The sequence below is a fragment of the Nilaparvata lugens genome, chromosome 3 (genome assembly GCF_014356525.2).
Source record: "Nilaparvata lugens isolate BPH chromosome 3, ASM1435652v1, whole genome shotgun sequence".
NCBI lineage: Eukaryota > Metazoa > Arthropoda > Insecta > Hemiptera > Delphacidae > Nilaparvata > Nilaparvata lugens.
In genome coordinates this window covers 70,271,849-70,343,937 of record NC_052506.1, presented here as the reverse complement: position 1 = coordinate 70,343,937, position 72,089 = coordinate 70,271,849, and the positions used below count along the sequence as shown (strand labels likewise).

At 34.5% G+C, this 72,089-nt stretch overlaps 1 protein-coding gene across 1 annotated transcript; it reads right to left on the bottom strand.

The window, feature by feature from the left end:
• Positions 1-14,399: 14,399 nt before the first annotated feature.
• Positions 14,400-67,830, bottom strand: LOC111047286. The gene is made up of 5 exons (XM_022333008.2): positions 67,683-67,830; positions 61,325-61,414; positions 22,727-22,861; positions 18,296-18,430; positions 14,400-17,579 (listed from the first exon to the last, which is right to left on the bottom strand). Exons 1-5 carry the CDS (start codon positions 67,710-67,712, stop codon positions 14,862-14,864), a joined length of 3,108 nt encoding a protein of 1,035 aa, XP_022188700.2. The 5' UTR covers positions 67,713-67,830; the 3' UTR covers positions 14,400-14,861.
• Positions 67,831-72,089: the final 4,259 nt, after the last annotated feature.

Here is a 72,089-nt window from a genome sequence, read left to right as displayed (position 1 = left end):
CGGTATCATATGATCACTACCGATCCACCCCTCAATTTGAATGCCGCTATGAGCACAAGCAAAATGGTAACTGGAATAATGAAAATTTTCAAAATCGCACAACCAGCCATTACGCCCAGCAGAGCAACCGCAGGAATTACTATGATGGCCGTGATCGATTAAACTCAAATAATAGTCACACTCAGAATAATTACAACAGAAATTACAAACCGCCACCTCAACAAGTAAGCACAAATTATACATTAGCGCATGCAACAGGATTAAATCAACAAAAAACACGGAACCCAGCACCCAACGACCCGCCACCAGATATACAGAAAACTACAGCTAATAAACCATGACTATATGATACCCCCGATATAACAAGCACAAGCTCAAATGAAACAAACAAAGAAAAGCAGGATATTTCAACGTCATACACCACATTCAGAAATGATTACCGGAGACTTTGTTAGAAGAAACCGAGAAGGAAAGCAGGCTACCGGATATCCAAATGCAAGCGTATATCGATATCGAAATATATGGAATGAGGGTTCAAGCATTAGTAGATAGTGGTTCACAATGTAGCCTCATACAAACAGACATATTTCAACGTCTGAAAGAAAAAACAAAATTAGCTACTCTACCGTTAACCAACGTATATGTATCAGGTATCAGTCCAGGACGGCGAATACATATAACTACTCAATGCTTACTGGAAATAAATCTTCAACAACAACGATTCGCTTATACATTTCTCGTATTACCTGTATCCGGTCCGCACATAATAATAGGTACAGATTTTCTACAACATTTCCAGGCCTGTTTAAATTTCCAAACCTCGAAATTTCATGCTTTCACCGAAACCGAAGCATACGAAGTTATAGTACCCCTTGATCTGAAGAAACGCACTGAAGGAATTGCGGAGGTACATTTCGCTCACTACATGGAAGGCGCGCCGAGGAAGTGGGGTATCCACGGAATTGAAAATGCTATGGAGTATATGGAGGTATTAAGCCTAACAACGAAGGACCGAACACCGTCAGGAGCAGACTCTAGTACCGAAGAATTGTTAGAGATACTGATAAATAGAATCCATCAACGTACCGATTGGCATCCTGACATTAGACAGGAAATAATTCAAGTATTCCGTAAAAATGCAGACGTTTTTTCCGAACAACCTGGTCTAGCTACTCACTTCGAATGTTCACTCAATGTTAAACCACACGACACGTATTACCGCAAATCATACCCCATACCTTTCACCTATCGATCCGCCGCCATAGCAGAAATCTCTCGCATGGAACAACTAGGAATTATAGAAGAATCCACAGCACCCTATAGTTTGCCGATTGTGTGTGTAGCAAAAAAGGATGGAACAGTAAGACTATGTCTGGATGCTCGCGCCTTGAACCGTATATTGGATGATGACCGAGAAGGACCAGACCAAATTGAACAAGTTATGCAAACTTTCCATGGCAAGACCATATATTCAACGGTAGATTTGAGCGCAGGATATTGGCAAGTCCAAGTAGCACCGGAATCGCGCGATTATTTATCCTTTCTGTTTAATGGACGCAATTATAGGTTCACTCGTTTAGCGTTTGGATTAAGAAATGCTATGGCTATATTCATACGGTGTTTGAGACAGGCGCTAGGAGACGATATCAGAGACTACTGTACATTATACGTGGACGATGGATTAATAGCCTCACAGAATATACGTGAACATTGCCAGCATTTAGATATAGTATTTGATAGATTGATAAATTGCGGATTGAAACTCAAACTATCGAAGTGTGAATTTTTTGCGAGGGAAGTGAAATATCTAGGACACATAATCACACCTACTGGCATATCACAGGACCCGGACAAATTATTAGCCATCAGACAATTTCCATCACCAACCAACCGTAAACAATTACAAAAGTTTATTGGATTTTTACAATTCTACCGCCGCTTCAACAAACAAATGTCACACTACACTGCTCAACTCAGTCATATATTGTCTAGTACCAAGCCTTGGATTTGGACTAACAAAGAAGAGATCATATTCCAGCAACTAAAAGAAGCCTTCCTAAATTCCGTCGTGTTGAAACACCCTAACCTGAAGAAACCTTTTTTCTTGAATGTCGATGCCTCAGATTACGCGATAGGCGCAGAGATTTTCCAAGAAGATGATCAAGGAGAGAAAGGAGTGCTAGCATTTTTTAGTAAGACACTCAACTCAGCACAACGTCGATATTCTGTGACCGAAAAAGAGTTGTTGAGTATTGTGGAAGTATGTATCAAACACCGGACATTGTTGCTCGGCAATAAGATATTCATCAATACCGACCACAAAGCCTTAACATTCTTCAAAACAGCCAAATTAAACCACAACCGCTTATCTAGATGGTTTCTTGCGCTTCAAGAATACGATATCGAATTGACACATCTGCCAGGATAGAAAAATCAGACCGCCGACTTTCTATCCAGGGAAATAGATGCTACATATTGTCAAGATACCAACCTGAAGTGTTCCGCCGTAAAGAGTGGAGAAAGCATACCATATCCTCCCAATATCCAACCACGAATTCATACCGCCATATTAACCCCTGAAAGAATCCGCATCGCCCAATACTAAGACCCAAGACTGTCCCGGATCCGCGAATTGATGGAAGAAGGAGCTACTGAACCGCCCGATTACCTGCGACAGTACACCCGCTACAAAGGATTTATGTTCCACCGACCGGCTAAAAATACTTACGACTGGCGCCTAATCATCCCCACTAACATGGAAACAGATTTGATAAAAGAAGCTCACGAACGTATTGGACATTTTGGAACTACGAAGACCCTCCACCTACTAAAAGAAAGCTGTTATTTTAAAAGCATGCATAAAAAAGTGGCCAAAATAGTAAAAGCTTGCGATATATGCCAGAAAGCCAAATACCTGCGATACCATATCAGGGGCGAAATGAATCCCATCCTCCCTAGTGCACCATTGGAATTGATATCAGCGGATATATATGGTCCATTACCCATGGCACAATACGGAAAAAAATACATATTCGTGCTTACATGTGTTTTTTCAAAATATACAATGCTATTCCCCATAGGTAAATTGACCGGAGAAGTTTTGGCCCAATGCATAACGGAAAGATGGACAAGTGAAGTAGGAAAGACTAAACGAATCCTATCCGACAACTCAACCTATTTTTGTAGCAAGCAGTGGAAAGAAATACTTCACCTGGCTAATATTAAATGGTCGAGGACATCTCTTTACAACCCCAGCGCTAATCCAGTAGAGCGATGTATGGCAGAGATCTCTCGTTTTATGCAGACTTACTGTAACGAAAAACACCAACAATGGGTTAGATATATACCATTTTTAGAAGAGTGTTATAATAATAGTCTAAATGAAAGCACTGGTCGTACGCCTTACGAAATCATGTTTGGTAAAAGAAACACTACATTTATCGAAAAGTTAATTGATTTTCCAAGCTCAGAAGTGAACAAACTAACAAATCCTAATATCCATCATCTAGTAAGATTAAAGCTAGAGCAAAAGGCAAGTAGTAAAAAGAGATTTCACGACCGAGCATATAAAATATTTTCATATAATATTGGAGATGAAGTTTTAGTAAAGAGCCACAGGTTATCAAATGCTTTGGAGAAAGTAACTTGTAAATTCTTTTTAATTTATTCAGGGCCATTCACTATCGTAGCCATATCACATCACAACACAGTCCAGTTGCAAGAGAATGAGAATACGCACATTGTTTGGTGGGAAAATGTAGCCAATATTAAACCATATCACAGAATTTGAGATAAATACGATAAGTGATCAAGGAAAACACCACTATCAAAGAATTACTGACCTATCATGATAAATTTAATATTGAGTTGGACCACATGGCAATAATCCAAAGTTTTTATTTCTCCCAACTGTCCAAAGCCTGCAACAAGCAAAAGGATAATTTTTAATTATGTAATTAAATTAGTTATATCAAATAAAAAAGGACACAAGCAGGGATAGAATATTTAAAATTTGTTAATTACCTTTAAAGAGAAAAAATGTAGCAGTTAGGTTAATTGCGAGATTCGACAACCAGTTCTGACATAAGCAGTATGAATATAGAGACAGCGACCAGCTGAGCAAAGCCACCTGAATCGAATGTAGCGCTCAACATATGATTATAAAAAGAAAAGCATTGTAACCCAAAATGTTATTTATTACTGTTATTTATTATATTATCAATGTTAGTATATTTATTTATATGTTTTATATTTATTACTGTTAGTTATGCCATGTTTGTACCCTGAAAAACCTAAAGTGAATGCTGGTTACCCAAAACCAAAGAGCCATTAGCAAAAGAAAAAGAATTGTACCTGATATATAGAAAAATTATTTATATTAAGACCTAGGAATTACTATAAAATATAAGCCCAGAAATTTGTACATCGAAATTATTGTTTGTAAGGAATCAATTATGATAGAATCAAGAAATGTGTGTAGTTAGGTTGGCGGCCCTGCGAGCGGCGAATTTAAAAATACTATGTTCTAAGTGTTGTAAGAAGGAATGTGTCTAGGGGATTATATTTATGATATTTTTGTGTGTTGAGGAGGAGAATTTGTTATTGTATTTGAGAGAGGTCTAAAGGAGGTGCAGCAGATAGATCTGCGAACTATGATAAAAGTTGGAGAGTATAATTTATAAATAAAGTATGGAATATATCGATGTATTGAAGGGTGGATTTTCATTAAAAACATTGTGATTCTCAAATATTTTGAATTCAAATCCAGGGGTGCGTGTAATGTATTTGAAATTTGGGTAGATGTAAAAATCCCTAGCTGAAGTACTAATAGGTCTGAGTACAGTAACTGGCTAATATCGCCAATGAGATAACAATAAAGATTAGATAGCATCAGCTTGTTCTGGCTAAACGGTACAATAACCTAAAAAGGAATTGAAATAATTTTTTGCTAATATATAATATAGGTATTATAAAATATTGAAGATTGAGGTTAGGTATAAACATTCAGTGATCGGCGACCTAACGATTGACCGAGCCATGCAACGTGGAATCTGACCAAACCCTTTGGCAGAGATCTATTGCAGCAAAACGGTATGCAATTTGGAAGAACAAATGGTCACGTGGCTAACTATTAGGAAGCATGAAATAAATAGTAGTATATAGAATATTAACTAGCATGTAGAGAGCATACTTAAAAAACCTAATAAAAATAATTAAGTGTATCCAGGAAATAGGAGGTTACCAAGCGCATGAATACTGAAACAATTTGCATGCACCAATCACATAATGGCAGTTAATAGGCGGCAATAGTATGCCAATTATTATTATTATAGCGTTATAATGATAATTTATTATTAGAGCCTATTGAAATGCAGAATTCCTTACCTGTTGAACGATTTGCCATGAGAATTGAGAAAAATTTACAAAGAAATGGAATAAAAACTAAACTCAAGAATTATTTTATAGGAATTGTAGAATAGAAAGATATGTTGAAGATTATTGTTAATATTCTAATAGGTTAGTTAGTTAATAGGTTAGTAAGCACATAGTAGACAATAGTAAACTGCACCATACAACGGGAAATGGAGAAGAAAAAAACTATGGATGAATAAATAAATAAGAATGATTTTAATATTGTAAACAAGAAAGTGCTTCAGAAGCAGTTGAGAATAATTCAGAGAGTGTTTGTAGTATAATAGATCTGTTTTTTTGAAGCTTTGAAGGTTGAGTTTTGTTTTTGCATTCTATGACTGTGCATTGTGGGTGTTGTAATATTGTTGATGTGCGTGTTGGCTCAGCTGTTCACAGCCACCTAAATGCAAAAGACAATAATGTCTGCAAGGTTGAGCACCGATTTAGTAGATTATAGAGTGACTAATGTTGTGATTCAAGTGGTAGAAATTAGAACTTTGAATATCAAATCCCAGATGGAAACTATAATAGAATTTTAATTTATTGAACATTTTACAAGAATTTTCATTTGTAGTATTATTATAGAATGTATAACTATTATGATGTAGCAAGAAATCTGAATACTCCTCAATCAGCTCATGTTCCACGTGAATCATTGAAAAGTTTAACTACGGTATAGTTTGTGCACTACCTGTACTATCTTTCTGGAGAAAGATGAACATCTGTATGCACTATTTATCCAAGCACTGAACTGAATATTAGAATGTCAACCTCCATTTATTTATGTATTAGCTCAATGTCAATTCACTCACTCTTGAGGAAAGTTGGTGGATCAAGGCAAATGACTGCCATTTCAGACAACTCATAAGATAAGCTACAGAACAAGCTGTGCTGAGCGTTACGCAAGCTTGAGCCGTATCATACAAGAAAAAGTCTCATCACTGGCTTGACAGAGCTGCAATGTTGGTGATGGGAGGGGGATGAACGGCCTTTCACTGCTCTCAAAGAACAAAAAGCCATATATGCACACACAACACATGGCGTGGGGTAATCGGTCTCCTTTCCTTTCCATCAACTCCGAATAGATAGATGGTTGTATTACTGGAATCGTTTTTAATCCTCCACTTAACCGGAATACCGTGTTTTTCATTCAAATGCACACACATGAGACGTTTGATAATAATTACTATTCGAAAGTAAAATTTAATCTTTCCTTCTTGAATTGCAATAATGAAAGGCAATCGTCGTGTGAAGAGCGGAAGAACTCTCCATTTCCCAGTTTGGTATAAGTTTTACAACTTTCCAGTTGGTAGTAGTCTGGAAGTAGTTTACCGCTCATAAGATAAAATAATAGATCTCATTCTATAATAGCTACTGACCGTACACAATAAATGGTTCGGAAGTTTTTCCGATGATTTGTTTTTTAGAAGTCTTGAATAACAAATGATGTAATCCTCTCCATAAGTTAATAATTGCCAGAAAATGAGGATGTTGATTTGAATACGAGGAAAGCTTAGAGGCGTTTACATATGTTTATTATAATATATGATATAAAACCGACCTAAAGAGCTTGATATTATTTTATTACATCTATATTTTTTTATTCTAAGCTGAGGTTCCATGATATACCATGCATTATGCATTAAGGATATGAAGTATTAAATCGAAAGACAAGACTAGAAATATTGTGCTGGAGTGGACAATATCTTGTATTCTTTTTTACTATGATAACTTCTACAATATCACCTCCAGAGATATGAAGTATGACATTTTAGACTCATATTTCCTTTTACACAACAGGAAAAGCTCAATTTTAGTTTTTAATAACCCTTCCTTACTCTTATTTGTTTCGTAACATCATCAACATTCACCAAAAATTTATAATATTCAAACGTATGATAATCTATAAATGCTGTATGTATGATAATTGCTGTATTTTGCTTATTGAAGTTAAGTTGAGTTCAGGTTAAGTCAATGTTGGAAGAGGGTCAAAATATTCTATTGGAATAGCTATAGACGCTGTCACCCTTATTGTACTAGTTGTTGATTATTTTTATCATATTCCTGCGTGAGAGTAATGTTTTGGGTCAGCGTGTTCACGTAATGCCTGAACTGTTTAATAGAAGTCTTCAGCCCTGTCACGTGCTCACTGTGACATAGAAGGCAGAAAGCGATTTATTTCCACTGTGACGTGGCCACGTCTAGAACAAGGACAAAATCTCATACGTGACAGCACTGTGAATTTTCCGACGCTTGAATGTATTCAAATGAGCAGAACTGTGCCAAAGTCCACCTAACTCGCAATAGTAATTGCTGCACATACTGGGGAACCATTACTCGATGCTTAATAGAACTGGTAAACAATTGAAGTTTAGTTCCAATATAAAGTTCGATAATATGTGGAAATGTGAATGTCAATAGAATAAAATTATTATTATCCAAGTGGCTTATATTTCAATCATTACTCATCTCCAGCATCTTCCTTCATAATAATATTATAATAATCACTGATCTCTAATACTAATTTGAACATCGGATCTCAGTGTTTGAAATGCTTGGGTGCTTGTTTTGTTAACTAGATAATGTCAACTGATGATGTCAAGATGATAATCAACTAGATGATGATGAGGATATGACCACATTCTCATACAAAGCGTAATTAATTTGAGCTTGCAAGTTGATTATATTGATAATGATGTCAATATGCCTTATTCCATGTAATGACATGTTTTCTCAGCTGAACAGGAAGCAAGGTGCCCACATCGTAGGTGGTAGGTATAGCAATTTGATTAATGAATCACTGTTGAAGATCATAGGAATGATTTTGAAATAATCAAAAAGAATGAAATTTGTAAGTGAGGGAGCAACTTGGGTGATCAAACAATGAGTTTACATTGAAGTTGAAAGAGTTGAAGAATCGTTTTGAATACAGTGTTGGAAAAGCAGCATTATGGAAGCATTTAATGAACTGCTGATCTTTTCTAGTTTCAGTGAGCTACCGGTGAATACCGTAGTGGAGATTGTAATAATTCATATAATGAATTGGAATTCAGTATGTTATACTGAAATCGATAACTCAACTTCTCCATCAAACCGAAAAGCATTTTCCAAACTGGAGTTAAAACATCATTGTCATCAAGACTGAAAAATACAACCATCACAGCTCACTCTACCCTTGTATTGAATCAACCCCTTCCAATATCTTGCCAGCCAGCTGCATTCCTTGAATGCTCAGGAGGGAGGTGTTAAGATGTAGCCCTTCGCGGCAAATTCAAATTCCGAAGGGGGATTGGATTCCTGGAGTGCTTGTGCAATAAGAGTACTCTCTTCATAACTTTATAACTCCAGCTTTATTCTTCAGTAGACCCCTCAAGAGGATCTTTATTGAGACTTTCTTCTCAAAAGAATTCCAAAAGTACTCTAAATTGGAGAAGTATTTCTGATTATGTTTTATTCTTTCTGTCTCTTCCAACCATTTCTAAGAGGGAACCTCCTCTACATAGTTAATATTATATAGTTCATATTTTGACAGTTTTTTGGATGAAGATCAAGTTTCAGCTCTCTAGTGAAGTCTCAAATATTCATTTGCTTAGCACCTATAAGCTATTCAAGTGTAGTACAGTACTGTCTTCGAATTATTCACTCATACAAGATTTGCTGCAATATATAGCAAAAGAAGAGGAAGAAGAAGAAGAAGAAGAAGAAGAAGAAGAAGAAGAAGAAGAAGAAGAAGAAGAAGAAGAAGAAGAAGAAGAAGAAAGAAGAAGAAGGAGATGAAGAAGAAGAAGAAGAAGAAGAAGAAGAAGAAGAAGAAGAAGAAGAAGAAGAAGAAGGAGGAGGAGGAGGAGGAGAAGAAGAAGAAGAAAAAGAAGAAGAAGGAGATGAAGAATAAGAAGAAGAAGGAGAAGAGGAAGTAGGTAAAGAATGAGAGGAAGGAGATGAGAAAGGAGAATGAGCGGGAGGAGCTGTATGAAAACCATATACAAAACTCATGTATATTGAATCTGTCTTGGGAGAACTGTCTGAATAAAGAGTAGCGTTGTACGCCCAAAAATTCAGTCTGAGATTTTGATGAGAAAGGACGTAGTTCTATCGAGCTTCCTTATCGCCAGCTTATCTATAACGAGCCAGTTTATTCCGTCAAGATGAGTAACTGTATTAAATGTTCGAAATCGGTTTCTAGGTCTTCTGAAGACAAAGTTGAATGTCAGGTGTGCCGAGCTTTTTATCACGGGTCATGTGTGGGACTGAGTGATGCCGAAATTGGTGTTCTTTCTGAGCTGGGAAAAGTGTGGACATGTGAGCCGTGTGGTCGCGAGCGTCGCTTGAGCCGTAGTTTGAGCGACGGTGACTCCGTCCTATGTGATGTTACATCTACTGATAGTATAAAAAATATGATTATTTCATTAAGTAAGAAAGTTGATGATGGACTAAACCGTCTTGAAAAAGATCTCGCTGCTTCACTTGATTTGTGTCACAGCAAAGCTAGATGAGAGCTTCAAGTTGTCGGCGAACCAGCTCCTTCTTATAGAAAAGCAGAATGAACTGATTGAGACTCTTCGTGTGGAGAATCTCGGTCTCACCAAAAAAGTGGCTGAGTTGACGGAGCGTTTGGATGACGTCGAGCAGTACTCTAGAGCGAATACTTTGGAGATCTACGGTGTACCTAGCTCCGTAAACGAAAATGTTGCACAGACTGTTATTGGTGTTGGTAAGGCATTGGATCTGGCAATTACTGAGGACATGATTGATGTCTGCCATCGACTCAAACAACTCAATAATCGGCCGTCATCGGAAATTATTGTTCGATTCGTTTGCCGGACTGACAAGGAGCAGTTTCTTGCTAGACGTCGCATAAAGAGAACTCTATCAACACGACACTTGGGTCTATCTACGGATTCTCCTAACTACGTGAATCAGTCACTCAGTCAGCGTCGAAGAGTTTTATTTGTTAAAGCTAAAAAAATAAAAAATGATTGTGGCTTTAAGTTTTTGTGGGTCGATAGAACTGGCAACATCAAGATGAGAGAAGTTGAAGGCTATGTGATTCATACTATCAAATCTGTCCGTCAAGTAGATAAGATTTCAAATCGACAAACTGTTATTACTATTATTCCATTTTATCTACACTACCGTTGCTGCTGTGTTTGATTATTGCTAGTTACTTTTATTGCATCAATAATGGATTGTACTCCTATTGTCTTGTAAAATGTCCTTATTGTGTCATTCATATTTTTGTCTGTCACTCTCTATTGTGCCCTTGTCTGGTCTGAGTTATTAATGAATGGTGGATGATTGTTGTGTTTAAAATTTAATATATCAGAATACGCAAGGGTGGCGTACAAAGTCTCGATCACTTTAGTCCGTCTCGGCTGAGTGCTTCGATTTTATCGCCTTATCAGAGACATGGCTCAATGATGAGATAAATGATGGGGAGCTGTTTGATGCTCGTTATCAGGTTTTTAGAAGCGATAGAGATAGCTCCGTGTCAGGCAAACGTTGGGGGCGGGGTACTTTTCGCCGCTAATGTTAGATGGCCTACACAGCTTATCTTTAGCAAAGCCACAGTCAAGTACGAAGCCTGAAACTACTATTACAAATACAACCACTATCCTTCTCTGTGTTGTTTACTTCTCACCTAATGATGGAGTGACCGATTATGATGAGTTTTTTGATGATGTGGAAGGGTTTCATAATGTTTGTTCATCTCTTTTAGTTGTTGGTGAATTCAATATCAGCGAAATTTCTGGTAGTACATAAGATTTTATAAATGGTTCGATAAAATGTAGAAAATTAGATAATTTCATGTCTTTCTTTGATGTGAAATCGTTCAATAATATTTTAAATTCCAGTTTTAAAACATTAGACCTAGTTCTTGGTTATTTTCCCATCACAGTTTTGCGCAATGATGATCCCTTGTTTCCTGAAGACATTCATCATCCTTGTCTTTCTATAAATTTCATCATGAGAAGTTATACATCACCTGAGCCTGTTTATAATCCTTACTATAATTTAAAAAAAGCCAATTTCCTTCAGCTGTACCAAACACTTTTCAATTCAGATTGGGACAGATTATAAATGAATTCCAAGACGTTGATAATGCTGTTGATTATTTCTATGAGATAATATACAGAGCTTTCTCTATGCATGTTCCCAAGTGTAAAAGAACTATTAAATCCAAGTACCCTATCTGGTTTACTAGGGATATCATTCAAATGTTCAAACAGAAAGAAATTTTGTGCACGAAAAATGGCATACTCTAGGTACTATCGTGATAAATTTATTAATCTGAGATCAGTTATAAAGTTAAAAATTGCTGAATGTTACAAAGATTATATAGCTGATCTGCAGAATAATTTGAATTCGAACATAAAACATTTTTGGAATTATATTTCTAGTAAACGAGAATCTAGAGTGATGAATGATTGTTTTGAATTAAATGGTTGTTAATACACTGGTTCAGACGTATCTCAGGCATTTGCAGATTACTTTTCATCGATCTATGCTAGTATAAAAAGGGACAGTGATTTCTCCGGGAATGACCTACCTCACCTTGATACCAATAGACCCACTTATAACATTGATACGCTGATTATCCCTTCCATTTCAGATGATTGGGTCAGCTCTGCGGTTGATAAGCTAAAAGCAACTCGCTCAGCTGGTCCTGACGGTGTCCCTGCCTATATTATTAAGGGTTGTAAGGATATTCTATTAAAACCTTTACAATATATTTTCAATCTCTCTTCAAAAACCAATAAATATCCTACTAAATGGAAAAATGCCCGTATAACGCCTTTTCATAAATCTGGTAAACCCAATTTAATATCAAATTTTCGACCTATTTCTATATTGGATGCACCTGACAAAGTATTTGAATCTATTTTATATAATATAGTATTCAATCATGTAAAACACGTCATATCACCTTTCCAACATGGTTTCATGCCCCGAAGGTCTACTGTAAGTAATCTGTTTTACTCAATTTGTCTCTTCTAAATTAGATAGTCAGGATCGGGTAGACGTGATTTATCTCGATTTCAGTGAAGCTTTCGATTCAGTTAATTTTGAAGTTTTATTGGAAAAGTTAGTTACAGATGGGTTTTCAACTGATTTGATCACATTTTTCCGCAGCTACCTATTTGATAGATTTTCACACATACATTTCAATAGCTACAAATCTGCTGACTATGCAAATACATCAGAGGTCCCTCAGGGATCGAATCTTGGGCCTCTTTTGTTTTTACTCTTAATAAACGATCTTCCCGATTGCATTATTGCATCTAAGATCCTAGTGTTTGCAGATGATGTAAAATTGTATAAATTAATAAGGAGTGTTGAAGATTGTGCTCAGTTACAACAGGATCTTGATAGAGTCCATCTATGGTGTCATAGAAATGCACTCAAATTAAATATCTCAAAAACCAAGTTTCTGGTTTACACGAGACAGAGGAATTATGATCGTTACGCTTACTCATTAGCAGGCATCAATCTAGAGTATGTCAAAAGCATTCGAGATCTTGGAGTGTTGATGGACTCGACTCTTGATTTTAAAGACCAATTTAATCACGTTCTTAGCAGTGCTAATAGGCTACTTGGTTTTATACTTCGTAATAATTCAAAACCTACTACTTGTTGTGATGTAAGTATAAAACTGTTTAATGCACTGGTACGGAGTAAACTTGAGTATGCATCTATGGTGTGAGGTCCTGCTAATGTAACTGATAGCTACGAAATTGATAAGATTCGAAATAGATTTCTAAGACACCTTTTCATCAAGAAATTCCGTATCTTCTGTCTATTCAATTTCCCAACTAGTGAATTGAGATCCTTATTTAATATCCGGTCATTGCAGGTGCGGAGATCATTAAATGCCCTATTGTTGTTATATACTATCTTAAATCATAACGTCCATTTACCATATTTTATCAGCCTAATTAATTTCAGTGTACCATATGCAAGACCTAGAAGGAATATATTGTTCGAGATTCCCTTTGCTAGAACAAACCATCATTACAACTCATTTCTTTATAAAACCTTACGACTGTTTAATAGCTTGAACACATTGATCCGTTTTCGAACTCATTCAATGAATATAAGAAACATTGTGAACTGAATCTATCATAAGACGCTCGTTTTTGAGATGAATTGTTTTGTAAACTCTGGCTGGAACTCTCCTAGTTTAAGACTTTTCTTTTTCTGTTTACTTAGCTTTTTTTTCTTTTATTAGTTATTATTTTCTTACCTGTAATCTTTAAATCGTTTTTTTTTAATTGTATTTTCCTCTAGAATTTTTGGAAAGGATTGTTTTACCTTCTTTCTTTTCACATTTTTCTTTATAATAATGGAATTATTTGATTATTCACAGTAAATGCTTTTTGCTTTCTTTTCACATTTTTCTTTATCTGAATGTAATTAATTTGATTATTTCAACTGTGTAAATGCTGTTGCTTTCTTTTCTTTATTTACTTCATTTCAAAGTGTATATAAGTTGAATTGTTGTTTCATTTAATTGTGTAGATAAGGCTCTTTATGGATCGCTGTGAGCCTTTGTATGTAAAGAAAATGAATAAAGTGAAAAAATAAAAAATAAAATACATGAAGAAAACTTTAATGTATCTGTTCATGGATTTTTTGTAAATTCCAATACAATTCATTCGATATAATATCACTCCAATTATACTACTTTTTTGTGAATCTTGAAACGACAATAGTAGTTATCGTGAAAAATATACAGTACAAGTAATTATTTTATGTAAGCTGATATTATTATCATCCTTTTTCAACTCTCGGTACTAAAATGATTCCACTGATCTTGAATTCCATTACTATTCTAGATTGGAACTATCTCTATATTTCAGTATGAAGCATAATATGATAGATGAATATATTATTCCTTGGAATAATGTTTTTCTCCTGATAACTCATATAATCAGTCGCTGTATAAATACAGCGTTGAAATGACAAAGGGATGTAATATTGATAAGTCATTCAACAAAACAAGTTTTATTAACGACAGTCAAATTTTCATCAGTATATACACTTTGAAATTATGGCAACATATTCCTTATTTTAATCCATTTGAGGTCTATAATTTATTGTCTTTTCAGTGAATCAATCGGAAAGTATATTCTCTGAGAATTGTCATGGATTTTTGAGAATTTGTTACACACAATGAGTTGGTTTAAATCAATAATTTAAAAAATAATATTATCATACAATTATTAAATATCACTTAACCTAGATATCACGACAAATAATACAGAGAGATGACGATGGAATAATAATATCAATGAAGAAGGAATGATAGTTCAATCAATTATGAAATTTTCACTACTCATTAGAATGAATCGATGATTTCATGATTGTATGTATGTGTTGGATGAGTTATTATATCAATGGGATGATATCACGATAGGGGTGTGAGAGGATCGATGTCTCCCTGATGAGTTTCAGTCGGTTTTATCAACTCGCTTTCCGATGTTGACTTCAAGTTTTTCGTCTATTTGCACCGATGGTATGAGTGGTGGTTTGAACCCTCCGTATTCTATGCATAATTTCTTCCCCAAACCCCTCGATCTGGCATTCGGTCGCATGTATTCAGCCACATAGTACATTTCAGGAGGATAGACTGAATGATAGAGCTTTTGACTAGGACGAAACGGAGCTTTAGGTCCTTCTTTCTTTGGATTTTCATGTTGATCGTTTCTGTTATAGACGGTTGGTTGTAAAGTACTATGACTGGCTACTTGTGTGGCGGTATTCTGTAGCGGCAGATAATGCGTCAGAGGATATGGAATCACTTGTTTGTAGGGTGGAATAGGTAACTGAGACATTTGTAAGTAAGGTTGTAGGTAAGGCAAGTGAGCCACCCTTGACAATGGAAGAGCATGTGGCCAGGTCAATGGTACTTGAGGAACTACTGGTAACGCTGGCCTAATGCTGGGTACTTGTTCAAGTTTCAATTTATCTTCACCTAAAAACCTGCTGTGCAGAAAACTATTAATTCTGAGTCCATTTATTTCTGGATTTTGACTCACAACTGGGATTTGGCCATTGTATTGAGGTTCATGACCTGCATTATACCCATTCATAGCAGATTCTCCATTCGCTTTGGTTGTTTGTTCTAGATATTTGTGAAAACTTTCAGCTGATAAGGCATTTAAATGATTCAAGGGTAAGTTTTGAGAACTTCCACTGATATATTGCACCTTCAGTGGAGCTCTGTTACTTTCATCTCTAACTACATCCATTTGGTTATGTATGCCCTCAAGATGTGTATATTGTCCATTATGATTCTCATTCTCATCAGTGTGTTGTGCTTCAATAAGTCTATTATACTGCACACTCTGACCTGAATTGCCATGATTGATGAATGTTGCTACATTGAGATTAGGCTCCCCGTTTCGATAAATATGCGCACTAGATTGACTGAAGCTTCCAGGAGGAAGAGCTGTGATTGGATTTGTCAACTGCCCCCCGTAATTTGTTTCTAAACCTTGCTGATGAACATTATTCTGATACGAGCTCGAATACTGTGGTGATGGAGCATAACGATCCATTCCTGAGTTATATCCCTGTAAATAGACATAGTAGAGCTTTTTAGGAGCTTGTTGTGTAGGCACTGGCCCAGGAGCTTCAACTTTTTCACTGGTATAATCAACTGGAGAGTAATATGGAGAAGCATTCGGATTATTTGCTAAACTTTGATAAGCAGAATAAACTTGCTGCAGGAATTGGCTTCTCACATTTTGTGAACTTGCATCTTTGTCAATCTTAGAAAATTCTTCATTGATTGATTGGTGAATCGGTAGATATGCTCCTTGCTGATAAGATGGACTATTGTGATCATTTGACACTGGTTGGCTTTCCTCATTTTCCTCAACACTACTCTCCTGGTGAGGAATTTCAAATGGTATAGATTTCTGAATATCGATGGTTGTCTTGAGAACTGGCTGCTTCTCCAATGTTTGCTTCTCAACAACAAGCTCAGCTGATTCCAGAGCCTTGACTTCTTCCGAATTACTGGTTGCTTCAGCCCCTGACAGCTCTGAGGCTGACAGAGACACAGCCGCTTGAATGGGAGCTAGTATTTGATTGGAGGAAGTATGCAGTGAGTTTTCGTCCTCCTCAGTGACCGCAAGATGAGCTTGTTGGATCAGTGGTGGAGGTAATTTGTATTGCTCTCCACTTTCATGATCAGATAGTCCCTCATTAGTGATCAGAGTCCTATTCAGGTTGATAATGAAGTTTTTCATCTCTTCTGTTGTTTTCAGTAGCCCAGTGTAAAATGATTGCATTTCGAAAGGCCCATCAGGCACAACAATGGGCCGAATGAAGGTGTCATCGGGCGTTGTAGATGCAGGAGTGGTTGATATTGTATATCTGAGCTCACTTTCTTGTGCTGTCTTGTCGGTAGTAGTACTTGTACTGTAGCTTGTTGCATTTGTTGTTTGGCTGTTGATCTCATGAGCTCTAGAGTCTTCACCGTTTGGAGACACGTCAACGTTGATTATAGAGTAGGGATTTGTATGCAATGTTGTAATAGCTGCTACAGTTGGGCTGGTCTGTACAATATCATCTTTGGTATTCTGCGAGTAGTTCTCCCCATCAACAGTCGTTGAACCCCTCTGCGTCACGTCCTCCACTGATTTTTCAACATAGTTCGATGTCACAGGTTGAGATGTGGATGAAAATTTATGAGAATGTATGTTCAGAAATGTACTGAGAGGATTTCTTTGTAGTTTCATGCCAAAATCAGCTAACGTTCGATGAGATGAAGATAATCTGGACTGGTCTCCTCCTCCTTCCAGATTGATAGTGTGCATGAGGAGTGATCCACCCTGAGGAGGCGATACTGATGAGACAGTGAGTGGAGCAAGGGTTGGCTCATCGAATGCATACAGATTCTCCTCGAAATTACTTGACTCTGAGACACTTGAAGAATGCTGTGAGCTTGGTGTCGTACTGAAGTGCGGAGTTGGAGTGGAGGACTCGACATGTACATCGTTCGCAATTGCAGGCGTCGATGCTAATCCAATGTATACAGATGATCCTGGTTTGTGAGCGCTATTCGAATTTTTTAAATCTGAATTCACTTTTCCTGAATTCTCCTGTTTTTTATTTGTTGTCAATTTCCGAGCACTATCGAAATCGTGTGTTGTCTTAATCTGAAAATATAAAAGGAAAAATCATTATTAGACTTTCATTCCAGAATGACTTATTGATAAGATGTATTCTGTATTCTACAAAGATTGAAATCATAGACAAACCAAATGGACAGCAGTCATTCTGAGCACAATAGCTGCAATTTTAGTTACCATAAGTGATTAACTAGTGAATTCCAGAAAACTAGTAGCTAAGGCTAGATAAAGCGTGCATTAGTTCGAATAAAATAGATTTAGACAGCTACATCATCTCAGTAACATGATACGGATCATTTAGTGTTGTCAATGGTAGTTTTCGTATATTTATTGATCAACAAAAAAAATTAAAAAAGTAAGCACAAATTATTTTATCTTGCAATACAACTCAATCAACATATCATATTGCATACAACAAGCAGCGTATATTTATTTGAAAGAGACATAACTGGAAACGTTCATCAAGTTATGTCGAGTAATTTGATTTTATGGGAAGAGATTTTTTGGTATTCCATCCCATATCATATAATATAGTGGTATTGACAAATTCAGAGTCTTATTATTCTCATTAGGTAAAGTGGTTCCTAATTTCAATAATTTATTGTTACATGAATTGTTTTCGATTCATTTTATCAAGTGATATTTTTTCCCTCTACCTATAAAAATCCACTCTTTCGATACATAATTCATAATCGTGCAACGATAATAGATCAATTATTGATGAGACTTGAAAAAATATTTACATCGCTTATTGACTTGACTAGTGCTGCAACTGCCTTTTCTCCCATTGCGAATTGGGTTCTGCTCGAGCCTGAAGGCGACGCGCTGTTGTACTCCACCAGTGGGTGATATCCTAGGTCGTCGGTGAAATAGTTCACCTGAAATTAAGAAGGAAGTATCAGAAAAATAAATCGAGTATTCCTTATCCATAACATTATCAAGGAGGAAAATAATTAATAAGAGTACCCATATTCAGAATTGGTTGAACTAATTCCAATGAATTCACTATCAAATTGAATAAAATTCTACATTTGCCTTAATATCATATTCTTCTTATTGTTATTCTTCTTCTGGCTTCACAGCTCGTTGTGAGCCTCAGCCTCTCGCACAAGAAACCTTCACTTTTAAGAAACTTTGAAAATTTCAAAAAAGATTCCTCTATACAATTCTCAAAAAATAAAACACCAATGAAATACTCAATATGAACATAAACATGGAATTCATATTCTTTTCTCAACTTTAACTTATAGGCGCTGCCAGCAAAACTAGAGATTTGTGTGCTGCCACGAGCATAATTAGAAATAACCAAATAATTGCTGCTTAGAAATAATTACGATGTCTTCTCGAAAGATTCATAGAACTACAGTATTTCTAGAAATCTGAAATGGAAATGTCAATTCACAAAGTTATTTTGAATAATTGAAAAATAACAGAAGTTTTGTAGAAGAGGCTAGATGTGCAAAAACGCTGTTACTTGTGAGAGTTAAAGAATGTTACAGGTTATGGAGAGGCTGAGAGGTTTGAGGTAGAGTCCAAATAGAACGTAAAAACAAACAGTGAAATAATCACTATCACTATCTCAATGCCTCAAACTCCGCCCACAACACTTGTAATAAAGAAGAATAATAAAGGCATTTATCTATCTTCCTATTTCTATGAATTCATTGTCTCATTTAATGTTTTTCACTTCATATTCATCTTGACTTATAAAATTCTTATCTCACTGACTCACTGACTCACAGACTCACCGACTCACTGACTCACTGATCACGATTTCTGGAAAACTACTGGATGTATTGCAACAAAACTTAGAATATTCCTTCTTTATACGTACTAGGTTTTCACTAAGAAATCTTTTGGCGATATTTCAACTCTAAGGGTGGTTTTTAAGGGTTAAAAGTTCGCCTTTTAGCATGTATATTCTTCTTCTCCCTATCTCTTAATTATAATAATTGAAATGTCCATATCATATGTTAGTATAGAACTATAATCTAGAGAGAGTACCTATTCAAACAGTTGATAACTGGCGATCAATTAATAATTTTGTCAGGTTGGCATTAAGTTGAGATTATTTCATTAGGTTGGCACCAAGTTGAAGAATTAATCAAAATGCATTTAACGAGAACAAATTGATTGGGCACTGCTGCTTCAATCAGAGCTATTCCTGAGAGTATAGATAATTTTAATTTTTCATAAAACAAACTTTCATGACGGGAGTTGCTTCTATCAATTAATCCTATTCTACTAAGACTAATATTGTTTGTATATCCGACAGATCGCGAAAACTGCTTAAAGGGGTATTTTAAGAACTTCAGAAGTGTCTGTTGAGGAATATGTTTGTGAAGAATGAGGAAATTCGGCCAAAATTCAACTTGGGCGAAAGAAAGGGGTTATTTATTAAAACGGCCAAATAGTTGTTGTTGCTTTTTCTAATGTGAAAATATCTTGCATAGAAGTAAGGCACTTTCCCCATGAATCAATTATTCCCAAACATTGATTGTTTTAGCAAAGAAAATAAGGTAGCTTTTGATAAAAATATTGTAGAATAATATGTATAACAGTTCGTTGACTGTCAGAATTCCTCATTAATAGCATCAATGCTCCCCTTTCAAACAATGCTGACACATTGATGTGATTCTTACCATAATCTGGTTACTTTAGATCAGATGAAGAAAATAATGTTAATGATCGCTATTGTTTCAATTTCAATCATGTTTGACATTTCTGCTTTTGATGCCAGCTGTTATTATTATGTGAAATAAGCTCTCATTTAATGAAATCATAATCATTGAAGTTAATAATTATACCAAGAAAGCAATTTGTTTGAATATGTGTGTTTGAGGATATCTATGTCGGAAGGATCTTGAAAACGGCTCTAACGATTTTGATTGAATCAGGAATATATTGTGCTTGCAACAAAAAACATTATTTTGGAACAGGTCTCAACTCTGGGATAATTCGTTGAACTACGAAGAGAAAAGATTATTGGTCCCTGAAGTAGCAGCTGATCAGAAAAAAGTTTCCCATAGTCTGTTGAAAACGTAAGAAAGTGTGAGCGAATAAAAAAGATTATAATATCTGTAGTTGAGTTACCAAATTTGGCGACCCTATTTTAAAACATTGCAGTATTCATGGAACAAGAATAGGTTCAGAAAGTGACCGGATGATAGCACAAGAAATTTAAAATCGATCTCTCCAAGCATATGGTAGTTGAATGTACTGTTCATTGTGAGGTGATAGAAATGCGACTAATTCCTTCAGCTTCTGTTGTATTTGTTCCTCTGTTGCTCTATGTTTGTACGCAGCGAAGACTTTGAGAGAGACAGTTGCACTGTCTGTTCATTCATAATCTGGACTAAATACCAAGAGAACCAATAAGAGAAGCCTTCTATTAAAAAAAAAACTCTGCTCTGATTAATTCTCATGAAATTTAATCCTGATTGAAATTGAACATGCTTTTCGTGCTACTGGGCCTGATATTTCCATGTTTCAAAATCAGCTGAAAACTAAATCGAAAAAACATAATATTCCATCAGCTGCTCCTATTTCATATCATGATGTTATTAAGACACAGGACAAACCTATTGATATTGATAGATCACAAGTGAAATCTAAAGTTTTCAATTTAGATAGAAATTGAATTGAGTTACATGTTAGTTTATATCCAAATTTTCATCCCTAAGCTTTTGGTTTCAAGCTGAGATCAAAGAAAGAAATCATATAATGGTATTGACTACCATCAAAATCAAAGCGATTGAATAAACTCTATTCAGATTTATGCAAATTCAAATTAAAATGATCCCACTTTAATATTCATGATTGTAGAGCTCAGGAAATGTGAAATCAGCCACAATAAATGTTATACTATTATGAATGGACTCTTATGTACGAATGGACTCCCATGGAAGAAAGAATCAGTGGATTGGCTACTTTTACACATTTGGGTGAGTGAAACGAAAAGTAAGCGACAAGCTATGCCAAAAATTCCAGAATAAGCAAGAGATCCATGAATACCAGAGTCATCAAATTCCGAATCAACCTTATGTGGAATTTAATCTTCAATTGCCAAAGCAAAAATAACATGATCACTGCTAATATTTGATAACTGTCAACGGGAAATATTAATTGCCAATGAATAAAGTCGAGGGCGACTCTTAAGCCCCGCCCCATATCCTACAAAATCCGCTGCAATTAGATACTCTTCTACAGAGCACTTCCAATACATCAATTAATTATTTGAATGATTTGACTCAATAATTTTCATGCCAAGTTGTGGCCTAATCACAAAAACGATTATAACAATTTTGGTAGGATTCAGATTACAAATTTTTCACAAAAATAATTTTATCTTTTAATTCCCGTAGCGAAGCACGGGTGCCCTGCTAGTGTATTCATATAAATATACAATGCAGGTGAAAACAACAGGCATTTGCCTTGAAACCTATATTTAGGATTCATAGTCCAGGTTTTGTAGAAATGATAACTTTATTCACAAACAGTTTCGAGTTTAAAAAAAATGTATTCTGTATTATTTGTCAGATTAATCAATTTTTTAATACGAATTCAAACAAAAAGCTTTCATCACATTTCAAGAGAAAAAAATCAATTGGAACCATGATAAAAATAAAATGAGGTTTTGCCCTAATTGTGCTACTGTTTAATATTCATTACTAAACTCCATATGTTTATTCAGGCATTCATGGACAGGTATGCATAGCTATTACACAACAGTAATGGTGATAAATGAATGGACGAGTAGCTTCCAAACAACCAGTAGTACTTTCCTCGCAGCTTCGCTAATTAATTATAATGATAAAGCTGAATGATCATAACTGTCAGTTGGTGAAGTTCAAGTTCTCATCCTTTGTATTTAAGTACCAAGACCAAAATTGTTATGAATACTCATCTGAGTGATTAGACATTAGATATATCTTTGAATGCTGGGTCAACCAATTCCTATTGAATCTGGAATCCTTTTCAATAAGTTGTGTGAAGTCTCTCTCAGGCAAAACATGCTTGAAACTACTACTGTTGAAAATTGAATGTAACCTATGTTCTGGATATTTTACTGTTTATGAAACTTGGGAGAGCTTGTTGCTCTTTCACAGTCATAACTATATGATTTATGATTGCATCAATAAATTGATGTATGAATAAATAATCAATGTACTTACTTTTTGGTCACTGCCATCAGGAAGTTTGACGTAGTACTTTCCAAGTGCGTAGACTCCATCTCTGGCTTCGAGGTGACCCTGCTGACCACCTCTGTCGTCACGAACCTCATAGCCAAACTCGTATTTTGGTGGACTCTGAAAAACGGAAAATCGAGTGAATTGAGCTGTGGATTGATAATTATTAGTAAAACGAACAGACATTGTATTCCTCACGTATGAAATACACACATGAAGTTGTTCAGGTCCGAACCATAAGCAAAATCAATTTACGAACATTATTGTTATGATGCTACATCTATTTCCCCTCCATGTACCGTCTCTTACTTCAGTACTTAATATTAGTTTTATTGATATGCAGCAAAGTACTGTCTGGCAATAGATCTAAATAATATACATTCATCTATCTATCTATCTATCTATCTATCTATATATATATATATATATAATATATATATATATATATATATATATATTTATTTATTTATAAATATACATAAAAGTCAATTATATAATTAGTAATCACATTAAATTATTAAAATATTTTACTAATTGAAGAAAATTTCTCCGAGTCGGTATAGGATTGTTTCTTGTTTGTATTGATGACTTGTTTAATTGGATAACGATCAGAACTCCAACCCCTCACAAGACCCTTCTAATCTGAAATTACTATCGGAATCAAAGATTTACGTTCCATCAACGTTGAAACAGTAATGAACAAGACGATATGTAAGGAAATTGTGAGAGAGCAATAAAGAATAAGCTCAGAAATGTATAATATATTATATATTTGGAAACAGTCGTTTCTCATCAGAGCTCTGTGGAAGCAGAGAGAATTTTATATTATTATTCGATGGAAATATTCGTATTCAAGATAAATACTTGAATATTTGTATACATTTCTCGATATGGATGAGGGAAGGAATGGAGAGGTAATGAACATAAATAGCCGATGAAAAACGGGATGCGATTTAATTGGCCATGGCCGAGATTTCTCATTAAATACTCATTTCGAGTTTCGGAGTCTAGAAGATAAACCTCCGCTATTTAGTAATTAAAGCTTGGGATTTTGCTGTTGAACTGAAGCCAAAGTTGCTCTCTGGGGCTCATTGCAATATACTTGTTTAACAGATTGGATTTGATTTTCCGTGTTGCTACAAAGAAACACGGTTCAGAACAGTTTCTACTGAGAATCACTTTAAGAATAAAAATGGAAATATTATAATATTATCGATGTCAATGATATTTTACACTACCTCAAATGAAAAGAAATGGTCCTGAGCAGTAAGTCGTTGAAGAAGTTAGGGGAAAATCAATAATGTGAATAGAAATTTGCATATTGGGCTGCAAGATCATCTTTGGCCAAAGTTGCCAATTGATTATGGCATAAGAGAAATCAATTCAATTATCAATAATTTGTCAAATTCGAACTACTAGTAGTTCTGTGAACAGTAGACCTCACGTAGTATTCTCATCCACAAGTACCTGAAACTATAGACCTTATGGAAATACAGCAATAGACTGGCTTCTCCATACATCTGTGTAATCACTTGTCAGCTGTTTTATGATGAATAATTCTATAGTCTGATTTTTACTCTAATATTGGCGTATGAAGGAGGCTCCTTTTTCCTTTTATATTATCCTTGAAATGCAAAATTTCCAAAAACCTTGTATATGTTAGACCTCACTTCGCTCGGTCAACTAGTAGTTCTGTGAACAGTAGACCTCGCGCAGTTATAAACCGCAGCCTCTTCTTAGTCCATCAGAGTAAATCCTGTCTGTATGTCGTGTCGAAGAGATATCGGTGTGAAAACGGCTAATGGCTGTTGGGGTTGGTGTATCAAAAATGCTAACATCAAAAGCTAATCTCCTTCAATACATACTGGCAACAGGACAGCCTGAGTTCAAAGCAAAGAAAGTTCGAGAGACAATACAGTAGCCTACTATGTTATTTTAGTTATTAATTGCATGCGTAATTTCACGCAATAAATAGTTGGTTCAATAGTGCATAAAAATTGTATTCATTGAGGCATGCAATTTATAGTCTACACAGCAGCTAATTTTCACCAAGTTACATAGAGATATTGAATTGCATGCGTCATGGCATGCAATTCATAATCAACTCGACAGCTGATTTATGATGAATAATTCTATAGTCTGATTTTTACTCCAATATTGGCTAATGAAGAAGGCTCCTTTTTCCTTTTATATATTATCCTTGAAATGTAAAATTCCCAAAAACCTTGTATATCACGTCGACGCGCAATTTAAAAAGGATCATACCTGACAAATTCCATGAAAATCTATTACCGCGTTTCGCCGTAAATGCGTAACATATAAACATTCAAACATTAAAAGAAATGCCAAACCGTCGACTTGAATCTTAGAACTCACTTCGCTCGGTCAATAACATGAAGATACAATTTATAATTTCATAATTCGCAAATACCAATAGTTATTATACAATTGGCTTTCATTCCTGAATTTTGATTGTATTAATGATCCATAACAATTAAAAAATAGTCGAAACTTGAAACTATAATTCCAAATTGATTCCAATGGAATAAGGCTAATCGAACTTTATCAAAACGAACTAGTTCATAACAAATTTTCACCACAAATCAAAGTTTATCTGCTTCAAAAAGTTTCACATTCTTTACTGTAATTCTCTTTATAGATTTTCATTTTTTTGAACACTTTTCATGAACATTCTTGATACCAGAAAATCAGTTGGTCTTGGAAATACAACTTTCTCATAAAAAATTCTCATAGTTCATTAGCACCCCGCAAATCTATAGACAATTTTATTTCGAAGAGTGCTAAGGAAAAATTCACTCATTTGAGAGGCCATTAATACTGAACTACTTTGAATATTGCTCTAATTCTTTTTTAATTGAAAATACAACGTTTTTTTGTCGCACTAGGACGTTGGAACTCAGATTAAGTCAATTATCAAGAGTTTTGTCCATTCTTTGCATCATATTAAACAAAATGTATGTTATGTCATAAATATTGTTCATGAGTTTGGCTGGAGTTAAATAGTCGATAGTTAAACAGTCAACTACAGTCCAACAAAAAACAGGAATTTGGAATACTCCCCTAGGAAGACCTTCATGGAGCCAACTCTGGAAAGCATCCCAATTTTGTGTACTTGCATTTGAATGAGATGAGATAATATACAGGATGTCCCATCAAGGTTGTATTGTAACAGCCGTTGACCTAAAAAAACTCATTTTTCACATTTCTGTTTTTTCGTGGATTCTACTCGACATTTCTGACAAAAAATGTTTGTTAAACTTTTTTCCTATCGACCTTAGAATTCGAGATAAATAGATTTTTCGATATTTCCAGAATATGCGTACTTCCGGTCATTAAATACTCGATATATCGAAAACTACTGGTCAAATTTCAATTTCAAGAGTATTGTTGGAAAGAAGAGACATTTCAAAAAAGATTAATGTAATTTTATCTGTTTTTAGATATTTTGTAGTTCTTTATTAGGGCTTGAACTTGAAAAGATGCTATTCTTAAAATTCTAAGTCATATTTCAAACAGATTTTTCTCGATTTTCCTCCGGGTAATTATAGTGGTTTCAATATTTCAAAAACCTCTCCATTTCATAAGCTTCCGGATGAGTATGAATTAAAAAAGGTAAGTTCCATGAAAAAGTCTTCAAAACTGCTAATATCTGGAATGAACACCTTCAAAATGAGGAAATTCACAAACAGCATGCATCAAGTGGCGATCCTAAAAGGGTGAAATCACCTGATTATTGCATTATTTTCTGTATCACATAGCCTAAATCCTATATATGAAATTAATATTAATCATAAAATTCTAAAAGATCCAAAAAATATATTCATATAATAATAATTCAAAGTAGATGAATAACTGAAAAAAAAACTGATGCAATCATTCAGATGGTAATCAAGTTACATATCATGCTCACTGCTTTCAGGAATTCAAAATAGCCACCATTTCTGTTTATGCAACTTCTGCTTCGTTTCATCAAGCTTCGAGTTGCTGTCTCACTTCGTTGGGCCGTGTCTTCATTACTTTAAACGTCAATTGAATTCTGAGAATCAGTTCCTCCCTGGTCTCTACAGGTTCTCTGTAAATTTTACATTTCACAACCCCTTGAAAGTAGAAGTCTATTGGAGTAAGATCAGGTGAGCGTGGTGGCCAACTTACGGGTCCACCTCGGCCAATCCACCACCCAGCATAATTGTTATCAAGCCATCCACGGACATTTCTAGCATAATGAGGGAATGAGGGAGGCAGCCATCTTTTGGAGCTACATATTCGGCCTCAAATTGAGAGGCATGTCTTCTATCAATTCGTGAAGCTCATTGACCAGAAAGTCCATATAAACTCAACCATTTATTCTTGCAGGGAAGATGAAGGACTACTCATCCAAAAGCTTATGGAATGGAGAATTTTTTGAAAAATTAAACCACTATAATTACCCGGAGAAAAATCTGTTTGAAATTTGACTTTGAATTTGAAGAATAGCATTAGCATTTTTTTCAAGCTCAAGCTCTAATAAAAAAATTACTAAATATCTAACAACATATAAAATCAAATTAACCTAGTTTGGAATGTTTTTCTCCTCTCAACAATATCATTGAAATTGAAATTCAACCAGTAGTTTTCGAGTTATTGAGTATTTAATTACCGGAAATAGGCATATTTTGAAAATATCGAAAACTCTATATATCTCGAAAACTAAGGTCGATAAGGAAAAAGTTTACGGAACATTTATTGTCAGAAATGTTGTGAAGAATCTATGGTCAACGACTGTTACAACCTTGGTGGGACACTCTGTATATTATAAAGATAATTTATTGTTACAAAGTCATTGAGGTTACTGTAAGTCATGTTCACGAACCGCCGAGGATAATGTAACTGTGTTACTTTTTCGACAGTTTCCGGAGTTCTTGTTCATTATTTCTTGGTTGAACGATACTTTTACACTCCTGAAATGCTGTATCCAACACATAATAGATTTATCGGAAGAAAACAAGTTTTGGATGAAAGATTTTAAAGCAAGCGCGGATTGGCTTTCATGGGAAATACTTGGGAAATGGCGTGCTCGACAGTGAGGTTTCACTACCTTTTGAAACATTGCATTATGAAAACTTGCTATACTAATTATCGTTATAACCTATGGATATAGAGGAATAGGGTACATGTGAGCGAAGGTGACAAACTGTCTGAACACTGACAATGAAAATAAAGGGCGAGACCATATAGATGTTTTTTCAGACAGCGTTTTCGAAGTCGACAGGGCAGGATGATTGAATGTACCTGAGAGGTCAAGGATGTTAACTCCATTTCATTGATTTTTCAGGAGAGCAGAAACAAAAATAAAATCGACTTAAAAACAATGTAAGAAAACACCATTTGGGCTAGAAACGTGAAACTTGGACCCAACATAGCTTCCTTTCTCAAGATTTCTATCATCTCACAATATTTCATGAAACCTGGACGGTTTGGCATGTGGAGGACTTAACACTATTTACCTCTGATATTTTTTCTCCCTCTGCATCAACTTAAGAAATGGAGTTATCACCTTTCCAAATCCACAAAACAACAATATTAGTTCATTCTAAAGTATATTATTTATTACATGGAACAGGAAAAAACTCCTTGATCATTTGACACAAGCACTCAAGTCCACTTTTTAAGAAATGAGATAATTTCACATCCAGATGTTGTGAGGTCTACACTTTGGTAAAACCACTTCTGCCCTACTTCCGTTACCAATACCATTATAACATCTTAAGTCAGGCATTTCAGATGAATTTTGGGAATTTTTGCTTGGGTATAAACACTTTACTGCAGTTAGTTTGAGAATGTGAATAGCTTGCTGTTTGGATGGTGTAGAGAATCATTTGGTAAAATGACTCAAGTCCACTTATGTCATTTTTTTCCATGGAAATAAGTAGTTTTTTTTATTACTTTAAAATGATAGAATCATGAATAAGTGTATTTTCAACCTACTTTGTGAGTTTCATTGTGATAATAAGATAAAAATCTATACAATAAGAGAGAGTAGGGTTGTGAATCACCAAATCGGTCGGAATTAACAAAGGAACATCTGTTTCTATATGTCTTCCTACCTGAAAAACATAGTTTTGAAACTTCGTTTTCCTGATGCAATGTTGAGGCCTACACGTGGCATGGATTATTAATTTTTGAGCTAGAACAATTTTTGAGACAAAGTGCTAAATAAACGTCTACAGTTTCATCAATGCTGTATCGGCAATATGAAAACGCATGCAGTTAATATGTCTTTGAATGAAGGTGTTGTTATTTACATAAAGAAATTATATTCTTCCATTTCTATTCAATTAAAATTTCAAAATTATTCGAGCCCAGATAGAATGACTGACTCACTGTACAGTCAGTCGAAAATTTTAATATTGGAATGAGGGGTATTTTGGCAAGCTGAGCAAAAAAATAAGGTCATATGCACCTTTTCGTTATATCTTCAAATGAAAAATGAGTTTTGTGGGTTGTCAAAACTCCCTCTGAATGAAAGAAAGAAAGAAAGAAAGAAATATTTATTGCCAAAATCATTAAACACAACTTTACAAATGTGAAAAATATAAAAATTTTCATATATACAATACATTACAAAAACTTAAAATTAAAATATTTTTCATTTAAACATCGATTATAATATTATCATTGGCGTTACCAGCAAAACTAAGTAGTTTGAGCGATGGCAACGAGTAATCAGTCGGCTATAATTAGTGGTTTGAGATTCAGTCGAAAATAGGAAAAATATAATAAAGAAAAAAGAAACATATGGAATGTATGAAAAACTAGAAAAAAAAATAATAAAATTTCAATCCGAAAAGAAGAAGTACTAAGAGTGAAATACTAAGAGAGTAGAAAAACTAGAATGATTCATAATAATTTAAAAACTCAAAAGAAAAAGAGATGATTCATGTAATTATTAATCTACAATTCACTGTACATATGTAATTATAGTAACATTTAGTAACATAATGTAATTCATTTGTAGCATATATGCAATTCCTTTTATAAGCAAAAAGGGAAAAACAATACAATACAGTACACATGACACAAAAAATAAAACTTAAACTCAGAGAGAGAAAAATTAATCTGGGAGTATAGCCCTACTAATAATAAATTCAGAGGAACTGAGGAAGACAGTATATGTACATCAAATTAAAATATTTTAGGTATGATATCTTCTGTCTTTATCCAGCTTTCATTTTTAATTTAAGTGCTTTTGTAGGTTTTCCTGCAATGAAATGTTCTGGCATAAAATTAATAAGCTTTTTTGTTGTATAGTTGAATTGTCTTCTGCATATAGTTAGATCTGTTCGAGGAACAAAGCATCTATTTACTGATCTAAAACTATAATTAGTTGAATGAGGTGTAAAAAGATGTATATGGTTGCTGATATATTCAACAAGATTTCTGATATACAGTTGCCTAACTGACAGAACTCCGAACTCCATAAAAAGTTGCTGGCTAGGGTACCTTCTATGCACTCCTAGTGCTGCCTTGAGTATACTCTTTTGAATAATATTTAGTTTATTGAAATGAGCATTAAAAGCACCACCCCAGACCCTAATTCCATACTGAAAAACTGATTGGGCGTATGCAAGATAGACCATTTTACTTAAAGATTTCTCTTTTAGTAAGCTCAGTTTATAGAATTTATGAATCATGAATTTCATCCTGCTACACATCTTATCTATATGCTTATTCCATCTTAGATTTGGGTCCAAAGTGACACCTAAATACTTTGTTTCAGTTACCCTCTCTAACACAGGACATGAACAACTCATATCATCATTGTTGGGGTCATTCAAGCAAGTCCTTTTATGTACTCTAACTGCATTTACATTATCTATTTTGTCAGTTGGCTGTGTACTCGAGTTCGGAGAAAATGTCATATAAACACTTTTTCTATAATTCAATGACAAAACATTCTTCACAAGCCAAGACCTCACCCTGCAAAGTCCACTGTTAGCAAGAGATATAACACTGTCCCACGAGGATCCAGTAAAAGCTAATACAGTGTCATCCGCGTAAGGCAATATCCTACACCCCTGAATAGGAAGACTCAATAAATCGTCTATGTAAGCTAGAAATAGAATCGGGGATAATACTGTTCCTTGAGGTAGGCCAAATCCTGACAAAGCTATTTTACTCTCCCTTCCATTCAAATTAATCACTTGTGTTCTGTTTTCCAAATAACTAGCCAATAGTCTTAATACTGGACCACGAAAGCCATTTCCTTCAAGTTTCTCAAGCAGGTTTGAATGAGGGATGGTGTCATACGCCTTAGCCAGGTCCAGGAATACAGCTAAAGTTTTTTATTTGACTTATAGTTATTTGTTATTATATTTACAAGTTCAGCCATGGCATCCTCAGTGCATTTATTTTCTTGAAAACCATATTGATATTTGTTTATTAAATTGAATTTATTCAAGTATGGAACACCTGTTGTTTTATAATTTTTTCAAAAACTTTGGATATATTACTTATAAGGCTAATTGGACGATAATTGGTTGGGTTTGTTTTATCTCCTGACTTGTGTAATGGAATTATGTTGGCAATTTTAAAATGACTTGGGAAATGCCCTGTTTCCATACATTTATTGAAGATTAAAGTTAGAGGTAGAGCTATGAAGTGGGCTATTCTTTTAAGACAAACGCTACTTAAATTATCGAAACCAGGAGCAGCACTATTTTTTAAACTATTTATCTGATTTAAACTTCATCATAATTTGTGGGACGTATGAAAAATGAATTCAGAAATCGAAAGTTAGAATTATTACCAGTTTCTTGAGGAAAATTTTCATTTTCTTCAAATAGTTTTTCTGCATATGTCTTTCCCACCTGTGAGAAATAATTATTTAATTATTCAGGATCAATATCAGGGGGGAGCTTATGACGTTTAGTGTCTAAAATTTCCTGGATGCAGTTCCATACCTTTTTATTGTTTCCTTCACATGATTTCAGTTTGTTTTTATAGAATTCGAATTTAGCTGATTTAATAAGTTTATTTAATAAGTTTCTATAGGCTCTATACCTCTCTTTCAATGTGACATTAAAAGGTTGTTTTTTCAAGGCATTATGCTTTTTGTCTCTTGTTCTTATACAATTTACCAGGCCTGAGCTTATCCATTCTTTTAGGGGTCTATTCCTCCTTTTTAATTCTATTTGACTAGTTGATAATTTTATATAAGATAACAACTTATTTACGAAACGGTCAACTATATTATCTAAGTTAGTAGAGTTATCCAATTCTGAAATCTCATCTATCCAGGTTTCTTTTTTTAAAAAATCTAAGAGTTTGTCAAAATTTATTTTTTCAATGAAATTATTGGAGTTATTCGATTTTTCAGATGCCTGTTTTTCTATTCTAATGTGAAAAGTTGTACAATAGTGATCAGTTATAGAAGTCTTTTGAATTACTCCTAGAATGTTTTCTTCACTAATTTTTGCACTTCTATAAAATATATGATCGATACAGGTTTTCGTATTATTCATTACTCTTGTTGGCTTGTTAATAAATGACTTGAGACCGTTTATCTGCATCAAACTTATATATTCATTTGATATTCTACTGTTTTGCAATAGATCTATATTCAAGTCGCCCACCAAGATAATTTTTTCCATTCTGTTAATATCTCTCAGTTGTATATCAAGATCAGATAAGAAACCATCAATGTCAGCGGCAGGAGACCTATATACGGCAATCAAATTTATTATTGAACCATTCATTTTTAATTTTATTGTAAGAGTATCCGCTTCTTTGTTTACCCCAGTGACTTCGTTAAATTCTATATTATTCTTTATAAAAACGCATATACCATTACTGTTATTCAGTTGCCCTGGTTTGCTTATTGCAGTAAATCCATCCAAAAGGGAAACTATTCAACTATATTCTATATTTTAGTAGAATAACAATGATCATCCATTCATGTATCATCTTCTATACTATAATAAAGGAAAGAACTGGATTATAAACGTAGCCTATACAGGTGTAGAATATAGGGAAATTATGTTTGACGCATTATCACATCAGAACTACTGAACTGATTAACTTGAAATTTTGCATATAGATTCTTGCTCAACCGAGGTTGGTTATAGACCAATTTTAAATTCTTCAAGACTTGATTACATCAAGTTCTCAGTTTGTCAAGTTTTCAATTATTTGTCATGCTTCCAGTTTGTATGGAAGCAGCAGAAGATTTCTCTTAAAAGGGAAATTAGAAGATACGTATGATTGGGGATCCTTTTCGAATGATAAAAACAGGTTTTCCGTCACACCCAAAATTAATTTTCTCCGCCATTTTGAATCCAACTTATTTTTTAAATTGAAAGGTGGTCATACTGATTTACTTGAAATGCAGCATATAAATTCTTAAAATAACGTATTCCAGAGTAGAATGGAGTTTTTTCTAGAGCTGTGTGTCTATGTACTGGAAAAGCAATGAGACTACTATTGCGTGTATTATACCCGTGATTATCTGTGCAAAATTGAAATTTATCTAAATTCTGTTTAACAAAAACCAACAATTGATAGATATAAATAGATGGTAGCGTTAGAATGTTTAGGTTTTTGAAGAATGCTTTGCAAGAATCTCTTGATCTCAATCCACAAATGACTCTTATTATTTTTTTCTGGATTATAAAAATTTTACCGCTATCAACAGAATTTCCCCAGAAAATGGTTCCATAGCTTAGATATGAGTAGACATATGCGTAGTAGACGGCCAATAGGGTGCTTTTGTCTAGTGAGTGAGAGAGGGTGAGAATTACAAAATAAGCTTGATTTAGTTTTTTTGCAAGGACCTGAATATGCTCCTTCCAAGTAAAACTCTGATCTATTATAAGTCCCAGGAATTTTGTTGAAGAGGACACTTCAACACTGTCTTCAATTATTGGAAGATGTACTCTGTTCACTGCTGTTTGATTACGAGCAGAGCTAAATTGAATAAGATGGCTTTTATTATAGTTTAACGATAGACCGTTTGCTTCAAACCACTTTGACATTGCTGACAGTGCACTCTTCAATTTACTTGCAAGAGTGATGTGATCGGGGCTTGTTGCCAGAGCAGTTGTGTCATCTGCATACATAATTAATCTTATATCAGGTGCAGCACTTGTCAGATCATTAATATATACTAAGAAAAGCAAAGGTCCTAGTACGGATCCTTGAGGGACTCCATTTGGGACTAAAGCATATGAAGAAGATTTAGCGGACAATTTATCTCTCACACATTGTTGCCTGTTATAAAGGTATGAGCTGAACCATTTTAGAGCGGTGCCATGTATTCCATAATAGCTTAACTTTTTCAGTAATATCTCGTGATTCACACAATCAAAAGCTTTTGACAGGTCACAGAAGATGCTAGCAGCATGTTGCGACCTGTCAATCGCATGCGACATAACCCTGACAAATTCATAAATTGCACCTACAATGTCCTTGCTCCTACGGAAACCGAACTGATTCTCATTAAATAATCCATTATTTTCAAGATGAGCAGTCAACCTGCTTGCGACCGCCATTTCATATACTTTTGAAAATACAGATAGTATTGCTATGGGTCGAAAATTTCCAAAGTCCTGTGGGTCTCCCTTTTTCAGAAAGGGTAGCACACTGCTGTACTTTAAGAGATCGGGAAACACTCCATATCTAAAAGACTGGTTGACTAGGAAGGTTAAGGGTTTAGCCAAGTTTACAATACATTTCTTTAAGAGGAAAGGAGGGAACTCATCCCATCCAGGTGCCTTTGATGCCTTCATTTTTTTCATTAGATTAATTATTTCATGCTCTGTGACTGGATTAAATGAAATGAGAATATTATTTGTTTCTGGTTGCTTTCTACAATAATCAAGAGCTGCATGCATGTTGATATTTAGATTGAGTGTTTGGCAAATATTAGCAAAGAAGTTGTTGAATGAGTTCAGTGTGGTTTCTATAGGAGTTTTTTCAAATACTTTAGATAGATTCAATTCTTTAGTGTTTATGCCTGTTTCTTGCTTAACAATTTTCCACGCCATTTTTGTCTTATTGTCGGAATTTTTTATTCTATTGCTGTTGTATATTATTTTCGCCTGTCTAATACATCTGTTCAATATTTTTTTATACTGTTTCACATATTCTCTGAATTCAGAGCAGTCACGTGATCTGCCTTGCATGTGTAGCTCCCTGGCCCTGGCACATGATCTACGTATTCCAGATGTAATCCATCCCTTATCACAGTTGAGTAATCTTTCTTTTGTATGAGGTTTTCGCGGGAAAGATTGTTCAAAATATAGGATTACCATTGTGTGAAACTTATTGTACAAAATATTAGGGTCGGAGATAGTATCACTCAATTGAAAAAGCGATTCCCAGCTCTCACTTGATAGAATGGTGTTGAAGAGATCAATATTATTTTTCGAAAATATTCTTATTGTTTTAAAGGTTTCTCTTTTTTATTTGTATTTGATCTGTTTCGGTTGCAAGAAGTAAGCAGTTTATTTGGAATGTCAACCAGTTGTGCTGTGTGATCAGATAAATCATTGTCAATGATTGTACTATTACACTGTCGTAGGTCAAAATCGGAAGCTACGTTGTCGATACATGTTCTAGAGCCCGGTGTAAGTCTAGTCGGATCATCTGTGTAGTGCAGGAACAAGTTATAAGATTGTAATAAATCTAGGAATCTGGATCGTGCTATTGATTCCTTCATTATATCTATATTGAAGTCACCTGAGAGAAGTCTTTTGTATTTGGGATACTTTTTGAAACAGAATTCTAACAAATTATTCAATCTTTCAAAAAATATGTTCAAGGAATGCCTGGAATTGTTAGGAGATCTATATATGCAAATTACAATTAGATTAAAATGCTCGTTAATTTTAACTCCGCAGCACTCAAAGTACTGTTCAATGTAAAAATTCTGAAAATCAGGTATAGCTTCACAAGATAGACTATCTATCGATAGGATACACGACCCTCCTCTTATTTTTTGCTGTCTGAAATTGTACGAACTTAGGTTATATTCGTGAAATCTATGTAGAAGGAAGAGGTTGTTTTCTCCTACCCAGTGCTCGGTTAAACAAATAATGGTAGGCTTTTTTTGTAAACTGGCAATGAACAAATTAATCTCGTCTAGCTTGTTATTCTGTATGATACCTTGAGTATTCCAGTGAAATACACTGAATGAACCTCTATCATATCCTGAGAATTGAGCATATTATTAGTACTATTATTATTGGCATCATCATTATTATCATACCTATGATAATCACTACTATCATTATTATTACCATCACTATTATAACCGTTATTATTATTATTATTATTATTACTGCTATCATTATCATTATTACTATTACTATTGTTATTATTATTTTCATCATTATTATAATTACTTTTACCTTCATCATTATTATTATCATTATTATTACTATCATCGTTATTGATATCATTAACACTATTATTACCATGGTTTTCATTATTATTGCTATTGTTATGACTATTATCATTGGTATGTGAATCTGAATGAGTTACATCTCTCTTGCTTCTAAAAAATTGTTCCCATTCACAAAAACAACACTAGAGTCATTATCATCACCACCGGTATGAATGAGCTCAGCAGATGACTGACAGTTTGTGTCCAATTGTAAAGATTCACTCTCTCTCGTATCCCGGCACTCTGCACTATCGAGAACAGCAGCAACCAAGTCGCGATTCATCCTCTCTTCTTCATCTGTCGAATTATTTGTGGAATTATTTGTGGCTGCACACTGAGATGTAGGGGTAGTATTGATTCTGCTAGGAGCTTCAAAGTGGTGTATTACTGGCGGCCTCCGCCATGAAGTTGATCTTGAGAGAAGTCTCTCTATCAGTGATGAGACAAGCATCTGTTTTCCTTTACTGTTAAAGTGGAATCCGTGTTTCGTAAAATGTCTACTGTGCATGATTTCATTTATGTCGAAGAATTCAACGTGATTTAATCCAATTGCCACTTCGGAGATATATGTATTAGCCGCTTCAATATTTTTGTAGTATGTGTGAGAAAGTGGTATATCACGTCGCAGAGGAATGCTTACAAAGACAACGTTAGTATGATTGAGATTTGAAAGCTCATGTTCTAGGTGTTTGTAGATAGTATCGACTCTGCCTCCAGCTACATCATTCGCACCTGCCACTATGATTAAGCAGTCTTCCTTCCCCAAACCGTTCCCAATAGAGCCGCAGTTCACAATGTCCAGTAAGCCGGCGTTGGCTTTGCAGATTCCAAATACTTCAGTTCCAGTAAGACGATTATTGGTTATAATAGCGAGATCTCTGCTATGACTATCACTTTGGAACTTATCACAAGTATCACACGTGTCTGTGCTTGGAAAATGAAACCCCTAATTAAATTTTGTATTTAATATTTTTCGATACAGCCATTCCTTACATGGCGCTTGATTCTTTTGTCAACAGTGTTCTTTGTACAGTATAAGAATAACTTTTTAATTGATAGGTGGGGTCCTAGATAATCTTTTTGGGTCTTTTCTTTGGAATAATGGGACTCATATTCTGGTAACTTGGAAATATGCTCCTTTACAAAGTTTATGGCACCTTGCTATTGGGAGGCTCTTGATGACCTGTTCGGTCACTAGAGACAAGTCCCCTGGTTTGATGTTTCTTGATTGCATTCGTCGCAGAAGTTTGTGAAATGATCAATATTTTGCAAGAAATATCTATCTACAAACAGTGACCTCTTCATCATTGACAACGAAAGAATATTTAAGAGTTATATCTCTCCTCTTACTGCCATCAGTGGGTCTACTGTGCTCAGTTTGTAGAACTTTAACTAGAGAAGCCACAAACTGGCGTTTGACAGTTTCACTGATTTATTTGCATCCCAATAATATCTATGTATTTCATTTCGGTCTTCATTGGACAGTTTCTGAAAATATTTCAGACTGCAGTTACAGGGCTGTTTGATTGTTTTGGTTGACATAAGTTCACCCTTTTTACTAATGTATGGTGAACCACTTGTTTAAAGCTTCTACCTCTTATTACATTTCCTCTGAATTCCATTACGAACTCTTTCCCTTATTTTGACTTCTTCTTTATTATTTCATCGCAATTGGTGAATGAATTTTCAATAAGAGGATCATCCTTGTTGGCTTATTGGCTAACTTCTCACCTGAAGTTTGAGATTATCTTAGTGAATTTACTTTTCTACATGGTTGAAATGTCCTGTGAATCTGATGAAAGATCTGTTGGTGGAATGTCATTGTCATCATCTGGAGTGTTTCACAAGAAACTGGCTATTTTTTTTGTGAATGGGAATATGGGCTAAAATACACTCAAAGAGGAATTTAATGTTTTTTTTATCAAATTTTAGCTATGACACATGATTTTGAACCGTCTTGACGAGCTGAAGTACAGGAAAATTTCAGATTTGAATTTAGCGGCCCAAAATACAATATAAAACAGTCGAGAAAAATTCTTTCTGGGCTGTTTCCTGAAAACTACCATTTGACTCAACTATTATTCAATCCTGCATTTTAACAGCTGTAGCAAGGTGCTGTAGAATTATTAGCTTGAGCATAATTTACAAAAAAAACATATGAAATAATGAAAAAAATTTGAATTTACAAAGAGTGAATGTATTTTACAATTTGGGAACAGATTAAATCCATATAAGAGAGTTCTTTTACCAATAACAACTCCAAAAATATCACAAAATAAAAACAAATGTTAGAGGTAGAAAGTATCATACTGGAGTTAACACTGGATGCCCCCTGTGGGCTGGCTCCCCCAGTCGATCATCGTACTCAAGAATGTGTTGAAAACCGGAATTCACCCACAGTATCAATGTTTGTCGTATGAGGCGACTAAAATGGACCCCAAGGCAACTCCAGAAGTTGCCTTGCCTTCAAACCCACGGGATCTGCCCCATCAGGGCAGTTTCGGAGGGGCAAAAAGAAAAACTCAAGAGACCAGAGATGGGTGAAACTCCAGGCAAAAATGTGGGTCACCAAAAAGGCACAAAAGAGGCTGAGTCGAGGGTTGCCGGCGCCGGGCGCCCCCTCTTTCAGCGGAATGACCTACAAAAAGGCCAAGAGTGGAACTCACGTAGGTCACTAGTTGTGGGTGGAGAGACCAAACATCACCACTGCTCAAAGAACTGCGGCCATTTAGACAAAACTTCTTGGGAGATGGTAGGCCTTTGACCCAAAAATAAAAAACCCAAGAGACCAGAGATGAGTGAAACTCTAGGCACAAATGTGGGTCAAGTGGCTGAGTCAGGATGGCCGGGTGCCCTAGAGGTAACTTGGCCGCCCCTTCCTCAGCGGAAGGACCTACAAAGAAGGCCAGGAGTGGAACTCACGTAGGTCACGAGGCTTAATCAGTCTGAAGAGACTGCCAAGCATATCACACTGGATTGCGACAAGGATTGCAACCAGGTGATGAATAGCATGTTAGAGCTCCTGGTTCTTGTAAAGGACATAAGTATTGGTTTGCCTAACTAACATCCTACTTGGGAACACAATAAGCTTCGGTTGACGTGTGGGGTTCTTTGAACCTTTGGATCCTTGAGCCCATCCTTTCAAAAACAATAAACAATGAACAATAAACACTGGATGCCTTTGAGATTGTCATGGTAGATAATATTAACTGGGAGATAATACTGGTCGGCCAACCATCCTCAGAGGTAAACAGTATCATGAGAATTTAATATTATTTACTTCTCAGCACATTGGAGTTAATAACATTTTTGAAACTCTTAAAATGACTTTCAATGTACGTAGGAGTTAACACTATATACCATTGGATAGAGAATTTTTTTCTGATCCCATATATATAGTATTAACTTAATATCGTAAAAAATGGAGTTAACACCCTTCACCTCTCAGGTTACCTGTATAATATGCTTTATGCTCTCCGATTGGCTGATTAGGTTGACGTCTGGGAAAACGCCACAAAAAAACGTCTAATATGGTCTCGCCCTTGTTGTGGGGAGTGTTTTCAATCCTCTGAAAGGAATGCAAATTTGCGTGTGTAGAGCCTGCAACAAAGGCTACTACTATTGCAATCGCATCATGCCATTCTCCTTGTTACTAACTAAATTAGTTCTCCATTTCACTCCAAAGTTGTATGCCCCTCCACGTCCATTTGTAAATATCATAGAAATCATTAAATATATCAGTAGAACAACTTAAGGTACTTGTTTTGACCCGCCGGGAACTTATTTGAAAAGTTAGAATCTATGTCGTACCCATTATCTGTTGTAGTTCAATCAACTCTAGGTAGTATCAGAGAACACTGCTATAATTATAAATTGCTGTATTCTGTGGTAGTAGCTTTTCACGACTAGAAAAATAGAATATAGAAATAAAATGAGTAAAGTTGAAGGAATAGATTGTTTTTGTTAATTTCACGGACATGATTCCATAACTTTCTTAAGATTCCATTTTTATCAAGCTTTAATGTTTATGTTTCTTAACATTCATTACTTTTCAGAAAACCTACAAATCTATGTAAAATTTTGTTCTAGGTCATCAATTACTTTTAACAACTAGCAACTATGCACGTCTGTAATAAAACCAGAGCTTTAAAACAATCGGTGGGAGAAAGTAGCTACAATAGTAGAACGAACGCATAGATCTCTGGCGTGAAGGTGCTTGAAGGTCGTAAAGAGAGGCAAAATGACCGGCACAGCCGCGGGCCTCACGACAAATCAGCTGATCTGACCGAGACCTTCTCTCAGTGTAGGTTACTCGAGATGAAAACAAAAGTGATTCTCCTTATAAGTGAGTTGCTCTCGTATCAGGGAAGTGCCCCGACCTTGAAGCTATATCTGTATATTTGTGTTGTATAGTTACATGACTCATACACACTTGATCAGTCCAGCAGATATTCGCAGTGCACTCCACCACACTCCTGTAAAATTACACCAACACTTTCTTCTTTCTTCGAAAGTATAAGACACTGGAATAACAAAAACAACAGCTCTGGTAACAACATGTTAAGAGTTTCTCATCTTGTATGTTGTTACTCAATCGCAACTGATCCAGAACCAAATCACCAGATCTTCTGATCAAATTTCGGTGGATGCAAGCACGTGAATGTGTTGAAAGCTAATTCACTTTCCAATACTCACTTTCTTATACTAAATTATAATTATAATTATTATTCCTCAGTGTGAATTTTATAAGTCTCATGGTCGACTGAAGCAAAATCAAAGCCTCCAGCTTTACATTAGGGTTCTAAGGTGTTCACTTCCCTTACACTATTCCCAATTCACTTCTCCCCATTTCCCCCATTATTTCCCTTCCCAATCACAAGTCTCCTTGACTTTTTCTCACGACTTTTCTTGAATACGACTGATCTAATCTAGTCTTACCTCAACTGTATCCCATCTCATTACATTTTTTGAGAATGTCAAGTGAAAAGCTTCAATTAATAGCAATAATTCAATAATATATTACTGTGAAGTGTGGATTGAAGACCAATGATCCACAGCTCCGACGCAGATGTTCTCTAAACCTTCCCCATTTTCCTAAAATTTTTAAAATACGTTTCACCTTTGTTCCTGTTTCCCACCACCTACCAATTCCATTGAGGAAAGATTTTCATCACATTCAAACCATTCGTTATAAATTTTAATTGTTTGCAATTTGAATAGGATAGGATGCTCACAAATGCCTGGAAAATGTGAAAAGAAGGAAACTGTGCTTCGAACAATAATTCATGAAAATTGTACGGACAATAAAAGAGATCCTGTTGACGCATCTACGAGTATTCATCTATAACAACTACTGATCTTCTCATCTGTGACTTTCTATTGAACTCTGTATATAGCATTAACAAACAATCTCACGACTGTGAAATATCCATTTGAGAGTTAATTCTTGATTTGTTATTGTTGAATTTATAATGCTCTTGTTAAGCAGTCCGGCTAGTAATGTCCAGTGAGGATACATACATTAGAGTATAGAGTATACATTCTATAGAATATTATATACTTTATATACATTCTATACACACATTCTATATATATACATTCTATACATTGTATAGATTATATACATTCTACACTCTCTGGTAATGTCATGTGATTCATCGATTAAAAAATACAGTAACACTTCAAGTACCAACCAAGACCAATTTTTTATAAATGAGCAAGCTTGAAAAAAAAAGATTGAAATGAGATATGATTGATAATTTCATGAAGATACTAATGCTGTCAATGAAGTTGAGCTTGATTAAATACGGAGAGGCAGAAAGCTGGTAAGAATTCTCTGTAGGGATTCAGGAACTTATTTAAATGAAGATAAAACCTCACAAAAACCTCCAGGTAATACTCTTTTCTGTCCTGGTTCCACAACATCTCTTAAACAGTTTGTATAAGGAGTTCTCTATTTTTGAAAACAAAATAATTTATTATTCCAAAATATCAACAACCTCTGACTTCCGATAATAGTTCATCAATATTATGCTATATGCTACATAAAATATGAAACCTTCCTTTTTTGATACTGGTACTTCGAATATGAGCTGAAGACAAAGTGATGCCTGCAGAAAAAGTCGAAGTAGTTGGGAGTCTTCGCAAACTAAGCGAGTCTTTCTTCTTGTGGCAAGAACAGAAGATAAATTTGTTACAACTTTTAATGGCAAAGTTCCACGTTCCTTCAGAAAAGATTTACATAGTTCGAGGCGGTTTGACTTGTCTCAGAAACTAGAATAAGATTTTCTGCTGTCGTTTGACCGCAAGTGTGGTGGGAGGTCTTGGAGAAATGTTGTAAACGTCGTGCTTGAATAAATATTCCGATAAGAAGACAAACTTATCAAGAATAGTCACGTGATAGGTAAGCTCATTGAGAAGTTTAATTTCGCAACTTATAAGTAAAATTGATTTACTCGAATGTAATCAATTCTATAAGCAAGTTTTTCTGTTCGAAGTGGTTGATAAATATTCTTACCGACTAATTTGATTCAGAACAGAAGCAATTCGCTGGAAAAATTATTCTCCTTCCTCCTACTAGTCAATAGTAAATGCATTTGATATTCTCTACTCATTTCCAAAATGTTCAATTCGCTAGTGGAAAAGCTTTGTAACAGCTTCGCAATTTTATTCTTCAATAAGAAGAGTTCAACTTGAGTTTCTTCTACAGTTTCTTCATTAAGAAGGAACAACTTGTATACTTCAATAAGAAACAACTTGTATACTTCAATAAGAAGAAACAACTTGTATTCTCAAATAAGATGAAACAACTTGTATTCTTCAATAAGGACAATTCATTCTGTTGCAATCTTTTCGCGCTGGATTGTGATTATTACTCAGATTTGATAGCAGACAAGCACAGGCTATTTCCGTTGGAGAGGTGGACACCATAAGTCCATAATTATATGAACTAACTGGTACTGTTAGTACCAGCTTCAAAGCTGCTCCTCCACCTTCGGATCTCTGCCCACCTTGGGGAGCTGTTATTGAGCCATTGATCTTCTTATCCCATCGACATCCCCATTCATTGTCAAGGCACAGGTCTAGAAAGTTTAACAAATATTCATGTTAAGACGAGTGGAAATGTAATATACCTACACATAATTTATTTGTTTTCCTCCAATATTTCGACTCAATCATTGAAATGAACGACAACCAATTGTGATTATGATGACCGAAACTTTTGGACTAGGAGTTTTGGGACCAAGTCTAGGGTTCATACGCTTCTGTGACTAGATGAAACCCATTCATAGATCCATTTTAAGAAATATTTCTTTGTACTGCGTAGTGAAACAGACTATTTATATTACAGACATCCTCAGAAGGCGGTCTTTACAATATGTTATTAGATCTAAGTTCCTTCATACAATGGAAGATAGAATATCATAATATTCCTAATCAAGTAGCAGAAATAATAGTTCAGCTTGAAAATCTGAATAAATGGAAATATATGAAAAACAGGGTGTTTGAAAAAGAACTCCTTAGTTTTGATGTGTCATGTAATCTGTAAAAAGTCATATACACTATTCTAGCGTGCCTCACCTATTAAAAGATAATTTGGAATAAAATGTAGAATTTGGAAATAGGCCGACACATCTAGAAAATACCTGAGTCTATACTTAATTCATGCGAGGAAACGGGCTAGAGTCAAGAACATTTCAATAATTAATCTTGCCATGCCTGATTCAATAGGTTTCCACTAAAGCTAACATTACACTTTGAAATCTTTGAAAAATACAAACAACTTCAATAAACATTGGCAACTAAAATCAGACAAAGGAAACAACAATTTCATGTAACTTTGTTGACATTCTTCATCTGATTTGGGGGCGCATTACTATCCCTTGTTTAGATAGCAATACGTCACAAAACCAAACAATATCAGTCATAAAAGAACAAATAAATTTCAACATGAAATTACTCAAGAAAGAAAAGCCCGTTGAACCCAAATTTCGTTGATAATAACCCATATAGCCCATCTCATAAATTTGGAATCCCCACTTTTGATTGACATTCTTGAATGAACCTTTGTTTCACTACACTGCACTTTCGTTGTTCTGTACGTTGCTTTATCGTCGAGGTTAAAGTACCTTGTTTTTGGCGGTGAACTTTTACCGGTTGAATTTGGCTTGACAGCGACGTCAACTTACGTCCCTAGACCTGTCATCTGAACGGGTGTCTTGAAGCGGTGTTACATAAAGTTGCGGAACCAAAGAGGTGGTACATGAAGTTGGTTTGGGGTCACACATGAACCGCTGTTAATAAATGTATTACAGCATTAATTTCTAACTCTTCCTACAACTCATCAAAAGCTAAGACATGAGTTACCTATTGATTACAGATTGTTTAAATTCTCTCATTCTATTTGAATTCTCATTTTATATAGATTTTTACCTTTAATCTACAGATTCTTTGTATCAGAATTAATGGATCTTTCTTCACAAAGAATTCAAAAATTCTGGTATAATTTAATGAATTAGCGTTGAAAGCCTTATTAACGCCATGAGAAAACACAGTCAGAAAAACATGAAACTTCAGCAAGTCTCAAAATTACATTTCAATTTAAAGACTATCTTCCTGACTTTCAGCAATTCTTTACAATAATATATATTTTAAGAGACAATAACTCAAATGTAACATAATTTAAACTTTCTTCTCTACTTTCTGTACTTCTTTAGAAAAAATATAATGATTTATCTTCCATCACTAAAAAAATCAAAAGGACTATTCTCAATCAATATTATTAACTTGAACAATAACAGGCTTTGTTGATACAATACTCTCTGATGGAAGTTTCAATTAATTAAATTCCCTTAATTATATTTTAACCTTATTTTACATACCTTAGCAATTAAACTTTTCAGGACATGGCACTACTAGAAAATTTGAACTTTAATGAAAATGAAAAACTCCTACATGAACTAATTTAGTATAAACTTGTAAATTTTCCCAAAAAGGGCGAAACATAATGACTACATCTTTACTCTCGTAGTGCTCCTAGCAAAGTGTCCTCCGAAACGTAATCTGGTCTCTCGGCTGGGGAATCGCCCCACTAATGAATCTAGAAACAAGTCTCCTATTGGGCGAAGGGAATCAATTCGACCAATCGTCGCGTGGCTTCTAGAGCCTTGGGACCAAATAGTATCTGCAAAATCATTAGTTTCTTATAATTGTAATATTTGCTGTTTTCCAACTTATCGCACTCTATGTCACAACAGGAAGGCTAAGTTTTAGATATGATCCCATAATCTACATTCCTCGACTACTCGGAGCCACAATTTTCAAATATCTATCATGGGAAACTCGAAGTCATGGCCGTTCATATTAGAGAGAGAAAATAATTTATTTCGCTAACTCAGAATAATGGCTCTAGTCTATTGCGTATTAAATTTACTTTTATAACTTGGGAAAAGGCCTGAATTAAAAATAGTGCTCGGCACACTAGTTTGTGGTGTTTGATTCAGCAACTGTCCAAGTTTTGCCCCCCTACATTTGGCAGACCTGCTTGACGGCGCCAGGGAACAGTTCCTTCAGTTGACACTCGCTTTGCGGGAAGGTGGATAGAGAGAGCTCGCCCAATTGCTTGGCCATCACGAAGCCTGGACTGAACCCCTCTGGACTTTTTCTTTTGGGGACATATGAAAAATTTGGTGTACAGTGAAAAAATCCGAGACATAAACCATTTATGGGGAAGAATCGCCACGGCGGTTGGGACAGTTACACCTGATATGTTGATGAATATATGTCGAGAGCTTGAATATCGTTTCGGCTTGTGCAGGGCAACAAATGGATCCCATGTTGAAGTGTCTTGATGTTGAAAAAAACTTGAAGATTCTCTCTTCAATTGTATGTACTTGTTGATGAAGTTTTCCATTAATTCACACATTAAATTTATACATAAAACTAGGGAGTTCTCTTTCAAACTCTCTGTATATTGAATAAATATTTATACATTGTTGAATAGGTCTTGTCACGTTATTTTTTATAATTGAATAACGATTAGCCTCTTGCTTGGCATCAATCGGTAGAGCATGAGAAATATTTCAATAATTATAAAATCTGATCGTGGTTTTACTAGGATATAGTCTCATCAAAATCTTTATAGGCCCAGATATGAGCTTCCACAATAATACTGATAATTTATAATATATATATATATATATATATATATATATATATATATATATATATATATATATAAAACTGATATCCTATAGTAATGAGGAATGAAATGAATCGTACACCATAAAAAATTTGATACATATATTAACAAATATCTTAAAAAATAAGTCAAAACAAAAATATATGGAGCGACAGAAATATATATAATATAAGACAAACGATAATCGAGATCAATAAATATCACAGGTCAATACTATTTTTAAGTTCTATAGCACGAAACGCTACCATGTGCTTTCATTTCATGATCATATACATTTATTTGCATGTAGCTTCGATATCAACTTGCTGATACTTGTCAACTTGGACGATTCTATTTTGTATATAAATTTCTTAAATCAGCATGATAAATTGACAAACTAATAATCCAAATATATATTAAATTCTATGATTTCCAATAGATTTCTTTATAATGAATATTTTTTATCTCAGGGTGCAAGATTCGGCACCTGGCGGAATAGATAGATCAATTCATCTAGTGAATCAGAGCTACATTATATTATCGCAAATTATATTGTAGAGATTAATGATCATATGAATATTGTATTAATAGCCTAGAACTTAGTATTTTTTGATTGATGTATCCTTGGACATATGAATTGACTCGTTACTATCTAATAAAATACCTTTTATACTATCTTCAAACTAGCGCAAGTATTTTTATCAAATTCTTAATTTATAAAAAACCCTTTCGACGAGCTAGCTTTGATTCTTATTCAATTTCGAAGCACTGAGGGCGCCCTATCACTATTTCGAATATTTTTCACTCACGTGATGGAATTTTCTATGAGCTGCTGATGTTGATCCAAACTCCTGGTGGTCCTGGATTATTTGTAGCCGGATTCGTCTCTTCCAAGGGGTTAAAAAATTATTTAAAAATGACTTTTGCTTTACATTAGCATCACAAAGTCTTATGAAAAAATTTAGAAATTCGATTTAACTTTAAGCTATCAAAGGTATAGTAAGATATTACGCTCTATAATTTTTGGTGACATCTCATGGTGGTCGTTGGCAGGCAAGTGTGCAAGTTCTCTCTTCTAATTTACAATTTTCATTTCCGATTTCCAAATTTACATGAAATTTAAATAATCTGTTCCTCCGCCATTCATGGCTCAAATAGACCGTACCAAACTATTAAATTATTACTTACGTTACATCTTTAATAATTTATTTGCCTTCGGGCCATATCCAAAACATAAACTGCACAATAAGAATTCATAAATTCTTATCATTTGTAGAAATATATACAAATATATTTGAATCGGCTCACTATTACCGCCTATCAATTGCTACTATTTGATTGGTGCATGCAAATTATTATAGTATTCATGCGCCTAGTAACCTCCTACTTCCCTAATACATTTAATTATTTTTGTTTGGGTTTTTTAATATGCTTTTTACATGCAAAGTAATTTTTTACAGATTATAGGTTGTTTCTTATATTACAATAATTAGTCACGTGGAACGTTTAGTTCCTCAAGTTGAATACTGTTTCGTTACAATAAGTTTCTGCCAAGGTGTTTGGTCAGATTCTACGTTATGCGACTCGGTCGATCATTAGGTCGCCGATCAGTAGATGTTTTATGCCTAACCTCAAATTTTCAATATTTTATATAATATTATACAGGTAGCAAAAATTATTTTCATTTCTATTCGGCTGTTGTACAATTTAGCCATGATGCCTGATATTATCTAATCTTTAACATTATCATCTTTGGCGATATTAGCCTATTATTTCACTTAGACCTATAAATTTCTTCAAATAGGAATTTCCATTTATTCATTCGGATTTTGAACGTTACAGTCTGCAACTGATTCGATAATTCTATGTGCTTAATGCATTTGTGTTGAAGTCCAAACACCTGTGTTGTAGACAGCAGATTCTTCCTGCGAAGGTCCATCCTCTCTTATGTCAGAACCCTTTAGTCTTAAAAAGTATTGGTCCCAAAAAGTATTTGTCCCAAAGCTCCTAACACTGAAGAATGTAAATGTTCAAAGGTGATACTGTAAAGCACAAGATAGTATGGATTAGCTCCAAAGTAATGCTATAAAAATCCAAGAACGCAAAGTACACAATGATAATTACTAATTAGCCTTTCAAAGAACAGAGTTCCGACTTGATCAACCAAAGGAAGCACGCAACAGGAAATGTTGTTTTTGTGGCCAACAGAAGCGTCTGTGAGCTTTATGAGTGTATAAACCAATTCAGGGGAAAGTTTTCTAGAGCAGTGGAAAGGAAAGAATATACCCTGTTAAATGACCTCGTGGACAGATGGATGCATCGTATATTGTACTGTGTGAATAGCGTGAAAAACAAAATAGCATAATAATGCTAATTTTGAAGCGGTAGCAATGCTGTTTAGCATAAAATACTGAGATCCGTTTGTGCGTTTATCTCTGCTGTAGGCCCACAATCCACAATAGTCGTTCAAAATAATCGTGGTCATGCCTCAATAAAGTACTGCATCCTCATCTTTTGCACATTTTGGGAATAAAACACTCTTCCTCTCACATTAAATTTACACTCTTACACTCACCTTACACTTTCACATTTTACAATACTCTTTGAGTACAATACTCTTTACATTGTGATGAATAAGATACCTAGCTTGAGAGTACCGGTACCTATAATAATATTATTTCGAAGGAATTCTAAGGGCGGAAGCTCATTGCATGAAAAGGCCCATAAATTCCAATTTGAGAGCGAATACATTCTATCTGGATTCTATATGATTTTGTATAATGTATAACTTCTACTCAAAAAACATTAAACAATGTACAGATACGTTTGAACACTTGATTTCAATTTCTTCTTTTATTGAACCATCTTCCCAATCTAATTTATGAAATAATTATGTCACAACAAGCAACAAAGTCAGGGTATTTTTTGAAATAATGTAATAATGCGATTCCTCAACGAATTATAAGATTCATTCATTCAAGTTAATTCAAAATTCTCAAACCGTTAATAATTAGTCACCTATTGGATTTTAGAAGATTTTTAATTATTTCTGGATATACCAGAAATCTATTGTTGAAAAATTATCAAAATAAAGTTCTATGATATAAAAATACTGTTTTTCAATTTACATAAAATTATGAATAGAACTCATTATTGAATAATTCCCATTAAAATGTAAAGACTGTATACTTAGATTGTAGAGCTAAGGATTTGCTGGAATAGATTTGTTTCATATCACTGATATTTGAGTTAGACAAGTTTCTTTCTAAACTTCAATTTTGTTAGTTGATTTAAAGATTAGCAAGTTCATCAATCAGAGGTGTAATCAGAGGTGTAGCTTTGTTATGGAAGGCCAAAGAGTGCAAAATAGAGACGAAGTCAACGCAATATCAAATTCTCATGTAAATTTTCCTCTCTTCGCAAAGTCTTTACACAAATCACGTTTCAAACTGTGGAAATTGTGTTAGGCCAAGTACTGAACTACGTTACTTAGAACTGGGTGGAGGTTAAAATAAATTATTATAATTTTTTTATCATTCAGCGTATCAGCTAAAAATATATGCAATTCAATAAAACGAAGCTATCATTATATTGTTCGTCTGATGTGCTGATCGATGTATGCAAAACTTCCAACATTGTTTTTAGAGAAGGTCAGTAATTATAGGGCTACTAGCCTGTCACTACTTTATAGATAAATTATTAGATATTATTAATAGCTATTTTCATAGATGATTTCTGTTACCTCATTTATGTCAGCAGCATGTGGAAAATATCTCGAAAAATCAGTGAATATAAGATTTATCTTCATCGTAGGTGTATTTGAATTGAGTTTTCTCTGAACAAGATGGAGTTTCTCAATTGTATCCATTCGCTTTTGAATAAAAGTTACTCTCATCCATTGCTTGGAGTGGTATCTACTACTACTTGTATCATTAGTGATATTCCATTGAATTATGATGAATTTTTTATTGTTATCTGTTCGTTCATTCTCAACGCTATGATATGGTATGTGAAATTTGTCTAATAAGCCATAAGATAGTCATATTCTAAATGATGCATCTCATGCATTTCACGAGGTATAACGTGTTCATAGAAGCTGCAAGATGAGGTCTTGAGGCTACCAATATCAATTTATAAGCTATTATGCTGATTATCTCTGGTATGATGAGCCATTGATACACCGTAATTATCTATATTGCTCCTTGCCAGTCCAATGTTATTGTCATACTCAATAGCTCATTGATAATGGAGACAAGAGACCACCATATTGATGTCTGATTATTGAATATTTCTCGTGAATTCTGATTATAACAGGAATAATCAAGTTTTTTTTTCAATTAGAAAATGTTTAATGATTGTATTAGTTCCAATCTTACATTAAGAAGATTATATTCCATCGAATCACCATCAGAAAATTGAAATTCTTCAACGGAATGATTAGCTTACTCTCAGAAACATCCTTCTTTGTTACGATTGATGTATTCTCTGTTCAAATTATTCTGAACTATTTTATTATCTATAATAAGAATATACCATAGCACAGGAACTTTAAGAGGATATACAAGATTTTAATTATTGATAACCAAGTGTTTCTTAACAATTTTCATTATCGAAGAAAACAATTGTTGAAAGTAGGAAAACTATGTGAAACTAAGTTTATTTCAACAAAATATACAGTTTTCCTCTCAAGATGAGAATACATTACCATTAGATTTGGAATGTGAAATCAAATCACGGGAAATAACAGTCTCTTTTCTGGACATTTATCTAGAATACTACCGTATTAGAAGAACTCTATTTTACCGTATTTGAGATGATCCATTTCATTCTCATAATAAGTAGGAACCTTCATATGTTCATGGTCTTATAGACCAAATCAGTGCAAATCTCCCTAAACTGCCTCATGAATATATTACAGCCTACACACTAATTTCTCTAAGAATACTTGAATATTCAAGCTTTAAACTTGAAAGCCTAACTTTAATATTTATTTCTCCTTCCATTTTTTTAGTATGTTCGTTTTTCAGTACAAATCATAACTATCTTTCAATAATCATTCCTCTTTAAATTGCTTGACGAACTTTTTCACTTAAAATCTCTCTTATCCATTATATTTTTATAAATCAGTAACATAGGCCGGAATGCTCCTCCTTATGGTTGGTTAGTAGAGTTCAAGGTAGGTACATGGCTCCTGTCTTCACACTGCCCGATAGCAATCGCAGCGAAAACCTGTTCAAGGTCGTAGTGATAGTGATAGTGACACCTCGAGGGCTGCGCCTCTTGTCACGCTGCTTTTATGCTTCTATTTGAACACAAAGCTCTGTTCACTTTCTTTGCGATTGTATTGCTCTTACTAACTCTTTCACAGTTCAGAGATACTCTCGCGTACAAATTTCCCAACAGATAAAAACAAACAACGACTTACAGCTAGAGATCTCAAGAAGTAGTTACTAATTGGGCCTGAGAACGCGAACAATTGGATCCAGCAGCCATGATATCTGTTTCTCTTCCTCCATCATTCTCTTTGTTTTTCTCTTTGATTAGTGAACCGACATCTATCTTCACACCTCCATTCACCCTTTCCCCTACACCACAATCCATCCTCCCACACTTCTTCTCATTCAATGAAACCTCATAGTCTTCTTCCATTTGTCATGATATTATTCTCATAATACTAGAGCACAAGAGTTTTATTGTTCAAAAACTGTAGTTTTGTCATGCAATCTAAATTGCCATCCATCAAAAGAACTAATTTGATAATGAAGCCCCATGTTACATAATATACAGCAATGTGTAACAGGTTGTGATTTAATAAGATTACTGTGATTCATGAACCTTTTTTTCACTCAGTGTGAAAAGATGAATTCATGAGATCAACTTGGTTCTTGTAATAATGTGATAATGAAAGATGGATGAATCTGTTTTTTCAAGTGAGGTCTCAACATCAGGGGTTTTTTAGTGTGAATTGAAGATTTTGGCCGACAACCGGTCATCTGACAAACTAAATTACCTACTAACAAACAGAATATAATACTCTTTAGTTTTTCATCTATGAAACTACTATGACAATCTAGTTTATTTATTCCATTATACTACTATGCACTAGTAAATTTATCAGCTCAGCGATTAGAATGAGTCACTCATTCTAATCGCTGAGCTGATCAATTTCTGCAGCTTAAATGGGAGGACTCTATGAATAAAGCTGGGTTTGAACCAAAGCTATTAACAAAATGTTAATAGCTCAATCCTTATAGTTTCTATTAGATTGAATGGAACTTGACAAACATATAATATGTGTATCATGCGTATGGTAAGTTATGTTCAATATAATAGAATCTATGAGGATTAAGTTATTAACAAAATGTTAACTTAATCCTTATAGTTTCTATTAGATTGAACGGAACTTGACAAACACATGTTCATCATATGTATGATAAGGTATGTTCAATCTAATACAATCTATGAGGATTAAGTTATTAACATTTTGTTAATAGCTTTGGTGTAAACGCAGCTTAAGAGAACTTATATCAATAAATTGACAATGAGTAATATTTTTGATCTATTTTTTTCAAATATTGAATTGTATTTATAATAGAATGGAATATAGAATAGAATAAAAAATGTCATTTACTGATTAGAAACAAATTTCAAATAGATCCACATTTAACAAAAAACAAAGAATAGAGTTCAGTAGCAAGTTCAATGAAATTAATGAAATGAGTTGATGAATAATGAATGAATGAGTTGATGAATAAAGTAAGCTGATTCATTAGGCTTAGAATTCTGCCGTGAGCCGAATTTGATGTTGAATTATTTTATCTACTCATAGATTATGAACCTACTATGCCTCCTTCAGAGTTTAAACTTTCTATCAGCGTGTAGTGAACATTTTTCATGTCTGTAAGTAGTGAGAGCTCTTGCTGAACTACTTACTGCTCTCAAACACAGAATACGACTATTTTCTCAATAAAAGAATCGATTTGTAGACTTGTCATTTCAACCGGAAAAGCTCGGATGCAACAGCCGCATCAGTCTGAGAAGAGATGGCAAGATTGCTGTGTTATTGTTTCCTGACAAGAACTACGGCAATCTCAATCGTGGAACTCAATAGAGCTCCCGATGATAATGGCATTGTATTTTCCGGAAGGACTTCCTGGAATCGAGATGTCTGGAGAAGAGACCCAATGCAGCAGAGGGGTGATGTGACGGACCCAGTACATTCTACAACGAGATTTAGTGTTTCCCAACACTGGGAATCTGCTTATCATTATCATGCGTGCCAAATTTTTATAATTGAATTTTCAAGTTGCTTATCAGATTGGTTCCTACTCATTTTAATTATTTCCCATATTCTATCATCCAGTCAACCATATCAAGTAATATTATTACTTCCAATTTCTAGCTCATTACTACTTTGGAAAAATGAAATTATAAATGTTCACTCTTTCGTCGGTCAAGCATGAATAAAAATTAATATTTCACTTAAAAAAATGAATGAATAGAAATCCAATATTGAGAAAAATAAATCTATAATGAGAATCGTCTAAAACATGTACGGTATAGGAAATACACGAGTGATGCATCATTCTGAATGAACTACTCAACTGATTAAATTGAAGTTTCGCTGAAAACTTGAAATTTGAATTCACCTTTCAATCATTCATTCATTCTGAATTTACCAATAGTCCAGTCAAATGGTCGTTTTTCAGGAAACAGCCCCGAAAGAATTTATCTCAACGTTTCTATATGTATTTTGGGGAGCTGAATTCGAATCTGAAATGGCGGCTTCACCTCCAAAAAGCCTTAAAATTTCGTCAATACTGAAATTAAATGTTTCTAACGGGTGATTCTCATAGGAAATTACCCTTGTGAGATGATTTCAGCCGAATTATGTATTTTTTTAGGAAGGCCTTGAAAAGGTATCATAATGAAAAATTTGTATTTTGGTTGTAGGACATGATTTTCTATTTTGGGTGTATTCCCCCTCCCACCACTACTAAATTCAAAAACTCCTAAGGAATTTTGTTCAGAATAAATTGTTCTTCCACGTGATGTGTGGTTTTTATCTATACTAGAGAAATATCCAAGGGTAGAAGTGGTAGGGTAGAAGTGGAAATAGGGTCCGAAATCTTTGGGGGTTTTGGGGGTGAAGCCGCCCTCTGGCGTGTCAGCAAACTTCAGATTTGAATTCAGCGCCCCAAAATACATATAGAACCGTCGAGAAAAATTCTTTCGGGGCTGTTTCCTGAAAAACGACCATTTGACTGGACTACAAGCCTTGTAGTACATGGATAGACATAGGCTTATTGTTATTAATCAATCAGTTCACTCAAATTCAATAATTTAAACAAGTCATCCGATTTGTAATTCGAAGTTTGCGTAACTATTTGATCGCAACCAAACAGGGCTCTCTCGAAGTGACTCCGTAGCTCAGTTGGTAGATTGCGCGGTTGATCAATCAAAGGTTGCTTGCTTCAGACATATCAAATCGTTTTTTTTTTGCTGGAAATTTTCAACTCTTATAAATACATAAGGACATAAAGAGATTGTATTTTACAACACTAAATTTTCCCCAGTGCCATGCACGGGTTATATGGTAGTCTGATATAAGTTATTAATGATTGAGTTGCGAAATAGAAATTTGTGATGATAACTCACAAATAAAGAGACTATGAATGGATTGATTGCTCTAGTTTTTACAACTTTATTCGAGAAGCTAGCCTATATATGGAAATTGTTTTTTATTGAAACTATTGTTTTGAAGCAGAATAGAGGGAAAATGTTTGATGAATTGAAGATAATTCTAAATAAAATTCATAATAAATTAAAGTTGAAGTTAGAAAGTTATTTGAAAATTTCATAACAAATTATTTCATGTGGAAAGTATTGAAAAACAAGTCCACCCTTCTCGATACCAGTAAAATTGGGCCAAATCTAGACGAAAATTATTCATTGGGGGTTGGATGTGGTCCAGACAAAATAACAAAATAACCATAACATGAATGGGTGGAAGAGAGAGTGAAAATATTCTATGACTACTTTACAACCAACTCCATTTTGCCTGAATCGAATTCAATAATTACTTGATCAACATGATGTGTTGATTCAAGTTCCAAGCAGGATGAAGTCCTCTTTTCAGCATCTTGCAGGCTTCCGTTGGAAATAATGATTACAACAAAATGTAATTCCAGGCTACGATTTTGAAAATTAGATAACATCACCACGTATGGAGAAAGGCATTTCTTACCGAGTGTAAGGCAGCTATTATTATGATGATGTAAATAACAGACGTGTACAACGAAACAGAAAATTGTTGAGTTCAGACTTGAACATACTACCTGAAAATTAGTTTTTAATAGAAATAGTCTGAAGAATGGAAAGTAGAGGTTGAAAGTTGTTTAAATTCGACAATGGAAACGAATGTGGTCTACTGATATTACGTGTTAAAAAGTTGAATTTATACTAGAATTTCACGTTAGGTTACCATGACTTGTATTAGCCTACTGTTTACAATACTGTGTACTTTTCTACCTCTAAAATTTCACGCAATGTTCCATGGGCGTTTTTCTGACGAATATCAATTTTTCTCAGTCTGTACGAATCGATTACTTACTTCTCAAAGATCCCCATGCATCTAGAGTGAAAATGACATCTTACTTAGAGACGTACCAACTGTAGGCCTTTGTCTTTGCAATAATCAATGCAATAATTTTTTTTCCAATTTCCATTAACCCTATACCCTATTAATCATCCTTAGACCATCTAATACCTCATACTCCTTTTGAAATTCCTAAACTCCCAGTTTCATGGAGAAAAGTTTCTCCTTAGTTTATTGTTAAAGTTAGCATTACATTCTATTTATGTATTTTATTATTTGTAGGCACCTGCTGTAAAATCTTTTAGGTTTAGCGGGACCAATTTTGTAATGCATTTTACTGAATAAAATTATTGATTGAGAATATTATTAAGAATTCTTTGAAACATAATATTGAATGTTAACATTAATTACAATTTCTCAAATAATAGACTTTGAAATTTAATTGAGAATAGCATAAGTTCGTGTCACTTCTATTTGGACAGAATAGAAATCATCCACTATTACAGATTCCCTTGAATACACCACTGAAAGAGCTACGAATGCTAGTTAAAGGGGCTGAAATAAACATCAAACTTATTCATTTTAAATTCTTAAAAAAAGTGAAATCACTCTTTCCAAATGGTCCGTACTACCTATTGTTCAATAAAAGAATTATTGCCCTTCCTTCCCAATTCTCCGTGAAAAACAACATGGATACGTACAAAATTCAAATAATGAAGAAATATTATCGACACGTGAAAGTTCTTCGATTACAACACAATACATAATATATTAGCAGACTGCTGATAACCTTCAAAACGGCATCGGATGAAAGTTTACGCGAGTCATTCCAGGAAGATGAACGAACGTTGAATAATGAAACTCGTTCTTCAGGAATGTTCGGTTAATTTTTTTCACGGGCGTAATCGACGAGGTTCTGCTTCCCATGAGCGTTTAGTTTCAATTCCTTTTCCGGCCTATCGCCGGATATTATTGATAATGAGATAAAGATAAGCCTGGCAACTGGATGTTGCTAATTTGCATATCTCGTGAACAGAGAGTGAGAGTTGTCAGCGAACTTGACTGGAGTGGTAGCTGTGAACTTGAATCTTCTCCTGGTCCTGCTTGGTCGCCATAACATGGGCTAGCCGGCTGCTGATCAAATCACCTCTCAACGCACGAGAGAGAAAGTACACCAACACGATACAAACCGAAATAAACGTCAACAAACACTCGTCAACAAACACCTTGAATCTCGTGCATACGGCTCATTATCTCCCTTTCGCAAACGGTAACAAGATGTTCAATAACGCCCTGAATGGATTTCGAGTTGATTGTGTGCGAGTTCACATCGATGACGTTCTGAGAAGTTTACCCACTGTTCACACGGACACTTTCATTTTTTCATTACGCTCATTCGAGGATAAGGCCTCACAAATGAGTCTCAACAAGAATTTACTTCCAATTGTGATTCTACAAACATGCTAAATGTTATAACTTGCATCATTCATGAAACAGTTCTGTATATTTTAACGTATTTCATTGTGTCATCATTACTGATTTTTTTTTACAGGAAACGAGCTTCTTCAGCAATGATGATAGGAAGTGGAGTTCAATATTGAGGGAGCTAATACTTTTCGATTTATGATGGAAGAATAATAATCCCAAAAATAATATTCAGCCAACAATATAATACGATACAAGTTTGAAAACGAACTTTAATTTTTTAATACTCTTTCACATGCAAAGGCTGGTATAAAAGTCTTGCTATTTGCTCACTTTTGTCCTGTTTGATCAAGTTCAAGTTCAAGAAGTCTCTTATCACTTTGTTGAGATTCACGTTTCGAAGTCTGCATATCATTAACGGTCATTGCCCAGAACTACAGACGGACGTACGCATACGAGTGTAAGGGAGTCGGCAGTATGTCGTGCCGTAAAATACAAGTGAAGTTTAATGCGCGTGATTTAGTGGGTGCAACTACAAAATTTACATTAGATGAAAATGAGTATCACGATTCTCTTCATTGATAAAAATCAATAAATTGATAATAAAATTTGGATAGCAGCTTAATAAAATCTTAATGAATTTATTTTTTCAATTTCTACGGAGTTTTAACAAATATTGTTGTTGCGAGAGAATATTAAGAGTTGTAATAGGCCTATCAATTTGTTGTTGTGGGATACGGAATAGCATTTTGAGTGTAACACTATCTTCTTGATTCCACATAGATTTGAATAATGGAGTGATTTGATATAAATTGTCTGTGTTGCAGTGGCGTGTCTTCGATGGCAATAATATTCATCTAAAAACCTCGACAGCAGATTTCAGAGAAAATCAGGAAATTTTAATTCCACATCTAGCATCAGAGTTCACTGGTAAACTACAGTGTCAGATGAAATGAATAAAAATTTCATTCAGTTCTATACGATATAAATAGCATATAGTTAAAGATATAACTTTACACGGTCAATTTTATCAAATTCATCTCTGAGTAATATTATCATATTGACAACTTCAGCTATTCATCGATACAGTGAAAATAAAATTATCTTGTATTATTCACAGATCAAGAAATCTAGAAGTTCCAAGTACCTGAAAGTTTCCTTTATTTAGATTGATTTTTCTATTATGTATATCTTTCCCATGGGTGCACACATGTACAACTCAGTACAGCTCTAAACTGTAATGAAAACTCTATCTATATTCTGTACAACTTAGTACTGGTCATATTTTCTTATCTAATCAAATCGAATTTTCATTCTCAGTGTAAAAAATTACATATAGCCTGAAAGGAACTAATTCACAACGCGAATCATAATATGAAGCTTGATGGAAGGTGGCTACTGCAATAATTAATGAATTCGAATGAATAAAACAAAGGTAAAAATCCATAGTCTTGCTCTCAGTTTTCGTCTTAGAAGATTTGAGTTTATTTGGACTTTTTGTAGAAGTAAGAAGTATACATTTCGTTATCTAGAATCAGGATTTTCTCAAACGTTCAAGCCTTCTTCTGGCAACATGTATAAAAATGGCATGTTTAAAAATTGAAATAATTTATATAGATCAGTATCCTAATCTACAGTATTCCGGACAGTGTGATACTTAACAGTATACAGTAAACTGTAAGTGCATCCACAGTATACCGTTAGGTGCATTACGAGTTTGAAAAATATCTTGAAGGAAAAGTAGCAAATAAACTTATTTATGTGGTTTGACTGTTCCCGCTTTACAGTATCTGACTGGTTTGAAAACTAAACCTGAACGGAACTGGAACTCCTCATCCCACTCAACTGGAATGGTTATTATGCAATCTTCTCACATTGACGAACTTTGAACGACTATGTATAAATACCGGAATATAATAATAGTTATAAATAATACCGACCGTCTCAATCATAAGTTATCATACATTGTACTCTACAGTTTTCCACATACACGAATGATTCCCGTTTTGTGAGACTCAATCAATAATATTAATTGTTTCCAAAGATCTTGATTAATTTCACGTCGAAGAGTATACTTCTGCTTTATTCATTCATTCAACTGTCACATATTATAGTAATAAAATATCAAATACCTTAAAGATGCATAGACTCACATGCAGCGCTAGTGTCATACTTGGAATTAAAATCGGCAATTGAGGGGGCAACCTATAAGATTATTACATACCAATGCCTTTGTAATCTATAGTATTACAAATATATAGATATAATATCTCGTGCTGAAATACCCCAATGGCGGCCTTCAATTTCAAGTAAGAGCTATCATTGAGAAGGCACAGGCATTGTGGGTCTATATCTCTTTAAAGTCTTTGTAGAATATGATCGAGAGAGAGCAAAACTCTCTCTTTCTCTCTCCCGAATGTTGATTAATGGAAGCTTCAAAAATAATGAGATTATTCTTCTACTTCTCTAAAATATCAGCTTAGTTTCCAATCTAAAATAGAATAAATTAACTTCATAAACTCTTCTTCATTACGACATAAAGCTCTATAATTTATTTCTGTTTGGAAATAGTCAACATAATAATTATTGTTCGATGAACTGTACTGAGACATAATATTTCAAAGGAAACTTGATTGACGTTATTCTTCTTTACTTTATTGACATTATTCTAGTTATTCATTCCCTCGAAACCTCCAAATAACGCCGAAGAATCTGAAAAGTCTACTGAACCAAAAAAAAAAAAAAAAAAAATGGATTCTCCCTCTCCAAAGTCCACGAACATTCTAATTCCATGTATATGTTCAAGCTTAACAATTTCATGTTTGTAAGACGCCATTATAAGGAGACTATCATCAATAATATTGTACCTTAACTCACAATTCCGCTGCTTTGTGCTTCATTCAAAAATGCTTCATGAAAGCGATCAAGAAGTGATCTTGAAAGATCACTACACAGAAAAAGCATACACAATAATTGATTTTCGCCCCACTGCACAGAAAGCAGCTGTTTTCCAGTCCTTACGTAGATCTGAAAGACATTGTTTGCAGACGACTATCGTCTGACGGCAGAACAGGTTTTTTCTTTCCGGCCTAGGCCGGAAAGAGTACCCTTTCCAGCCTTTTTGATCAAAAAACAGCTGATCAAAAAAATTTTCATTATTTGTGTTCATTGTTCAATAATTAAAACATTTGTAATAATATCATCTTATTGTCATTTGAAATAATAAAAAAGTATAAACTCAACCTCCCACATAATTGAACATCATCTTTTAGGTTATTTAGACAAATCAGAATGAAAAATGAGAATACTTGGACAATTTCCTGATATTCAGATTACCTCAGATTTGCTAGAGCTATCACCTTCCACTTCTGCTTTCGGAAGTGCTTAGTAAACAACTTTTCTCATATATATTGTTTATTTTTGTGTGTGGCGAAAAATAGCGTTCGCACCACGGGCAAAAATGTTTTTCCGGCTTTCAATCTTTTCTAGTCCTACGGCCTACGGCCTCGGACTTGAAAACCGATTTCGAGCCGGAAAAATCTCATTTTCTGCTCTAGGTGCGAAATATACTATATCAGACTTCAGAACCAAAACATATGAATGTTAGGGATCCACATTATATATCTCATCAAAGTGATATTGACTAACCTACAAGCATGAAGGATTGATAGATTGGTTGTTCTATGCTACTAATAAGAGGGAAGAGGTAGAAAAATTAAAATAAGAGAAATTAAAATACTCTTTATTAGGCGGAGTTGAAACTCTAGATACTTTCTTCTCTATCACTCAACCTTGTGAATTTTGAGATGGTGGTCCACACTCGTACTGTAATAATATGCTCCATTGTATCTTGTATGTCATTGAGATCCACCTTCATGAGAAATATTTGACAACATTCTGTGGGTCAGTCTTCGGATAAGACAAGAGAACTCTACTCACCAGGTCAGTGTCCAGCTTGGCCGGTGACGATGCAGCTTCCGAAGGTCGTTGAAGGCCAAGAAGGAAGCCGAAGCAACAGAGGAAGTGCACCTGCAACATTCGAGAGCGCAACAAAATCACAATCTCAGCCAAGCACGAACCGTGAAAACGAAATGTTATACCGCTAAAGATATCGCGATGCCAGAGTGCAGCAGAGACAATGGCGACCGTAACAATTAATTGTATCATTGTCTCTCAGCAAATGAACATCATCCCCGGCAAACGTAGAATCTCTGGTTTGCGCACGTTCCTCCTATTACTTTCACTCTCAAACCCTTCATATAACTATCCGTGATTTCCATTATCATTATGCATGGGAAGCTGCTCGCATGTTACAACATTACTGTTATAATAACTTAATAACAATTGCACTATTTCTCCCCTAACACAATGCAATCTTTCTACTGCATCTCCTACTAAATAAACTGTAGCATGCTCGCTCTATTCATTGGAATAATTGAATTATTTAGGTATTGTGATACAAATGAGGAATAATTCCTAGGATATTGTAGAAGAACAGGAAATATTATCATTGAATTCTATTAGATCGTGTAAGCATTCATTTAAAAACTGTGACTTGATTCTTGGTTGCCCTAAAAATAGACTGAACCTCTCGGGAAAAGGGTCATAGTATAGTAAAATAACGACTTTTAATCAACTCCTTAAGATTTTGGAATTTACTGAATTGATTTAAGAAATGGGAACAGCTCCAAGGTAAGCATTATGAATCAATGAGAAGTATGAATAGTCAATCGTACGAAAATAGTCCGATGGAGTTGAAACAGATGAGTGCAACGTTACCAAATGCGTCCAGTTGAGCCAGTTACACACACATCGATTTTTGGACGTACGATTTTTTGTCATCCTTATGAATTATACCAGAACGGAACTTGACAAACATCAACTGTTTGACATTATCTGTTTAATCTAATGAAATTTATAAGGAAGGCAAAAAATCGTACGGCAACATCCATTGTAGCGGACTCACATGTGTTCCAATTTCTATCGAACTATTCTCGTCAATTGATATATGACTATAGTTTATTCTTTGCTTTCTTCTGTTTTTGTCTAATTCATGTGGTTTTATTAAATAACTTTATTTGTTGTTTCTATTGAAGTATTGGTTATGTTTGTTATTAGCGATCTCTCCTTCCAAATAGCTGATTCAATATAGGAGCTGTTTGGTGATCCGGTCATTACTCATCCTATCAACATGCTTCAATCAGCCACTTCTGTTCCCATTCATTCTATATCTTATAGCAAATATGTTGAGTCCGTATGCCTATATCCATGTAGCGATCTTTTCTGCTACATCCATATGTTCGTTCTATGTATTATGTTCTACGGAGGAACCTCATCTCTGATGCTTGCAACCTTCTCTCATCAGGCTTGGAAAGTAGCTACCCATGTTTCGCTTCCATAAAAAAGTGTTAGATTTACAGATCTTATTAATAAATAAACTGAATTTTCCCAGTTTCAGTCGGTTGAATAACAACATACCTCTAGTACTCATGTTATTTGCATACATTGAATGTTTGCTCTATCATATTGGGTGAGTGATTGATGAGACGATCAAACGTCCATGCCTCCCGGCGGGATTCAAACCCACGAAACAGTAGATGCTAACGGACTGACGGTTATAACGCTCCAGACCACTATACCAACCTGGACGGCTAATTTCTTCAAATGAAACGTTCATCTCATGAAGAATGGAAGCATGCTTTTAAACAGGAAAATCCCTACCATATGACCAATCCGGTATACCCAAAAAAGTACGACTTTAAAATGACAAGGATAAACATTTGAACAAAGCCGTGTTCATTGATATTTCAATAACGTTGCAGACGTATTTCTAGAACTGACGTTTTTCTCAACCTCTTTAGGACTGATCCTGAGAGAGCTTTCAAACTAATAATCTCCTCTATAAAACATCCCAATAGAACTATAACTACTAGAATTTGTCGAGGAAATAATAGCTGAAGGTGCTTGGCGTCGTATTATCGAAGAAAGTAGAGGACGACAGCTCATTGCACCGGCATTCATTTCTAGTCTTCAATCGGCTTGTCCATCAATTGCGTTCTGTTTCGTTGCTCTGACGCTCAGATGTTATTCGTCTCAATAATACGTTTTCAAAGATTACAGTCGTTGCCTGCAGCCGGCAGCCACCTATACAGCACAGTCCGTTCCTGCGACGAGCATGATCCTCAGATTACGGTCCACTCTTACTTTCTATCCGTCAGCTAATTATTGTTTTGTTGTTGAGTTTCGACTCTACAGTTCTCCACGCCCTTCAGTCTGATCTGTTCTCTATCGTAACTCAAGCTGGATAGGTGAGGTGGATCTTGTTCGAGCTATACTACATGTCATTTTTGACAGCATCTTTGCTCATTCAAATCCAGATCAGATTTGATCAACCGGGCCAGAAAATCAGTAATTTTTTGAAAGTTTCTCTACTTTGAGCTATTACTATTATTCTTCCATTTTTTGTTACGAATTCCATATCAATTCAGAACTACATTCCAATAATTGAAGTGGACATAATATATTCAATTGCACTATAATTCTGAATTGATTTGCATTCCATATCAGACTAATTTTGAATGTATCATGTTTGTATTGTAGGGAGGAAATTATTTAGGATAATAGAAGATTAGTAATGTTCACTTCAGATTATTATAATATTATAATTACTTAGGATAATAGGAGTAATGTTCACTTCAGACTATTATTATAGTCTATTTCTTCATTAAAACGTCAAAACTGAAAATGAGTCCACCACTTGTATTCTGGCTGATGATATGATTTTTAAGTCAACTTTAGTTATTATAGAACGTTTTCTCAATCATTGATGGAGAATAATGAGATAAGCAATCAAAACAATAATTGATGTGCTCCTAGTCTATCAATGTTGTTCAATCAATATGATATTATTTGTTTTGCGCAATGACAAAAATAATAATGTTATTAACTGTAGCGTAAAATTGATCATACGCTTCAATTTCAATCCTCCTGATTTCATAACTTCGTGTTAAATTGTGAGAAATGGAAAATGATATCATTAAACAAAGCTAATCACAATCTTGGGAAGTTCAATTTAAACAATGAAATTAACCAATACTAATACAATCAATTTGCAACTGCTCATTAGATAAGTTTTTATTAATAGTAAATAAAAGTAAATTCGTATGGCTCTTGTTGGTGGGGAGTCCCTTGCGGGAAGGTACCACCGCTTGAATATATAATGTAAGCCGTCAATGGGCCTTACGACTGTCATACTTCAGCCGGGACCGACATTTTAACGTGCCCATCCGATAAGTTTTTATTAATGAAGAGTCATGAATGTTATTATTGATTATTCAATACTATATTATCATGAATAACCAATCCGTTCAATAAATTCTTCTCTTGGATTAGATTAATCTCATTCCACGGTAAAGCAATGAGGCATTACTACAGTACTATGAGATGATCAAGTTTGAGTTTGAACGATTTTTTAAATTAAAATATAAGTAGAATACATAAATCGATATTCATGATCCGAATTGGGAAGAAATTATATTTTCTCGAGTATTATCATTTTTATGTAATAGAATTATACATAGGCCTTTAGACTGAGCATTAAAAGTAATTTATGTGTTGAATATAAACTCCTTTCGTAATTACTACTATCAATTCATCAGTCTAAAACCTAGTCGTCCTGTTGAATGTTGAATAAGTGATTTTTAGTTTACAATCTGATATCACAAAGAGTGATTTGAAAGTTGAATTCCTCCGATAAAACTATCTGTACAACATTGAGAAGGTATGCATAGAGTGCATCTCAAAGGTTTAATATCTATGAATTACAGTTTTGTATCATAGATTTCCGGTACTTCCGGAAGTTATAATAACTTCAGTTCTTGATTCTTTTCATTTCTCACATCCAATAATTTGGAATTTTGCCGAAAAATGGAATTCTGTACAGTTACACAAGTTCAGTACTGATGCTACAGAATGGACGGAGTGTGATGAGTGGCTTCATCGCCAGTCAAGTTGAGGCGTCATCTCCATACCTGCGCCTGACACAGACGCGCAACAAATATTGAGAGAGTACGACTCTCACAGGTTTCTCTCTTCATCAACTGTCACTGGCATGTGTAAAACCGCAAAATTCGTTTAAATTATTGTCACTCGGATCGACTATCTATTATGAAGCTCGATTCATTCGAATAGAATGATAATTGAGAATATAGAATAGAATATTTCAGTTGTTATTGATATACCTAGAACATTCCACTTGAGAAGATAGCCTACCTAGTTGGATGTTGGCTACGGAGAATGCGACTGCATTGAAAAATGGATTGCAATTTCTATACTAAATTATTGTAAGATCAGTAAAATACACCTCAATGATTTTTACTCGATATTCCTCTAACGTTCTTACAGTTTACATGATTATAATGAGTGTGTAAGATTTACTCAAAATACAAACTGGAATTTACTGCTAGTTTTGTTCATGAAGAAGAGGTTTAGATGACAATATCCAAGTTATAAATGATCATGTAGACTCAAGAACATGAATCCGGCTTTGTGGAATCTAAGTGCATACTTTTTCAAGTAAGTATCTACGGCATTCGCTGACAAAATATCTATCTTCAAATGATCAGTAAATTGAACTTTGTTATGCTTACGAAATCTGAATTACAACAAAAGAATTATAGAAGTCTAATGATAACAGCAAATTAAGGAATTGAAATTGATTGTTCAACAAGGAGAAATTGATTTCCTTAGCAAAGCAGTCCATAATGATATAGAACATTTTCCATCCTGTTGGTGGGTTGTCAATCGCCAATATTTTCGTGGTTATGTTCGATCACTATTGGTAGCTACTACTTGTGATCACAAGAGTGACTGATAGGTCGCTATTAGTAGTTTGTTTTGGATGAAGTTATCATTGGACTATGTTTCTATGTTTCCCTAAAATGAGGCTTCTCATGATCAACTGATATCACTGGTATCACTTTGTAGTTGATTATTTTATGTTAGATTGAAATGAGAGATAAATATTGAATTATTATAAACTCAATTCATGATTCAATTTAAACGGTATCATAGTACAGATAATATACTGGGCTTTGAATTATTCTCGGTCGACCTGAAATCAATTACACTACAATACCTGATTTTGAAGAACTTAATTGAGCATTAATTCTGATTGATTTTTGTTCATAGATGAAATAATGTGCGAGTATTAGTAGATTCTCATGATAGATAGATCTCAAATTTCAATTATTTCTTTTTATAAATAGTTCATTTCCCTCTTGTAAAAAGAATGTAGTATTGATACTATAATCCAGAATAGTCTGAGGCTAGAACTGACAAATATATTCTAACAATAAGGGACCTGATCCACATCGTTGAAAACTATATCTCATTTGAATAGAATACTTCAATTACCCATAAAGTTTTGTTAGGCTACCGAGCGGGAAAAGCGATGTTCATCACTGAACAGAATGCAGAATTGGATTGATAATAATCACGAATAGAAAAAGAAATATAAATATGATAAAACGGCAGTTCTACAGCTTTTATTAGTGTCTTGCATGATAGTCAAATTAAACCTTTGAATAAATATTTCTCTTACTGACTTTTATTTTATAATATAATCAACATGCTCAATATGTATGAAGATGTAAGAATCAGATATTCTCATTCTATTGATTTGACATCATTAGTGGAAATGCCTATTCATACTGATATTCAATCAATGCCCAAACTCAGTTTTTTCAATAAATGAAAGGATACTTTATTAGCTTATATGTCACATACAAATTATGATTTGAGATTATTTCACATAATTTATTTCGCAGATGCTGTTTTTCATCATAAATTCATGTGATGAGCTTTTCTCATGAACTTAAGCACGGTATTCCACGACATAAACTTACTCAATCACTGAGCAATAAGACTTATCAAGCGAGAAAAAAGTTTAATCTGATCCGTTCACCACACTCATATAAAATGTCCGAAAATGAATAATAAAGTAGTCTACTTTTGGTTGTCGTCCGTATGATTTCTTGTTTGCATCGAATGGAAAAGTACTAATTCATGTGAAGAGCCAGCAGGATTCTGTTATTATGAATGATATAACATTTCTAATGAATTTGAAACTATGGATCTTCAGGAACGTTAATTTGAATCGAATTTAACCTTTGATAAGCACTCTAGAACTTATCATTTCATCAAACTTGAGAAAATATGGTTTGTGATTCTCATTGAATTCGCTATCATCAGCCGGAAAATATAGGAGTCTAAAAAATTCACATTCTTCACTACTAACCTGTGATTGGAATTGGCTCTGTCCGGCCATGTGCACTGATAAGAGAGTCCGCGAGTATATTTCCGTATGAACTGAACAACTATGAGAACCTTTCTCCACTAGTAGGTAGTAGGTAGTCGCGGTCAAAACTGGTAGGAGACTGATCTGAGACGCGGCCTGCCGCGACTTCCACAAGTCTCCAGCGATGATGGTGGTGGAGGTGACAAGACCACATCACTCATTCTTTCTCTCTCTTCCTCACATACCCTCTCTCTACTGTCTTCCTCCCTCTTCCTTCAATGATTCAAAGAGCTTTTTCCTTTCCCTTCATATTTCATTATCAATATACTCATTAACGCCCGTCAGGACATATTATTGCATTCTACCGGTCTTGCTGCATTTATTTCTTCCTGCATGTCAGGAAGCTCACGGCTGTAGTATGAGCTTCAACAGATCGGCTGCAGATTATTGTAATCTATGCGAGTTCAATCTTAATGCACTCATCAATGGAGTGCAGGCATGTGATAAGGCGATGTTATTATAGATGTATGAACATTAATATCATGTTTTCGAATTTTCCTGATGTGTCATCAAATTTCTCCAGGGTAATGGATTCTCAGATTCTATTCGATCGAATATCTGAGCTTTCTGGATATTGAAAAATATCAAAATCTGATGGGTAAATAAAACCGCTATTTGAAAGAAATTTATAGGTCTAAAGTGGGATAATAGTCTAGTATCGCCAAATGCGATAACGTTTTTAAAGATTAGATAATATCAGGTATCATGGCTAAATTTAGAACGGCCGGATAGAAATGGAAATAATTTGCTACTTATATAATATTATATAAAGTATTGGAATTTTGAGGTTAGGCGTAAAATATTTATTGATCGGCGACATAATGATCGATTGAGTCGCATAACGTAAAATCTAGCCAGACACCTTGGCAGAAATTTATTGTAACTAAATGGTATGCAACTAGAGGAACTAAAAAAGCACATGACTAATTGTTATAAAGTGAGAAACAACCGATAAACATTAGAAAATTGTATTGCATGTAAAAATGTACTAAAAACCCAAAATAAAAATAAATTAATGTATTAAGGAAGTAGGAGGTTCGTAGGCGCATGTATACTGTAACAAATTTGCATGAACCAATCAAATGGTAGTAATCGATGGGCGGCAATAGTGAGCCGATTCAAATAAATTTATATATATTTCTAAAAATGATAAGATTTTGTAAATGTTTACTGTTCAGTTTATGTTTTGGATATGGCCCGAAGACAGATAAAATATCAGATGTGTGACATAAGTAATAATTTGATAGATTGGCACGAACTATTTGAACCTTTAAATGGCGTAGTAGCAAATTATTCAAATTTTATGTGAATTTGCAAGTCGGAAATGAAAATTGTGAAAAGAAAGTAGAACTTGCCCACTTGCCTGCCAACCACTACCATGGAATGTCACCAAAATTTATAGAGCACAATATCTTTTACTGTACATTTTTAATGACTTAAAGTTTAATCAAATTATTAATTTTCTATAAGACTTTGTGATGCTATAGTAAAGCAAAAGTCATCCAAATATTTTTAATCCCTTGGAAGAGACGACTTCGGCCACCAACAATCCAAGACTACCAGGAATTCGGATCGCCACCAGCAACTTATGAAAATTCAGCACGTGAGTGATAAATAGTCAAAGTAAAATTAGGGCGCCCTCAGTGCTTCAAGTGAAACAAGATATAAAAGCTAGCTCCTCAGAAAGGTTTTAAATATTAAGAAATTAATAAAAATACTTGCGCAAGTCTCAAAATGGTATAAGAAATATTTTATTGAATAGGAATGAGTCAATTTATATATCAAGGGATACACCAATTGAAAGAATATTAAGTTCTAAGCTAGTTCACATGATCATTGATTTTATAATATAATGTAGCTCTGGTTCATTGGATAAATTGATTTATCTATTTCCATCAGGTGCCGAATCTTGCACCCTGAGATATATATATATTTATTAGAAATGATAAAAAATGATATATTTATAATTATTGATTCATCAATTTATCATTCTATGATTTAAGAAAATATATATAAAGGGAGATTACCTTAAATTGACAGGCAACAGCAAGTCGATATTAAGCTACATGCAAATAAATGCATACTATCAATGAATCAAAAAGCACATGGTAAAGTTTCGTGCTATAGAACCGAAAAATAGTAACTGATTTGTGATATTTTGGCTTGATTTTTATTTTTGTTTCATTGCATATTTTGTTGCTCTATATATTTCCTATATTGATCTGACTTTGAGATTATTCGTTTAATATATGTATCAAATTTTTCATGGTGTACCATTCATTTTATTCCCCAATACCATAGGATACAAATTATATATATTATATATATATATATATATATATATATATATATATATATTTGTTAATTATCAGTATTAAATTACTGTGAGAGCTCCTGAATGAGCCTCTTAGGATTTGAGTGAAATTATATCCTAGAAAACCACGACCAGATTTTATAGTTATTAATTCTCATGCTCTACCAATTGACGCCAAGCAGGAGGCAAAGCGTTATTCCATCAAAAATAACATCATAACACATATTAAACATACTGTTGAAGTTTCATCAGAATATAATTATGTTTAGGGGTGGTTAGGGGTAAAAAGCCCTATTGACCAGCATAAAAAGTGATTGACCGGGTATTTCTAATTCTCCAATTTGTTTCAAATTTCGCATACAGGATTATATACACATATTAAACATAGTGTTGAAATTTCATCGAAATATAATGATATTTAGGGGTGGTTAGGGGTAAAAAACCCTATTGACCAGCATAAACAGTGATTGACCGGGTATTTATAATTGTCTGATTCGTTTCAAATTTGGCATATGAGATGATATTCACATATTAAACATACTGTTGAAGTTTCATCAGAATAAAATGATGTTTAATGGTGGTTAGGGGTAAAAAACCCTATTGACCAGCATAAACAGTGATTGACCGGGTATTTATAATTGTCTGATTCGTTTCAAATTTGGCATATGAGATGATATAAACATATACAAAATATAATGATGTTTAGGGGTGGTTAGGGGTTAAAAACCATATTGACCAGCATAAAAAGTGATTGACCCGGTATTTCTAATTGTCTGATTCTTTTCAAATTTGACATACAGGATGATTCACACATGTTCAAAATACTGTTGAAATATTATTGAGATATTATGATGTTTAGTGGTGGTTAGGGGATGAAAACCCTATTGACCAGCATAAAAAGTGATTGACCGGGTATTTTTAATTGTCCAATTCGTTTCGAATTTGGCATAAGGATGATATACATATATTTAACATACTGTTGAAATTTCATTAAAATATAATGATGTTTAGTGGTGGTTAGGGGTTAATAACCCTATTGATCAGCATAAAAAGTGATTGACCGGGTATTTCTAATTGTCCGATTCGTTTCAAATTTGGCATTCATGATGATATACACATATTTAACATACTGTTGAAGTTCCATTGAAATATAATGATATTTAGGGGTGGTTAGGGGTAAAAAGCCCTATTGACCAGCATAAAAATTGATTGACTGGGTATTTCAAATAATTGACCAATTCATTTCAAATTTCGCATACAGGATGATATACACATATTAAAAATAATGTTGGAGTTTCATCAGAATATAATAATGTTTAGGGTTGGTTAGGGGTAAAAAACCCTATTGACCAGCATAAAAATTGATTGACCGGGTATTTCTAATTGTCCAATTCGTTCCAAATTTCGCATACTGGATGATATACACATATTAAACATACTGTTGAAGTTTCATCAAAATGAAATGATGTTTAATGGTGGTTAGGGGCACCTAAATCAACAGGCAACAGCTAGGCGATACTAAGTTACATGCAAATAAATGCATACTATCAATGAATCAAAAAGCACAAATGAATGAAAAATTAGCTTATTATGGAGTCAGTGGAAGGAGCCTTAGTCTTTTTAGATCGTACCTTGGCGATCGCCAGCAAGTTGTTTGTGTAGGAAATGAGAGATCCGATCTTGCTAAAGTAAAGTACGGTGTCCCCCAAGGATCAATATTGGGACCACTCCTCTTTGTATTGATGATAAATGATCTTCCTCTCACAATCAACAGCAAGACTGTGTTGTATGCTGATGACACTACTTTTCTTAATTCTCATTCAGATGTACACACTTTACATAACATGACAGCCGATACCTTGGCGGAGGCTTCCAAGTGGTTCACAGCGAATGGCTTTAAACTAAACGAGGATAAAACTCAGCTTATGACATTTGGTCTCAGGGACTATACACACAACAATAACAATAGTTTGAAGTTTTTGGGCTTAATGTTTGATTACAGGTTGACCTGGGAACCCCACATAAATTTCGTT

Bases quoted from the DNA above. Each gene is read 5' to 3' on its own strand.
- LOC111047286 (XM_022333008.2), bottom strand. From the start codon at position 67,712: ATGGCCGGACAGAGCCAATTCCAATCACAG. The intron at 22,862-61,324 runs GTGAGTAGAGTT...TCCGTTTTTCAG, and splicing joins CCAAGCTGGACACTGACCTG to AGTCCACCAAAATACGAGTT. The intron at 17,580-18,295 runs GTAAATATTTTT...TTATATTTTCAG, and splicing joins TAGTCAAGTCAATAAGCGAT to ATTAAGACAACACACGATTT.